The 58,304-nt window shown below is 43.6% G+C and overlaps 1 protein-coding gene across 2 annotated transcripts; it reads left to right on the top strand.

The window, feature by feature from the left end:
- Nucleotides 1–804: 804 nt before the first annotated feature.
- On the top strand, nucleotides 805–53,949 carry KDM1A (lysine demethylase 1A). 2 transcript variants are annotated; one of them, XM_063140727.1, is made up of 20 exons: nucleotides 805–1,221; nucleotides 10,127–10,292; nucleotides 17,051–17,110; nucleotides 25,208–25,341; nucleotides 26,649–26,727; nucleotides 28,098–28,190; nucleotides 29,520–29,626; nucleotides 32,028–32,109; nucleotides 34,791–34,885; nucleotides 36,472–36,614; nucleotides 37,024–37,114; nucleotides 37,416–37,550; nucleotides 37,825–37,898; nucleotides 39,428–39,539; nucleotides 40,788–40,920; nucleotides 48,416–48,603; nucleotides 49,218–49,332; nucleotides 50,783–50,910; nucleotides 52,885–53,031; nucleotides 53,351–53,949. In XM_063140727.1, the coding sequence occupies exons 1-20, from the start codon at nucleotides 874–876 to the stop codon at nucleotides 53,534–53,536; spliced, it is 2,616 nt and encodes an 871-aa protein (XP_062996797.1). In that variant the 5' UTR covers nucleotides 805–873; the 3' UTR covers nucleotides 53,537–53,949. The 2 variants fall into 2 exon arrangements, with proteins under 2 accessions (XP_062996797.1, XP_062996796.1); XM_063140726.1 differs by having other exon boundaries at nucleotides 1,149–1,221; nucleotides 36,463–36,614.
- Nucleotides 53,950–58,304: the final 4,355 nt, after the last annotated feature.

The following is a 58,304-nucleotide window of genomic DNA, read 5'->3' as shown; positions in this document are numbered from 1 at the left end:
ATTGTTATGCTCCGTTGTTTTTAATGGGTTAGAATTAAGCACATATGGCTATCTCAAGTATTCAAGGCAGTAAGCCTGTGTGCACCAGTTGCTGGGGAACATGGGTGGGAGGGTGCTGTTGCACCATGTCCTACTTGTTCATCCCTGGCCGATGGCTGGTTGGTCACTTGTGGGGGCAGAGTGCTGGACTAGATGGACCCTTGGTCTGATTAGCATGGTGCTTCTTCTGTTCTTATGTCCTTTCCATTTAAATCAAGTGGGCAACTTGTATGGGCCTACAACTCCCATGACCCTTCACCATTGGCTGATGGGAACATCTAGAGGCCCACACTTGAAGAGGCCTGAAAAGTAATTAGATGGTGCCCTCAGGATTTTATTTATTTTTTGGCAAGGGGTGTAATCTTCCAACTTCATTGGGTTAGTCCAATGAAGTACAGCAGACCCATTGAAATGAATGGGATTTAAGCAAGTCATGACTCGCGCCTTGCTGAAATGTGGCGCGTCCCGCCTTCAGTGGGTAGCATTCAATGTTAGCCCTACGTGGAGCAGACCCATTGAGAAAAATGGGACTTCGGTTAGTCACGGCTAGCTGAAATCATTGAACGCTGCCCACTGATTGCAGGACGGGGTGAGGGTGGCGGCCGCCAGGGTGCGCGCGCGCGCGCCACGCGCTACGGCATACGCTAAAGGACAAAAAGCCTCGTCCTGCAAGCCGGGTCACCCTTCGCCTTGGTTCTCTCAGCCCGCTTCTCGGCGAAAGGGGGCGTAGCAGGGGCCCGGTGACGTCGCGGCGGCGCCGGGGCGGAGCTTGCGGCGCGTTCGGTCCCTCGCGCACGGGGCTGCCTTTGTCCCACTGGCCGAGCGGCTGAGGCGATGCTGTCGTCGGGGAAGAAAGTGGCCGCGGCGGCGGCGGCGGCGGATGCCCCAGTCGGCGGGGGCGGCGCTGGGGGCGATGGCGCTCCCGAAGCCCCGGTGCCCCCTCCGCCGCCTCCCCCTCCTCCGCCGCCTCTCTCCAGCTCCTTGGGCCCAGCGGAGGGCGGCGGCGGCGCTTCGGGGGCCTCGGAGCGCACGCCCCGCAAGAAGGAGCCGCCGCGCGCCTCGCCGCCTGGGAGCTTATCCGAGCCGCCGCCGGCCGGGCCCGGGCCTGCAGTGGGCTCCGAGACCACCGGCATCGCCGAGACCCCTGAAGGCCGCCGGACCAGCCGCCGGAAGCGGGCCAAGGTGGGTGTGTTGCTCCGCTTGCTCCTTCCACCCGGGCCTTCCCTTTACTGAGGCCCGCTTGGGTTTTCCCGTCTCCTCTTCGGTGCCTGACGAAGGAGGGGGGGGGGGTGTCTCTCACAAAACGTTCATTCTTCACAGGCAGTAAAGAACGAGTCCGTGGCCACGGTGGGGTGGGCGACGGACGCCCCCTGAAGGCTGCCCACCCCGGGCTGTAGGAAGAAGCGTGTCAGAGTGTGTTGAATTGGGGCTGGGAAGGCCTCACTTCAGAATCATCTCGGCCTTTGAATTCACTCGGTGACCTTGACCCTGACATCGGCTTTCACCCTAACCCACCTCGCAGGGTTGTTGTGATTATAAAATGGGAGAGAGGAAACCAAACACACCGTCCTGACCAGGAAGGACGGTGTGATACCACCACCACCACCACCACCACCACACCCACCATAAATAAAGAGGAAACTTGCCACTGCAATCGTTTACCTCCTATACTAGATTCCATGCAAGCGGAGAGTCTCTTCCCCAACTCCCAGGGAAGAGCATTGGAAAGTGGGATCCCACCATCCAAAAATGGTGCAGTCCATTCGACTGCCTCAGGATTGTGAGGTAAAAGGGGTGCTTCCAGATGGAGTGGCTCTACCACTAAACATCAGAAGGCATTGGGCAGGCTATTCCTCCCTCCTCCTCCCTTTCATAATAGCTTTAAGTTAGGGGAGGGGGGAAGAAGCACTGGGAAAATACGGGAGGGTTACAAGTGGGCATTGACATCATCGGCGTCCCCTTTCAAATTCTGTGGCTGAGGCAGGATGATGGTGCAATAACAGCCTTTTCTGCAAGTACCCAAAGAGTCTAGTGGGGTACCTTTAAAAAAAAATTGCAGTTTTTTGTGGCATATGGTTTACATGGAGTTGAGCCCACTTCAGAACATAAAAAGATCCATGCTGGATCAGACTAAGGGTCCATCTACTCCAGCATTCTGTTCACATAGTGGTCGATTAACCCACTATGGGAAACCCACAACCAGAACATGAATGCAACAGCACCCTCTCGTGCATGTTCCCCAAGAACTGGTGTACTTCATCAGATGCAACTGGGATCTGCTCCAAAAAAGCTTATGCCATAATCAAACTATTAGCCTTTAAAGTATGTCACAAGGTTCTCTTTGGGATTGTATTTGCTGCATTGCTGCTACTATGAAATCTCTCAGATTTATGCTAGCTCTTTCTGTTGTATGTGTAGATCCAGGCTTGGTCAATGGAAGATTTTGCAAAGTGGTACCAAATTGCTGAGGAGTCTTTCAGTTGCTAGCTCCCATGTTATAAGATTAAAAGAGCAATCCTATGCTTGTTTAGACAGAAAGGGCCTGTTCAGACAACACAGGTTTTTGTATCATATGGTTTACACGGACTTAAACTGAAGCTTAATCCAGATAAGACAGAGGTGCTCCTGTTCAGTCGAAAGGCAGATCAGGGAATAGGGATTCAGCTTGTGTTGGATGGGGTTACACTCCCCCTGAAGACGCAGGTCCGCAGCTTGGGTGTACTTCTGGATTCAGCCCTGAGCCTGGATACCCAGGTTTCGGCGGTGGCCAGGAGTTCATTTGCACAGTTAAAGCTAGTGCGCCATCTGCGCCCGTTACTAGAGATGTCGGACCTGGCCACGGTGACACATGCCTTAGTTACATCTCGATTTGATTACTGTAACGCGCTCTACGTGGGGCTGCCTTTGAAGAGTGTTCGGAAACTCCAGCTGGTTCAAAGAGCTGCAGCCAGATTGTTGACCGGGGCTGGTTACAGGGAGCACACAACTCCCCTGTTAAAACAGCTCCACTGGCTTCCAGTCTGTTTCTGGGCACAATTCAAAGTGCTGGTTGTGACCTATAAAGCCCTATATGGTTCGGGTCCAGGTTACTTGAAAGACCATATTCTCCCTTATGAGCTTGCCCGTGCTTTGAGATCTTCTGGAGAGGCCCTTCTTTCAGTCCCACCTTCTTCACAGGCGCGCTTGGTGGGAACATGGGAGAGGGCCTTCTCGGTGGCTGCTCCGGTGCTCTGGAACTCTCTTCCCGGGGAAGCTAGGCTGGCTCCTTCCTTGATGGGCTTTCGGAAGCAGGGGAAAACTTTTTTGTTCCAGCAGGCCTTTGGAGAATAGTCTGGCCCTCCATCTACGTTAATGCCTTATAATTTTGTTGTGTATTTTAAATGTTTATGGTTTTGTCCCGTCCCCCCCATGTATATTTTAAACTTTGTAAGGCCGCCTTGAGGCCCAGCATTGGGCAAAAGGCGGGATACAAATAAATATAATAATAATATAATAATTAAGCCCACTTCAGAACATAAGAAGATCCATGCTGGATCAGACCAAGGGTCCATCTGCTCCAGCATTCTGTTCACACAGTGGCCAATTAGCTCACTATGGGAAACCCACAAGCAGGACATGAATGCAGCAGTCATGGTTCACACGACACACTAAGCCATAACATTTAGCTCAAAATGCTTAACCACTGTGGCTTAGCATGTTGTATGAACAGGGTCAAAAAAGTCTTACAGCTCCCAGGATCCCCCAGCCTTAAGACACAAATGACTTTCATTTATTGTTTGTCTATAGATATGGAGGTTTTCAGAGCTAGAACACTACCATTATTTCAGAGAAGCATTTTCAATTGTGTATAATAGCGTAGGTCAGTAAATCCTAACAAAATCAGGGACGTCCTCCTATGCTTTTCTCATGCTTTTCTAGCACGAATTCCCTTTGTGAAAGGTGAGAGCTTTCAGATCACATGTTGCAATTTGCACATCTTTATGTTTTGCATCATATATGTGCATATTTATTATTTTATTTTATTTATTACATTTTTATACCGCCCAATAGCTGAAGCTCTCTGGGCGGTTCACAAAAAACCGGCATAGGGAAGCTGTTGGCCACAGCTTTGCAGAGATGGATGCTTGATGAAAAGGTTGTCTAATAGTTATGCAATTATCTACCCCTGGATATTATCATATCTGTTTTTTACAAGGAAGTGCTTTGCATGTAGAGAAAGTATGACAGATGGCATGACCCTTGTTTAAACACCATTAATTAATTTGTGCCCAAAGCTGAGGGCTCTCAGTAGGCTACACGTGTTTGTTTTTAAAGGGGGGTTCTTGTTGTTAGATCTGTCCATTTTTTATAGTTTAGTTCTAAAACCTATGCGAAATTATTTTGTTTGAGTCAGTGCTCTAGGTTCAGGGCTCTTTCATTTGTGGAGGGCTTTGAAAATGCAAACCATGCTGTCTTTCTCTCACTGAGTCCTTGTTGATGGCTAGCAGCAGCTGAATAGAAATGTGATTTGTACTTGTATGGCTCAACAAAGCTTTCTGCCTATTCCTGGAATGCCAAGCCTCTACAAGGCTCACATATATCTTGGTAGTGGTGTGCAGTCTTCTTCAGTTTGTGTGTAAGATGGCTGTAAGATATTGTACTATAGGAAAACAGCTTCAAACTGCTGTGCAATGTGCAAAAACAACACAATTTTGTGACACTTTAAAAACTAACATAGTCATTATGGCATTTTTATTTTTATAAATTTCATGGTTTAGAGCCAGCTTAATCTGATGCATGAAGTGCTGTCCTCAGTTGGGAAGGGTGTAGGAAAAAGTGACAAAAGGGCAAATGGCAATGAAATGCAAAAAGTACTGACTGTAAGTTGGATCCAGACTTAGTCATGATTAGAGTAGATCCAATGAAATCAATGAGACATAAGTTAGTCATGACTAACTTAAGTCCCGTTGATTTCAGTAGGTATACCCTTAAGCACGACTTAAGTCTGGATCCAACACTGAAAATCAAATTACAGCTTAGATGTAAGCACAGTAACATGATGGAAGGCACTTCTACGTAGGAAGACAACACACAACTTACATGTCTAATTAAAATACTATTCTATTGTATAGTGGTTGTCTGGCAGCAGCAAATGTAGTGGTTGTTAACCACAATGCAGCGTGGTTTGCCTAAACATCCTTCTCCAAGTGTCGTTGGGACAAGGCCAATGAATGGTGGTGGTTTTATAATAGGTGAGTGGAGGGCAGTATCCCTCTGAAAGAGACCCTCCTGCCCTCTTACTTACACACAGTGTGTTACAGTGTGTTTAGGTAGGCATTTTGAATATTCATCCCCTGGCAGGGGATTGCCATGGTTTGCTGTGTCATCTGAACCTGGGTGTCAGGGGTTGTTTGCGGGTTACACAGTCCTCAACCCTACAACAGACCATGGGTTATTTGAGGTTTATTTAACCATTGAACAATGCTTGCCACCTGAGTTTGGATGACACAACAAGCTGAGGCCATGGCTTGAACAGGGAAACTATGTTCTACGGGCACTGCAACTCATCATGGCTTAAGTAAGCCACTGTTGGCTGTGGTAATCATGTGAATCAGGTCACCATTGTTTGGAAATCAATGTGTACCACTTGGCATCCATAATTTTATCTACTTCTTTGCTGGCTCAGTAGCTAGTTTTCTTCCATTCTTTTTGGGCTAGCTGGGCTAATTGTAGATGTCCACCATGGCCCCTATGGAGCAGTAGGCAATGGGCAGAGGTGGTGGGCAGGGTGTTGGGGAATCCTTCCCATATATCTTCTACTTCCATTCTCACAAGCCTGCATTTAGTGAAATGGGGGCCATGGAAAATCCCCATAACCAATGGGTGCCTATGTATCTTATTCTTCCACGCAGCACTGTCCCAGAGCAGATGCATTTTGCCTGACTTAGTTCATTGTCTCAAGCAGTGCACTGACTGACTGAACCTTGAATCCAACCTGGATTTTTATACTTTCTTACTTAAAAGCAAGAGGCAGTACTAGAGAAAATAACGTTTATTTTAGAATGATCAATAAATTATTTAAGACAATTTATTCATATATTGCCACTTGGCTTTTACTCTCCCAAAATGATTACTAAAAACTACATAACAGAAAGACTTTTATGTCAGACTATAGCTGTAACATTTCTGCGAATTTTGAAGCCATGGGGGGGATTTTTAAATTTTTATTTATTTATTTATTTATTTATTACATTTTAATACCGCTCAGTAGCTGAAGCTCTCTGGGCGGTTTACAAAAACCTCCCTGTAAAGATTCCCAGCATAGTTATTTCTTTCATTCTTTATTAAAATTATTGATTTAATATACTATTTTATATACTTTAAATAGACATTTATGCTCAGTTTCCCAACATGTAAATAGTCACCATTGTGCAATTCTGTTCTATAGGATCCTGTGTTTTTGATGCTTTTAAAAGTTTTGAAATATAATGATAATTTTATTATACATAAAATAACTTTAGGAACAGAAATGCTGCTTTATATTCCTAAAGCAGCCCTCCCCACTCTGGTGCCCTCCAGATGTTTTAGATTATAGTGGGCAGCATTCCTAACTATTGGCCACGCTGCCTGAGGCTGATGGGAGCTGAAAGCCAAAATATCTGGAGGGCACCAGGTTGGGGAAGGCTGTCTTAAAGCAACAAAGTGACTTTAGATCTGTAAAAAGCACTAAAAAATAGTATTGCTTAGTTTTCAATTTCCCAAAAAATTCCTTTCGTCATCATCCCCGCGCTCCACCCCGCAAAAGAACAGTTTTTTTCCATGGTCTCAAAATTTCACATCTCTGTTGAGGGAGAAACAACCCTACAACAAACTATGCAACCACCTAGGGAGGTTGTGGGCTCTCCCACACTAGAGTCATTCAAGAGGCAGCTGGACAACCATCTGTCAGGGATGCTTTAGGATGGATTCCTGCATTGAGCAGGGGGTTGGACTCGATGGCCTTGCAGGCCCCTTCCAACTCTGCTATTCTATGATTCTATGATGAACAACCCAGGAATGAGGCGTTTTTGTGTTGTTTACGAAAGTGGATGCAATGTGGTAGGTGGAAGACAGTGCTCACTTGCTCAGGCTGCAGCTCTGACTAATTCTGGGTCGTTTATCCAATAGTTGGTCATTACATGCAAATTGGGTCTTTATGTTCCCAAATCAACCAAGTGACTTTAGATCTTTTCCTCTCAAATTTCCATGTTTTCGCAGAAAAAAAGAAGAGAACAAAGAACAACCTGATTTTTTTACCATGGTTTCAAAATTTCTGGAAAGTTTGCATCTCTAGGTAGCACAGAAATAGAAAGAGAACACTTCAGGGGCAGGGAATGGCCTGGTTCTCACATAACGCTAAGCCATTGTATGGGTTTAATAAACAATGAGTTAGCATGATGTGCAAACCAGGCCAATGTGTGAGTGTAGGTGAGTTTGCCTTCTTGTGTGCCTTTTCAGTGGTGGGAGGGGTTGCTGTTGGAGCAGAAAAATGGGATTTGAAAAGGAGTGCTTTACTGGAGTGCTTTACTTTTGTATTGGATCTCCCCCCCCCCTACACACCCCCACCCAAGCACACACCTGCTGTCTGCTTTGCACTCATGATCTTGATGGTGGTCATACTATTCTGGGTGATGATTTGAGAGAGGAAAGCTGTTAGCTCCTGGCTTTGCTCGCCTCTGCACACCTAGAGGAAGCAGAAGAAGCAGTGCTGCTGCATTAATCTCACACAATGTTTATTTACTTCATGCTTCGTCATTCCTTTCCCTTCCCGTTTGGCTCTTTCTTCTTCCTTGAACAGGTCAACTCCCTCCCCTGCTTGATAAGGGTGTCGTGCGATTGTGGGTGAGTTTGTTTTCTTGTGTGCTTTTTTAGTTCAAGGGAGGTTTCCTGCTGGAGCAGCAAAAATGTGTTTCACAAAAGTGGGCTTTACTGTTTTGTTGCTGGATACGTATCTCTCCTTGGTAGTCATAGCACTCTAGAGAAGATTGAGAGAGGAAAGTTGTTGTTTCCCAGCTGTGCTTTCCTGCGCCTGTGATTGCCTGTGCGCTAGAACAGGAAAAGGAAGTGCTGCTTCTGCTGCTGCATTAATCTCACACTGTGTTTATTTAGTTCATACCCCCTCACACGTACCCCCACCAAACAGTGTCATGAGAGAAATAATAAATGAGATGGCAGAGGTTTGTGTATGCGTGGGAAACCACTTCTGCACTTCTCCCCTTTTCAATGGTGCATGCACTGGAGACCTTCCCAATGGCAAGTGTTCAGATTGTGTTCAAAAGGAGGCGGGAGATGAAAAGAGGAGCAGCCAGATCAGGTGATCCTCCTGCTGCCTTCTCAATTCCTATATTTTGTAATCCTATCCCTAGATGGTCATCAAAAAGCACAGGCAAGGAAGGGCAAAGGGGAGACCAGCAGTTCTAATTGACTACAGCGACCCTTTTGCCCTGTCAGCCCCAGTGGGCAGCAGCCACCACTGTGAAAACAAAGTTGTGTGTTGTTTCACATATAGAAGTCTATTCTGTGTAGGTTGCAGCAGGTGATGCACCACTGAGATTAATTTAGTGGCAGGAGGAAAGTGTGAGTTCCTCTTCTGAGGGCGGAATGATAGGAAGAGATACAGTGGACACAGTTGTAATTATTGTACATCAAAACACTTTACAGCATGCAACAGGCATAACCCTAGGACATGGCAACATATGAAAGGCTGTGTTTTCTCATCTTCTACCCCTGTGTTACTTTTACGTTAGTTTCACCACAGTATAGTCAACATAGTGAAGAACACCAGGGCCTAGTCACTTTTTAATGCTTGTCTGTTCTGGGACATACTATATTCCTACTTTAACTTTAATCAATTAAATCAGGACTATGTGTTGTTATTTCATGAAATGTTAGTACTTGTGAAGTGTTTGAGTAAATTGCTGTTCTGCTACCATATGGCCTAACACATATAGTTCAGAAACAGACTTATAAAGAGTGCTGAACAGGGTAAAATAATAGTTTTAATGTAGCTCGACATGTTTTTGGAGTTAGACTCCTTCCTCAGGAACTTCCAACATTTTCTAGTACCTCTTGAGATATAACAGGTATCATCGTAGTAGAAATCCTGGCTTAATTGGAGGTAGACAATTTCTTGGTATTCTGTTGTCCTTCTAATACCCTAGTTATTTCACAGGTGGGGCCATGATGTATCTGTGTTGGTATCTTCAGAACTACCTTTACCATATGCAAAATAAAGTATTGAACTTCCTTATTTTTGCTATTGCTACTTATGATTAGGGTCTGGAGTGTGCATGTGTGAGAGTGAGAGAGAGAGCTCACATTGCAACTCCCTCAGTCAGAGAACAGCATAAACTGCAGGTGGGCTGTTGCACAACAGAGATTTCATAGTTCTATGGGCAACCAGAAACAAGTGGAAACGCTCTTCTCCGGAACATGGCAGGTTAGCAGAGCTCACAGAAGAGAGCTTGGCTTTACCTGTCCTGATTTAGAAACAAGCATTTCTGGGGTTATTCTTAGATTCCTGTTGCACCAGCAGTGACTTCCACTGCCCCAAAAGAAACAGCAGGATACTGGCCCAAGGATGCAGTCCTATGCATGCTTACAATGAAGTCATATTGAACTCAATTGGCATACTTTAAGTAAATGTTTCAGGATGGTACTGAACCTCTGGGGCTAAATATATATGGTGTAAACTATGAAATGAATATGAATTCTAGCCCAAGAGGAAGACTAGTGCAGGTGCCCAGATTAAAAAAAACTGTTAACAAATTACTTAAATAACTTCTCTAAGAGAATAGAATGGCTTCTTGGATGCTAAACGTAGAAACAAGAAAGATATGGGAGTTTGTTTTACTGTGTACACAATGAATCTTGAAGGTTTAATGTGTTTTTAAAATTAGGATCACTATCAGAGGTGATGTATTATGTTTGATAGCTATATAGAAGGTTTTATTGTTAATCTAAAATGTTTGGTTTATACAGATAAGAAATCTCTTTAATTGTGCCATTTCCTGTGTTTTTATCCCTTCCATCGATGGTTTTGATTATCTTTTGGCGGATCTTCTTGCAGGTAGAATATAGAGAAATGGATGAGAGCCTTGCTAACCTTTCTGAAGATGAGTATTACTCTGAAGAAGAAAGGAATGCTAAAGCGGAGAAAGAGAAAAAGCTGCCCCCTCCGCCTCCGCCACCACCTCCTGAGGAAGAGAATGAAAGTGAGCCAGAAGAGCCATCTGGTGAGTAGAAGATCCCCATCCAGCAATACAACAATTGTTTTGTGCTTGATGCACACATTCGCTCACACGTCCTTTCCCCTGAGTTCAGTTTAGAGTTGCTATGAAGGACAGCATGTCATGCAGAAAGTTTCAGTGATGGGTCACACATACAAAATGCTGATGTGAGCTGGAAGATCCTTTTCACTAAAGGAGTTTGCAGAGTTCAATCAAACATCCTTAATGTTTGATTCCATTACTACTTTACCTGGCCTTAGATTTGCCAGATTCTTCCAAGCATTTTAGTCTTCGATCTGTCTGCATTCGTTGGAGAAGAATCTAAGGAATTGTTTGATTGAAGTTTTCTGCCTTTGCTATGCTGAATGTAGTAATTTTCAACTTTTTTCATATTCTGGACTGTCATACATTTTAGCAGTAGGACTAGCACTATTGGGCTCTGTTATCTAATTTCTTCTTGGTGAAATATGAAGACTCTTGTGGTTCTTGTTTCCTTAAAAGAATTGCTTTTATTTATTTTTAACTAGTTGCAGCTTGTTCTTTTGGAAATTCAGTTGCAGAAGGACAGCAATAAGGGTGTGTTCTTTTAATCCTTAAAAATGCAGCTTCCTGGTAGTTGTGAGCCAAACTCACATCCTGGGGGTATTCCTAGCTGGATGACCCAAAATAACGGCCTCTATACTTCTAAAATCACCTTTTGCCAAGCTCCAGTTGCAGCGTGTTGTGATGGCATTACGTCATAACAATTTTTCTGCAAAGTGGAATTTCACATAACTTGCCTGTTTTGGCAAACTGCATCCATTCTGCATGGAACATTGAACTCACAGTTTGGGTAAGGGTTGACAAACAAACCTAAGTGGAGCTGCGGCAATCTTCCAGCTTGAACTAAGCTTCGGCTATTGGGTGGTATAAAAATGCAATAAATAAATAAATATAAATAACTAACAAGGAAGCATCAGTTGAGTGAGCAGAATTTGGTTTATGTCATGTTCAAGTGGGTTTAAGACAAAATGTTTAAGTGTAATTAGACTTGCTTAGGTAGACTTCATATTTGAAAGATCCATGTGGCTATGTGCTAATATCATCTATTGGGAAAATATAGCTGTGTGGCATTTTATTCATTTATGAAGCCTATTGCTATTTCATGTATTTACTAATTGCCATGCTTAATTCATTTAGGGAGCAATCCTATGCCCCCTAGACATCATCTGGGGCTCCATAGGATATTTCTGATTCCCAGATCTGAAGATGGAGACACCGCTCCGACCTTGGATTCAGGAATCCATGCTCCCCTCCCGCTTGCAGCTGGTGTGGAGAGAATCACGCCAGCTGGCTTTCCAAGGTCACAAAAGCAACTGGAGAGACTGGCTTACAAAGTATCACCAGGCCTCTCCAGCCTCCTTCCGTCCCCCTCCGAGACGTCCCAGCTAGACTGGTGAAAAAGCCCATCTAGCGAAAATGCAGAGTGGGAGGAGTGTTGAGGCCAAGATTTCTCCTACCTCACTGTGTTGGATGCCCGTAAGTCTCTGGGTTTGAAGGCTTACAAGCATCGGGATAGGATTGTGCCTTTACTAAATTGCCAAATGTTGTGTTAGCTGGTAATTTTTGCCAGTAGTTATCTCTGCTACAATTTATTCATATCCCAGCTCTATTAGGGTGTAGTCCTATGCATGTTTAGGCAGAAAAAAGTTTGAACATGCATAGGATTATGCCCAGAAGAGCTCAACCTCATTGAGTGGATAGTATGGGCATGTGCCCCTCTGGACTAGAGGGAAGCCAATGCATACATGTTTCTCAGTGATTATGAGAGTTGACAAGCAAGTAGAAATAATATTAGAGGAGAAGGTTGAGATCCAATCATGAAATACGGTTTTAGTAGACAATTTATGTCGACACTCAGGAGATAGTAAGAGATAATATGCAGCAATATCTGACTAATTTTGTAGGCATTGGTGTGCCTCAGAGCTGCCTATCTCAAACTGAACAGGAAAAAATATCATTGACATCATTAGCTAACCTGTATATTGTATGATGCTTAGAGTTGTACAGTTATTTGAACTTGCTTGTTTACTGGTGATATATGAGTTTATTAGTAGAAAACTTTGCACTGACCTGGTAAGCCTAATCAGTTAGGGCTTTCTCACTTAGTACTTAGAGGAGCTTAAATTAGTTTTGACTAACATATATCTGGTACTCTTCTTTAGAAAGTCTCTATACTGAGGATGGCAGAGTTAGCTGAATAGTAATCAGGTGTTCTGACATGACTGTACTGCAATACAGAGTATGTGAGAACACTCTTTATTAACACAAGGAAAGTTTTCCTTTTTAAATAATATTTTGTCTACTGTCTAGTTTAGGGGAACTTCTGCATTCTTAGAGTTGGGAACTATTTATTTTCAATCTTTTTCTGCTATGAGTTCAGTGATCAAAATAAATATATTATTTTCTTAAATTTTCTAGTGTGTATTTCCTTCTTTCAGGCTTCAGATAGTTTCATTCTTCCCCCATTGTTCATATGCTGTGCCCCATTTTGGACAACTTGCTAGCTTTAGTATAAGGTGTTTCTTGACTGTTTTATTTTGAACACAAAGTTACCTATTTTGCCTCTTTTTATAGCAAGTAATTAACTAGTCGCTTACTAGCCTAAGTTGGTAGAATCTTCAACCTCACTGCTTTTCATATTGAGATTGGGATTTCATTTTTGGCTGTGTCGTCACAAACCATCATCTTGTGTTAAAGGGACATTAAGATGTTGAAAATATTGGCCACTTCAGTAGGTGGGACAGCAAGAATTAGATAAGTTAGTTCTTTGTAAGGAACGTAAATCTATTTTGTGATTTATTTAGAGAAGCTGTATAAAAATGCCTGAATAGAACAGTTTATACTCTCCAACAGCATTCCTGTGATTTTTGGAACTTGTCAGAAAAGAGTCAATTCATTTTAACAAAACAGCTTTCTACTAGGCATCTTTTTTGACCCACAAATATTTTTGTTACCTCCCTACATGTGAATTCTGGATTAGAAAGAGATACTGCTGACTTTACCACCAAAACAAGCTGTTGTAGTAGTTAGGGCACATGCTTTAATGTTGTTCTTGCCACAGCAAAGGAATGCAAATGAAATATGATGACTCAGTTGGATGTGTCTTGTAGTGAGAGTAAAGCTTTTAGATGATAGTTATGAAACTTGATAGCAGAAAAGTTTTCTGTTTTGAAATTGTTTGGTTGAGAACCAGTGTTATGACATAAATAAGTGCCAGTTTTAGAACTGAGGAGACCTGAATTCAAATGCATCGAAGCTTACTGGGGTTCAGTGCACATATTTTGCAAGTCCATGGTTTTGAGCATTTTTTCCTCTGATGTTCAGAGAAATTTCTCCTTCCCTTCTCAGCATTAGCAGTGTACCAACATACACCATAGTTCTTTTATTAACCAGAGATTAATGGTTACAAGAGGATGTAATTTGCATTGGTGCATGAAACACATCAGTATATTCCTAACCCCTTTCCTTCTGGAAATGTGATGTATAGTTAGAAGCAGTAGAATGGCCAGGTTCACACATGACACTTCAATAAATCCACTTGCCTCCTTGCTATAGCTGAGTCCCCTTCCCCCAATCTGGCAAGCACCTGAGCTTCTTTTAAAAGCCCTCCTTGTGGGAAACTACCTCTTTCTTCTTTCCTTGTTCTCTAGGGAGAAATGAAAAGATGTTTCACCTCCTGCAAGTTGGGTTTAAACACCAGCAGTACGTCATTCCTGCTTTCTGCAAAAACCGGATGGGAATTTAGAGAAGCCACGCCCCTTTGAAACACTTCATTTCTATACCGCCCAATAACCAAAGCTCTCTGAGCAGTTCACATGGAGTAGATTATTTCCCTCCCTGTTTAGTTTTTGCAAGAAGTAGCAGAAAGTTGTGCTTGTGTTGCTTTCACCAAAAGCCCAATTTGCAGAAGGGGGGACACACACCTCTTTTTTCCTTCCCCAAGGATGGGGAGGAAATATGGTTTTGCTCTAAGTTGGGGCTTTTGTAAGAAAGTGCCAGCTGTGCCTTGTTGCTGCCTCTTATAAAAACCCAATGAGAAAAGAAAAGAAAACACTTCCTCTATTACTTGTCTTGGGGGTGGGGACAAATGGTAGGGTGTGTTTGTTTTAGCATTTCCTCTCTCTCTCTCTCTCCCCCTCTCTCCCTCCCTCTGTGGTAAGAGGCATCCTGAAAGTACGGCTGTTGCTTTTTGTGACAGCTCCATTCATTGTGGGATTTGAAACATTCTCTTTTCCATTCCACATGGAAGGATGAACAAGAACGAAGAGGTGGTTTCCATTCTGCGAAGTGCCTTGCTGCTTCTGCTTCCTGCAAAATCCTAATGGAAGGGAAAGAAATCACCTCTTCTTTCCTCCATGGGGAGCTTGGGGCGGGTAAAGGAGAGATGGTTTCTCTCTCTCCCTATTAGGATTTTCAAGAAGGCAGCAGCAGTGTACTGCTAGCGCTTTCTGCAGAAGCTCAGTTTCTCCCCCCTCCCCCTACATAGAGGAAAGGGAGTGTTAGTTTTTCTCCCTTCCCTTTCAAGTTTTGCATGTAGCTGCAGCAGGGTGCTGCTTGCAACTTCTGCAAAAGATCAGCACAAGGGAAACGTGTGTTCTCTGTACTGCCTTCCCTGAGTTCACTGTAGATGTCATGGGACCCAGACAAGGTTACACAAGTAATGGTTTTGGCTTGTAAATGAAGCCAAAAATGGTTGACTGTTGTTCAGAGTGCAATTTTTAGTATATGTATCAGAAAATGTTCATCACAGTTGTTTAATTTAGAATAGGAGCCTCGTGTGGTGCAGAGTGGTAAGCGGCAGTTACTGCAGCCGAAGCTCTCCCCACGGCCTGAGTTCGATCCCAGCGGAAGCTGGTTCTCAGGCAGCTGGCTCAGGTCGACTCAGCCTTCCATCCTTCCGAGGTCGGTAAAATGAGTACCCAGCTAGCTGGGGGAAAGGTAACCGCGACTGGGGAAGGCAATGGCAAAGGACCCCGCTACAAAGTCTGCCAAGAAAACGTCAGCGAAAGCAGGCGTCCCTCTAGGAGTCAGTAATGACTCAAGTGCTTTGCACAAGAGGTTCCTTTCCTTTCCTTTCTTTAATTTAGAATAAATAATTATTAATTATTATATCAATGTCTCCCTACTGCCTCTAACTCAGCATCACCTGTGATGTCATACTGTAATCAGACTTGACCAAAAATGGTATTGTGTGCTGCTGCCTGTTGGTCCAGATAAAGCATATCAGGACAGGGAAGTTCCCCTGCTAGGTTAGCTTGAGCCCTAGAAAGTTACTTTGCTCATAGGAGACTGTGGTGGACTGTAACTTGTTCAGGGTGTTGGTGCTTCCCATGTAGTACTGTTTTGAAGGCACCTTGATTGATGTAGGCTACCAATGGCTGCTTGAAACACATCAGTATATTCCTAACCCCTTTCCTTCTGGAAATGTGATGTATAGTTAGAAGCAGTAGAATGGCCAGGTTCACACATGACACTACACCATAGCCTGCTTGGTCTCAAGTGCTCCCTTCTGCCCCCGCTCTTCCTGTATGTACCAGAAGAGTAGATTTGAAGCATTTGCTTCCTGGTTTAATCACAGTTTAACATTATGACAATGACTAACCATAGGTAAAGCTATGGTTTAATGCAGGGGTAGGCAATCCAGTGACCTCCAGATTTTTTTGGACTACAGCTTCCATAATCCATCATCATCAGCTGTGGTGGCTGGGGTTGATTGTAGTCCAAAACATCTGGAGGGCACCAGGGTGCCTTCTCCTGGTTTATTGAAACAAGCCAAGATCAAATCGTGGTTTCTAATGCTGGCTTGTTTCAACAAACTGTAGTTTAAATTACTCTCATTTTCTAGTTCGGAGATAGCAGCATATTGCTATTAGTTTCAACCAGGAAGCAGATGCTTCCAATCTCCTCCTGGCATGTGCCAAAAAGGGTGGGGAAAAGCACTTGGAACAGGCTTGCTCCCAACTATATAGCTGCTTAATATTTATTATTATTATTTATTTGCAGAGCTAGGTGCAGGTCACGATAATTACGGATTTATTCAGGGGCGTGTTCTTTATTCTTCTATCTCCGGGTATGTTGAAAGCTCTAAATGCTGTAGTGTAGTTCAATTTTGCTTATGTAGATTTTCTGTCCAGTGATGCATATACGGGTGAATACTAACACAGTCAGCATGAAGGTTATATAGCATTTGGGTGGCTGTAGGGTGCATATAGAGTCAGTGCTATTCATAGATTGTGGAAGTGAAGTTAAGGTGGTATCAAGTTTCTTTCCCTTCAGAATGAGATATGTTTCCAAGGAAGCCCTGGCCCAGACTTTATAAAATCCTTGGTGTGTCAAACCCTTGGTTAAGACTATCCATCTACATATTCTTCCTATTGGTAGCAGGAAGTGTAATCCTTATTTTGCTCTAATCTGTTAATAAATTGATTAATAAATATTTACCAATCAAGCTGCTCTGCAAATATTGTGTATATTTATTTCTTCCCATAAGAGTCTGACAAAGGGTTCCAACAACAAGGATGAAGCATTAGAAGATTGCAGAGTGTGGCGCCCTTGACCCAGATTCAAGAAGATGAAATTTTCAGAAAATGCTTTCTTTCCCACTAGTTGGTGAACCACTAAACCTGAATTGCCAACTATCATGTCTTCATGTGTGTCCCCGCCCTGGCAATGACTTGAACTTGTGGAGCAAGGTCCCTGAGATCTCCTCTTTCCTTCCACAGGGCAAGCAGGAGGACTTCAAGACGACAGTTCTGCAGGGTATGGAGACTGCCAAGCATCAGGTGAGGGTGGCGTTTGATGCTTGCCCCTTAGTAGCAAGAGCCCCCAAATCAGGGATTGATGCTTGCAAGTGCGCATGGATGTGGGTGGCCAGATGTTAGCATGAGGTGCAGGAGAAATGCATTTGCCCACTGGAAAAAAAGGAGAGATAACTTTGTATCACAGCTGGAGAATACTATGGAAAATTTAAAAGTAGTCTGACATTCTTTAGGCAGATTTCACAGCACTCCACGCTTCCCTGTGTTTGGTAAAAATCAGACTACTCTCCTGCAATTAACTCCCTTTTTACATTGCGTGGCATAATATGATTTCAAGGAGTGATGTCAAGAGGAATACCCTCCTTTCTAGTCAGTTGCTGCCCCATTTTAATAGAGTTAGGTTGCAGTCTTGTATATAGTCTGGGAATGAGCCCCGTTGAACACACAGAAACCTTAAAATAATTATGCATATTTATTTATTTATTTATTACATTTTTATACCGCCCAATAGCCGAAGCTCTCTGGGCGGTTCACAAAAATTAAAACCATCATAAAACAACCAACAGGTTAAAAACACAAATACAAAATACAGTATAAAAAGCACAACCAGGATAAAACCATGCGGCAAAATTGATATAAGGTTAAAATACAGAGTTAAAACAGTATAATTTAAATTTAAGTTAAAATTAAGTGTTAAAATACTGAGTGAATAAAAAGGTCTTCAGCTGGCGACGAAAGGAGTACACTGTAGGCGCCAGGCGGACCTCTCTGGGGAGCTCGTTCCACAACCGGGGTGCCACAGCGGAGAAAGCCCTCCTCCTAGTAGCCACCTGCCTCACTTCCTTTGGCAGGGGCTCACGGAGAAGGGCCCCTGTAGATGATCTTAAGGTCCGGGTAGGTACATATGGGAGGAGGCGTTCCTTCAGATAACCTGGCCCCAAACCGTTTAGGGCTTTAAATGTCAATACCAGCACTTTGAATCGGGCCCGGACCTGGACTGGCAGCCAGTGAAGTTGTAAAAGGACTGGCGTAATGTGATCTCGCCAGCCAGTCCCTGTTAGTAAACGGGCTGCCCTGTTTTGTATCAGCTGAAGCTTCTGGACCGTTTTCAAAGGCAGCCCCACGTATAACGCATAGGATTGTGTTGTAAGTCATATATAAAATCCTCAGGGTATATCAACTATTTTAGTTTGGTTTCTTTTTGACAACTTTGGTAAGAGCTTTGTCAAAATGATCAGTCCCCTCAAAGAGCCAATTGATGCATGTGGGCTGGAATTTAAGTGTCTGAGGAACCAGAATTTCCAAGGCCGTTTCTGGTTCTTGAAGCAAGTTCCAGAGGCAACTATCTGGGGATAGTTCAAATTATGAAGCCTGTGCTTATAAGAGGGGCTTTCCCCAAATAATATAGATTTAGGATGCAGAATGTAAATAGTTAGAAATTCATCCTAAAATTTCTGAGGAGATTTCTTTGAAATGTCTTGTGAGAATTTTAGATACTTCTTGGAGGGGTTGCAGTGTTGGTTTTTTGAAACTGTAAGCAGGCAGAGCTGTTAAGTGCTGCTTTGCCATAATTCAGATGAGATTTGATGAGGCTGAAAAGTCCTTAAAGGCTAGCTACTTCTCAAAAAATATATATATATATTTTAAGGCCACAAGAATGTGTCGTTTGTTGTGCTGGGATTCTTTTGAGCCTTTAGTGGAGTTTGCCTTCTTAAATCAATGGCTCCGAATTTATGCTTTTTCTTTGTTAATTTGCTTCCTGCTTTTTCTCCAAAGCCCTTAGAGCAGTGGTTCTCAACCTTCCTAATGCTGCGACCCTTTAATACAGTTCCTCATGTTGTGGTGACCCCCAACCATAAAATTATTTTCGTTGCTACTTCATAACTGTAATTTTGCTACTATTATGTAGCAAAATTATGTAGCTCGGTTCCTAAGACCATCGGAAATATGTGTTTTCCGATGGTCTTAGGCGACCCCTGTGAAAGGGTCGTTCGACCCCCAAAGGGGTCGCGACCCACAGGTTGAGAACCGCTGGGCTTAGAGCAACATACGTTGGTTTCCCAGCCTGGTGCTAGTCAGGCCCATTGCTTAGCTTCAGGAGTAGAACTCTGCCTTCATGCTATTTTGTAGGCAATTTCTGGAAAGGCTTGAATTCCATTAAATAAGCAAGCAATCACTTTATTTATCCAGTCATCAGGCCTCACAATAAGATCTATACAAGAATAGACATGCGAGAATAAAATAAAAAGCCATTGCTTGATTTATAGAAGTAAAATTATAAATCTGTACAATAAAAAAAAGAAAAGCAGGAAACAACCAAGCAGAAAATATTGTCTAGTACGACAATGTTGTAGACTGTATCCTCATTGCTCTCAGCAAATATTTAGGTACAATGTCTGTAACAGCCTCTTGTATCAGAAAGAAGAAAAAGAACATAGTATTCAGGTGATCTTTCAGGATACAAGGGGTACAAAGAAATGAATGGGTTAATTCACTCATTGCGGAGATCTTGATAAAAATTACAGGAAAAAAACACATGCTTACTGTTTAGATTTATCCCCTACAACTCCCACATTAAAGCGTGATAGCCTCTTGGATGGAGGATGTAAACACCCTCCTATACTTTGAGATGCTTAATATTTGCAAGTATTTGGCTTGGGAATTAGCAGAAGCCAGATGAATGCCAAAAGAGAGCAGCTACTGCAAATGAATCTTGAAAAACTAAATCTTTAATACTCTGGGTTTAGCCTGATCAAGATCTAGCCTTATCAGGACCTTATGAGAAAAGCAGTGATGGAGAAAACCCTACATTATATACATTAATCAAGCCAAATATGAATATTGATTTAGACCATGAGACAGCATAAACTCACAATCATTGCATTCAAAGTAGATTTGTGTCATTGTCAAAGATCAGTGTAGCAGGTTCCTACTCTTAAGCTTTAAATCTTTCCCTTCAGGGATCAACCAGTATACTTTGGACTTTTGGGCCCTTACTAGTATGCTTTTCTTTTTATCAGCCTGTTCTTTGATTGAAAATTGGAGTGAATGCTGCTAGGCTTTATTTTTTCCCCTTTCTTTTTTTGGTATTTGCTTAATTGCACTTGGAACAGCTCTTGACTTTGCTATAGGAACTGCTATTCTAAATAAATCAGTTAAAATAGTAGTTTTATTTGTCTTAGAGTTTATTTAGTTTGCTTCTCTTCTTACTTCAGTAGGAAGATATAATCAGTTGAAATGTGAAATCATTTTCACCTGTATAAAATATATATGTTGTGTGCTAGTGATTATATCCTACACACTTTCTCTTGATTTCCAAGTCAGTTCCATAGTATACAGCGGCTTCATAAACAATATAAAACAGATTTGTCTAACCTCTTAACATAAGGACTTCAAATCTGTGGCCATCGGGAATGAGTGAGCGCACTAGTTGATGCTGTTTGCTACCGCTTGGCTCTTCCGGAGAGTTCCTGGTTTGTTTAGCCACTCCCACTAGCAGGAAGGAACCAGGACAGTGGGAGGGATCGAGCAGCATGCCTCAATATGCTTGTTCATTCATGATAAGCCTGAATTCTTCCTTACATACCCTAGTGTAGTGCAGAGGTAACCACATTTAAATAAATAAAACAAATTTATGTAATGCTTACTTTGCATGTTTCTGTTTCTGCCATGCAGTTTCAGGCTTATATCTGCAGTAAAAAGGGCTAGAAATCTAATTATTTAAAATTTGAGGATCTCAAGATGTTGAATGCTTTACCACAGACCAAATTCTAACACTTGCACTCTGTGATTGCAAATGCATGGAATTCCTGCATTGTATCAAATACCATTTCTTAAGATTCATAGAATCATAGAATAGTAGAGTTGGAAGGGGCCTATAAGGCCATCAAGTCCAACCCCCTGCTCAATGCAGGAATCCACCCTAAAGCATCCCTGACAGATGGTTGTCCAGCTGCCTCTTGAATGCCTCTAGTGTGGGAGAGCCCACAACCTCCCTAGGTAACTGGTTCCATTGTCGTATTGCTCTAACAGTCAGGAAGTAACTATACATAGTTTATTTGCAGCTGAAGGAGCTTTTTGCATAATTAAAAAAGTTATTTATAGGAGAACAGGATGCTGGACTAATCCAATCCAGCAGGGCTATTAATTAAATATGTAGACTGCACTGTCTTATTTTTGAGGGCTGGATTTCACAACTCCTTTTTTATAATGTAAGTGTGTCCTTGAAAGTTTGTCATCGTGTGAATATTTATTTAGTCACTACACTTCACTACAAAAACAGTGTTGGTGGTTCAGGGGTCCATAGATTCATTTGGCAGAGACAATTGCCCCATCCTTCCAACACCCAGCATAAAGATGTCCCCTGAGTATCCTGTAAATATCAGAGAAATGAGTGGGGAACTGGGTATTTTTCACTTCATGTTGTGCTTTTGCAGAAAGCAGAAGCTACAAGGGCAAAAACCCACCAGGAAGTGTTTCTTGCCCAACGTATCTGCAGGAAGCACAAATGCACAACTGGCATGAGGAGAAGGGAAGGGTTTGGTGACCATAAACCAGGGCTGTTACTAAGCCAAGCCTACATATATGGAAACCTGAACATGTGTGATAGGCTAATGTTGGAACACCGCCTGTAGTCTTGCTGTACATAGATCTCCTCTCTGAGGAGAATATGTGTATTACACGTCTGACTGCATTTTTGTGCACTGATGTGGCTTCCCCCATATATTCAGCTGTGGAAAGTGCTCTAACTTACTCCCACTGAGAGACTCGTATCACTTTGGAATATAGAGAGAATTACAGATTTGAATGCTCCTTCACAGGGAGGGGGTATGTAGGGGACCTCTCTGCACATAGAAAACCAGCATAGAGGGAAAGCTAGGTTAGAATCCTTCTTCTTCAAATGCTATCTTTCCAAGAGCAGGAAGTTTCTGATCATTTGGAGTATTCAAACATACAATCCTCCATCTCCTTTCTGAAGTGTAATAACCCCAGAGGGGCTATAATCTAAGGTATATTTATATGTGTACTTGGCTCTGAGCTAAAGCAAAGTGGGCTTTATATTAATGTTGAGAATTTGGACAGAGGCTTCTATCTATTCATCAGCTTGTGCTTGGAATGCTTTTGTGCATCAGTTTCTGAAGTCGTCTTGGGAAGTTCCCAGTAGCCTACTTATGCTTTCACCAAGAAGTTGTAAAGAGCATAGAAAGTCCGGTTTTTCATATAGCAACATTAGGGGCTTGTTTAACCATATCTTCCTGGAATCTCTTTGCTTAGACTGGTGAAAATATGAGCTTACAAAGATGAATCTTGAATTCTTGTATGAGTGCTGCTGTGCAGAATCCCAAGGATGACTTAAGCATTCTTGAAAATACATAATAAGCATTTCTCTATCCTGGGGCAATATCTTACATAAAAGTTCCAGATGTCAGCAAGGATGGGAGACTGCTCACCTTCTCTTGAGCTACTTCACCAGCACAGGCAGGAGAGGTGCCAGCAGAAAGCTGAAGAGGATGGGGAAGCTAATAGTCTGCATGACCTAGGAACTTAAGACTTTTCATCAATGACAAAGTTTCCCAAAATGCCCCATCCTTCTAGAAACAGCATTAAGGAAAAGGCTCTCAGTGCACAGTTGTGAAATAACCAGCTAGTCAACCAAACATCTGAACCCTATTTGCAAATTGGAAAGTTCCTAAAACTTAACTGCCACAAAAAAACTGCAGCAGTTCCAGTACTAATAGTTGCAAAGCTCTAAAAGGCATGTAAGACCTTTTAAGAGGCCAGGATATGAGAAATCCTATGACCTCTCCAGCCCCAGCCCTGTCCCTGGCAGCGAGGCTACTCTAAATGGGCTCAGAGACCTGTCTAGGAGAAAATGTGCAAAAAGGAGGAGGTAAGAATTGCCTCCGTTGCTCCTCCCACCCTGTCGGCAGCAGGCCTGGGAGGGTGTTGGAAACTTGGAAGCCTTTGAGATTGGAAGCTTCCATATAACAAGGGCACACTCCATTGGACTGCACACTTAGTTTGTCCCTTGAGTGCCTTTTTTGCATTGACATCAGACTAAAATGCTCTAAAATGCATTTTCATTTCTTATGTGAGTCTTCGGGAATGCCCCATCCCCTTATCAGCATTTAAAATGGCATTGTTGCACTTGCAGCAGACATTCATCTGTGTTTTTGTAGCTACATGCCTGCTTCCATCTCTTGGGATTGTTCTTCACTGATATAAGCCAATAAGGCTTGTTCATAACTCCATAGATGTTGCTCTTTCCAGCTTTCTGCTCACTCTGCATGTCAAGGCATAGGACATTATTTGTGGGCAGTTCAGTGACATCAGTGTTTGAGCCAGAGAACCTTCTTTTCTCCTTAACATTTTCAAACAAGGGCCACTGTGCTGAGAAATGGAAAGCACTATCTTACTGGTCTGTGGTATTTGTAGCTCTGGTTTCTCTTACCTATCTGCATTTGCTTTATCTCCATTTCAGGTATTGGTGCCTTGATAGATAAAAGCTTGAAATTACAGATATGTTTGTTTTCCTTTCTTAAACCAATGGGCCACAGGCTTTTAGGTCGAACTTTGTAATATGCTTTGTAATAATCTTATTTATTATCTATTTTTCAGTATAATGGACTTAGTCCTAGAGTAGGCTATTTAGCACATTAAGTGCTACCCCTCCAGATTGGGGAGAGATTCCTGAGTATATGTAGGACTTTGGAAAACTTGTGTTCCCAATTGGCATCTCTGTACCTCTGATAATGTGGACGAAATATTGAGTTAAAATTGGAAACAACCTTGTTTTCAAGAAGACTGCTGAAGTTAAATTTAGTTTTAATGGCTTAACATGTATTAGAAGATGCACAGTTCTGTCTGTGAAGACTCTCTTTTCACTGTTAGTAAAAGGACGATGTTGCTGCAAATACTTATGCCTATTTACTCAGGCTGCAAACCAAAACACAGTTACTAGGGAGTAAGCCCAATTGATGATGGACTCAAAAGTGAGTAAACATGCATAGGATTGCACTGTCAGTTTGATTTAAGCATTCCCATTGGGAAGGGGAGCATGCAAGCCTGCGGTTTGCTGTGCCTTTCTTGGCCGTGCATATCACAGGAAAACCATGGTTGAGCATGATGTATGAATATTGCCATTAATCTTCAATCTTATAGCCACTTATCTGGGAGTATGCCCCATTTAACTTTTGAATAAGGCTACACTCCTAAGCACATTTATTAAGGATATGCCCCCTTGAGATCAGATACTTTCTTCCTAGTAAAAGTTCCTAGGATTGCACTGTAAAGGTTCAATAAGATTTGGTAGAACTGTAACCTGATTAAGTGGCTTCCTTTTGCAATTAATCAAATTGTATTGACCAATTAAATCTTCAGTTGTTTGCCTATGACTAAAAAAATAGTTTTAAAGAAAAAAGTATACTTCCTTAATTTTTGGTGCATGTATGTGTCACAGGAAATGCAGTCTTGGAAGTATTCCTCCTCTAAGAGAGTATATCTTCTAATCTGGTGTCTACTGTCATTTTTGTACAGTATTTTCTGTTGTGATGAGGGGGAGACTCTGCAAAATTAAAAAGAGAAAACGTTTCCAATAGCCTTGCGTAACAAAAGTGCTTTGGCATTCCTGATTGTGGAATGGGTGCTGGCTGCAAAACCTTTGGGATTTTAGGTTAAATGGTTAACATAATGTCCCTTGATGGTCTCCATGATCCCATGGTGTAATTCCTTTTTACTGTATCCAATCTATAGCCTCCTGTTTCTGCAGATGTACCAGACGGATTACCTTCTGCTGGGGTCTGTGATTGTGTCCTGATCTCAGTGGGTTAGCTAGGGTTAAAGATGGCTCATAGGTAACAATACCCTGGCATTCCAGGTGCTTTTGCATACATAATAATAATAATAATAATAATAATAATAATAATAATAATAATAATAATAATTTTATTTATTTCTTACCCGCCTCTCCCTTTGGATCGAGGCGGGGAACAGCATTAGAACAGGAATCAATACATCTTAAAAATTCATGTTTTAACATTGATCTGGATAGGCCTGCCGGAAAAGGATAGTCTTTAAAGCTGCCTTAAAATTACTTGTCACATGCATGTTCTTTCCTTGTAGGTGTGGAGGGTGCAGCTTTCCAGAGCCGACTTCCACATGATCGGATGACATCACAAGAAGCAGCGTGTTTTCCAGATATTATTAGTGGACCACAACAAACTCAGAAGGTGTTTCTTTATATCAGAAATCGGACGGTATGTTAATCTCTTGAAACACAATGCATTTTCCTCTTGTCTCAAAGAACTTTCCAAGCACATATCTCCAGATGTGCAGTCTTTACTTTTGTGTTTAGAATTTGGTTGGCTTGCCGTCCTGCAGAGCTCTTGTGTCTGTGTCCAGAAATCTGTGTGATTGTTCAGCCCCAACCCCAACTGTCTAATATTGCTTCTGGTGGAACATCCTGAGAATTTTTTTATTTCATTAAGATCAGATTTATCATCTTTCATGTTATTTGCATTTTAGTTGCTTGACTAGTCAGAGGTAGTGTACAGCCATATTGAAGTTACCTTCTGGGCATCAACGGGGAAGACAGTTAGTCTTTCCACATCTATTAAGAAGGTTACCCATAAAATAAAGAGTAGGCAGCTACTTGCCAAGCTGTAGAATGCTTACGTAACTTGCTGAACTTTACAAAGTCTATATGTATGTGGCAGATCTAGAAATCTGTTTCTATTTGGTACTTTCAGTGATCTCTTTTTCTCCCACCATGACTGACATGACTTGCCGTATTTCATTCGGTTTGGGCAGTTTTCTGAAATGATAGACTAGTAACCACATTCTGTTGACTGAACATGTTTGAGGATGTGGTTTCATGATTATGTGGCGTTTATGCAAACGAAGCATCAAAATCAACTTACCAAATGTTATCTTCTGCAATAGGAAAATAATAGTTTTTTAAAAAATTTAAGTGTGCAAGTAGGCCTAATAAGTAGATTAATAATGGGCTGTGTTTGGAGGTCTGGATGTGGGGTTCAAGGGAGGAGTTATTTCTAGTCAACCGTCTGTTGAACTGAGGCTTAAAATGCAATTCTTCCATTACAGAAGTCTTAGATAGTTTAAAGTGATGACAGGTCTCTGTCACCCCCCTAATTCCAAAGTGCTGCTGTTGGGAGAGCCCTCCTCCTCTTATCGGACACTCTGAGCTTCCATTTAAGTCCCTGTGTCCTGACTGCTTTTCCATTTCTTGCTCTTTCCAGTCTTGGTTCTCCTCTAAGTTTCAGGTCTGGGTGTCAAGTAAAGTTCTGTGTTTTTTCCAGTCGGTTGCTTTGAGGAGGAGGGGGTGGGGTTGCCTAACATTGCATTTCCGTATTTAATCTGGCATGGTCTACATAGGGATATAGAGACTGGTCCTCACAACAAAAAAATTAATTTTTAAATTTAATGTTGGTGTCTGTAAAATAGCAATGGGAAATCTGTAGGTTTTTTGTAATGCTCGCTAGTAAAGACCAGCTCAATTAGAGCATTTGCAACAATGTTGTTTGTTTGTATCCTTTAAATACAGTTGCAGCTTTGGTTGGATAACCCAAAGATTCAGTTGACATTTGAGGCAACACTACAGCAGTTGGAACCACCCTATAATAGTAAGTTCCCATTCTTACCTTGCGTGTAATTGTGATCTCTTTGTGACATTGACTGGGGAAGTTAGAATAAAGGAAACAATCCAAATCATTCAGTAGCAGAACATTTCAAGTAGCACATCTGAAGAGCTGCCGTCAACTGACATGTATACATTCAAACCTCTCCTTGGTTCTCCCTCTACTCTGCCATGTTGCTTCTTACCTCCAGTGGTGCTGACCTCTGGGCTTAGGGCGATCACCTTCATGGGTACTGGGACATTTCCCTTCCGGTTCCTTATGTCAAAAGCAATGCGTAGTCTGTGCTTTGCAAAACAAGAATCAAAATTTCAAGATTATGCTTCTCAGCCTTTCTCTTGGTGCCTGTGCTGCAGTCACACACACTACTGCTGATGCCGCATGTTCCCTCCCCAAACACCTGGCCTGTCGCTTGTAATATCTTTAATTATTTCTGCTGAAAGCCTGCTTCTTATGGAAATGTTCTTTAACTTTTCCCCACCTTTCCCCCCCTCCCCCGAGAATGGAGTTATATTTAAATACTGGTTCTAAGCTGTTATTGCAAATAGTATAGGCCAGCCTTTCTCAACCTGGGGCGCTCCAGATGTGTTGGACTACAACTCCCAGAATGCCCCAGCCAGCTCTGCTGGCTGGGGCATTCTGGGAGATGCAGTCCAACACATCTGGAGCGCCCCAGGTTGAGAAAGGCTGGTATAGGCTGTTGTCCTTTGTTATATAGACGTTTGTGCTCTCTCTCTCTCTCTCCTTTCCCCTGGTTGCTTCTGTTCATTTAACTTTATGATATGAACCCCTTTTAAAGGGCTGTGAGCTCCACTCTGTGCCCATGTGCCCCCTTAAGTCCACTTGCCCCAGGTGGTTTGCATAGATGTAAACAACAAACAAACAAAAAATCTTCCCTGAATTGAGGCTTAATATGTAGAAGTCTCTCAAATTCTTTTGTTTGGGAGAGCCAAAGTTCATTCAGACAGTGCCAAGAAGTATTCATATTTATGTAGTGGGCACTGTTAATGTTAATACTGATTCTATCTGGGCTACATTAAATCTGTATACTGCATGCCTCCCTTTCCCTGGATAGGTTAGGTATTGGAGAAAAGAGCAATGCTCAGAGTTAAAAGCTTCTTGTGACTATGAAAACTGTTGCTTGGGGATATTTCTGGGCATATTTCTCAGCTTTGTGCTGCAGCAAGAGGGTATTTTCTGTAAGAGAAGATGGGTATGTCATTGAACTATGTATTAACTGTTAATAGGAGCAAACTGGAGATAAGGACTGGAGCAAAAGTGTAATACTTTTCAGTATTGAGCTGCTCCCCCGCCCCCAATACAATTAATATGTATAAAAAGTCCTTTTGATTTTGTAGGTGATACTGTGCTAGTTCACCGAGTACACAGCTATCTGGAACGGCATGGCTTAATCAATTTTGGCATCTACAAAAGAGTGAAGCCCCTACCAAGTAAGCGAGTCCAACTTTTTCTTTGAGTCAAAATGTGTAACCTGCCTTATCTTTAGAATCAAGGTTTGCGACTTTAGTGAAGTTGTTATAGATGGTGGGATGGTTGCTTCTGTTCACTTGCAGACTTGATTTGTTTTATGGCGCTGTCCTTCTGGGGTACAGATATCACGGATGTGGTTTACACCATATGTAAATTGCAGTTGAAAGCTGAAGGCTCTTTTCTCTTGCACCCCATCCTGCCGGGCAACCTTTCCCTTTTGAGCTCTTTCAAGAACCTTACTCAGGAGGGGTAAGGAATGGCAGGTTGGGGACAAGGTAAGCCCTTGAGCTGCTGGTTCTGATCCCTGGTGTATTATTCACTTGTTTACTTTATTTATATCCAGTCTTCCTTTTCCAACAAAAAAAAGTCAAGGCAGACAACAAAAGAAAAATAAAATCTGTATGGGTCAAAGTAGTGCAATGGAAGGTCCCTCCCTTTCTTCCCCTGCAGAATCGTTGACTACTGATGGAGTCAAGAGTGGGGAAGGCTGGGTAGCAGCTGGGCCAAGCAGACCAGTGTTCTCTCTCTGTTCTTCTGCTAAGCTACAGAGTCTCTGGCTGCCAGTGGACGCGTGTATATTTTATTTATTTATTACATTTATCTACCGCCCCACAGCCGAAGCTCTCTGGGCAGTTTACAAAAGTTAAAAACAGTGAACATTAAAAAGTATACAAAATTTAAAACCATCAAAAACAGAAACAGTATAAAAACAATGGTATCCATCTAAAAACAGCAGTTCTGGGGTCCGTTAAAAAACAAACAAACTTAATGTTGTTAAGTGCTGTTAAATGCCTGAGAGAAGAGAAAAGTCTTGACCTGGCGCCGAAAAGATAACAATGTTTGCGCCAGGCGAGCCTCATCCGGGAGATCATTCCATAATTGGGAGGCCACCACTAAAAAGGCCCTCTCCCTGTGTGTTTGTATAGATTTAAGCTCCTGGCCTAATTATGTGCTTATTAAGCATCTTATTTTGTTCAGAAGGTCACTATTTTTTGGAAATCTGGCCCCTTTGTAATGATTTTCTTCCAAGATTTCAGGTTTGATCCAGAGCATCTTTCCTGGTTGCAGATTTCCTGACATTTTCTGATGCTCTTTAACAACTTAGATCAGGGATTTTGTTCAAGTAATATGCAGTGTTAAGGAAATTTAGTAAACTAAAAATATATTGGCAAAGTCAGAGAGGGGCGGGCGGGGGAGAACAGTTAACATAGCTCACAACTGCTCTTTTTGTCAGAACGCAGACAGTGTTATATCAGTTCACTAACAACACACCACATTTGTGTTTTTAGCCAAGAAGACTGGCAAGGTGATCATTATTGGTTCTGGAGTCTCTGGCTTGGCAGCAGCCCGCCAGCTACAGAGCTTTGGGATGGATGTCACACTCTTAGAAGCAAGGGTGAGTGCCTGTGGCAGTGTGTCTCAGCCTTGGAATTAAGCCCAGAGGTTACTGGCCTGCTTTTTTTATTTTTTACATTATTATTATTATTATTATTATTATTATTATTATCATCATCATCATCATCATCATCATCATCATCATCATCATCATCCCGCCTTTTGCCCAATACTGGGCCTCAAGGCGGTCTTACAAAGTTTAAAACCTACATTGTAAAACCTAGGAAAAGAAATGTAAAAAACAAACACACACAAAAATGTTTAAAATATACAACAAAATTATAAGTCATTAACTTAGATGGAGGACCAAATTACTCTCCAAAGGCCTACTCACCTATGTGCTCACACATACCTGTATTAGCCATTTTTAGCCCATCGGCAGCCAGTTCATGTGATGGCACCGCGCATCAAAGTATATACAAAAACTGCGCTAAATGAGACGTCAGAGGAAAGGATATATAGTAGTTTTGCAAAAGTGAAAGCCCCAAGGATACGGGGATGGTCTTCCTCTTAGAGGCATTTCCAATATGTGCTCCTCTCTTTATTCAGGCCCCCTTGAGGATGATTTTTCACTGCCAGGCCAAAAAAAAAAAAAAGAGAGGCTTTTTCAGAAAGCTCTTTGTGCAGGCTGATCTGTGTTGTTTTTAAATGGCTGCATAGCATTTTAATCAGGTTATTACTTCGTGTCTGTTTTGGTGCTATTTTTTTCTGGTTGTTTTGTTAGTGTGTTTTCGATGGCTTAGCTCTGTTTTTTGTAGTGTATGTGTTTGTTGGCAGTAATGGATTGGATGAGGGTGAACAAATTGAAGCTTAATCCAGATAAGAGAGAGGTGCTCCTGATCAGTCAAAAGGCAGATCAGGGAATAGGGATTCAGCTTGTGTTGGATGGGGTTCCACTCCCCCTGAAGACACAGGTCCGCAGCTTGGGTGCACTTCTGGATTCAGCTCTGAGCCTGGATGCCAAGTTTCGGCGGTGGCCAGGAGTGCATTTGCACAGTTAAAGCTACTGTGCCAGCTGCACCCGTTCCTAGAGATGTCGGACCTGGCCACGGTGACACATGCCTTTACATGTTACATCCCGATTGGATTACTGTAACGTGCTCTGCGTGGGGCTGCCTTTGAAGAGTGTTCGGAAACTCCAGCTGGTTCAAAGAGCTGCAGCCAGATTGTTGACCGGGGCTGGTTACAGGGAGCATACAACTCTCCTGTTAAAACAGCTCCACTGGCTTCCAGTCTGTTTCCGGGCACAATTCAAAGTGCTGGTTATGACCTATAAAGCTCTATATGGTTCGGGTCCAGGTTATTTGAAAGAACGTATTCTCCCTTATGAGCCTGCCTGTGTTTTGAGATCTTCTGGAGAAGCCCTTCTTTCAGTACCACCTTCTTCACAGGCACGCTTGGTGGGAACATGGGAGAGGGCCTTCTCGGTGGCTGCTCCGGTGCTCTGGAACTCTCTTCCCGGGGAAGCTAGGCTGGCTTCCTCCTTGATGGGCTTTCGGAAGCAGGGGAAAACTTTTTTGTTCCAGCAGGCCTTTGGAGAATAATCTGTCCCTCCATCTATGTTAATGTTTTATAATTTTGTTGTGTATTTTAAATGTTTATGGTTCTCCTCCCCCCCCCCCCCATGTATGTTTTAAACTTTGTAAGGCTGCCTTGAGGCCCAGCATTGGGCAAAAGGTGGGATACAAATAAATATTATAATAATAATAAGTCTGTATGTTTGATATTTTAATTTGTTTTGTAAACCATTTAGTGTCTGTGTGTCCAAGAGAATGCAAATAGCAAATAACTAAATAAAGAAATAAAAGGCTTGTTTCTCTTTACACAGACCTGTACCTTGTTTACATGCTTCTTCATTTCCCCATCTGCAGCGCCACCAGGTTTGATTACAGTGACAAATTACAGTGAATTCAGACGAGAGATGAGAAATGTAGAATTCAGGCCAGGTATAACAGTGTGTTTTTAAAAAGAAAGATATCGTTTGGCTCTTTGGCCCTTTCCAACTATTGTTGAATTGGCTGATTCACATGTGCTTTTTAAGTTGTACACCTACAGTATTATGTGTACATCTACAAGTGTAGCTTGTATGATAGGGATGCAGATGTCAGGGAGTTGGAATTGATTGTGGTCACTGTGAAATGTATAAATTTGCCACTGCAAAAAATGAAGTGGCTCATATAAACTTTTATTTAAATACATGTAGGAGCATTGCTGTTAAATTTTGACCAGCATTGTGGTCTTGCTGCTGTTGACTCGAGCCAATTGGTTCTCTGCCCGTTAGTTCAACATTCCTGTGGGTGGACAGTCTGAAAGCAACTTTCTCCGCAGTATTTTAGAGGATATAATTTTATTGAAGGCCTTGAACCTTAAAATCTAAACTCTCCCACCTTTTTTTTTTACAGGATCGTGTAGGGGGCCGAGTTGCAACTTTTCGCAAAGGAAACTATGTTGCAGATCTAGGAGCCATGGTAGTAACAGGACTTGGTGAGTCTTAGCTTAAAAACTAGCCTGAATTTAAACACTGCTTATTACTAAGGCCCTTTCTACGCCTAAGGATTATCCCAGGAAAATGGAGGAACCCTCCCTGCCTGCTCCCAGGATCCCCTGTGTGTCATTTGGATGCACAGGAACGATCCCGGGATGATCCCGGGGGGAAAAGGCAGATGTAGAAACGGCCTATGTTGCCTTGTGCAAATTACAACCCCTTGGTATCTGTTTTTCTTTAAACATGTAGTCGTGGCATTAGCAGTACTCCTCACTTACTCAGAGTGATTTGTTGTTTTTTCTTTCTTCTGGGTCTTGTCCCTCCCGGTATGAGTTGAGACCTGGAGGGACTTTTGTCCCTGTTCTTTGCAGTCCTTCCAAGTAAGAAAACAAGGTTATGGTAGTCAGGTCCGATACTTTTATGCCCAATAGTGTCAATCAAATTCATGATGTGTTAGTTCATCCTTCCCTAACCTGGTGCCCTTGAATGTGTTGAATTACAACTCTCACCATGTCCAGCCCAGCTCGTTGAGGATGATGGGAGTTATAGCCTAGTACATCTAGAGAGCATCAGGTTGCGGAAAGTTGTATTCGTTGAACATTCCTATGAGTGGCCAGTCTGAAAGTCGTTTTCTCTACGGTTGAGGAGGCAACTTTGAAACCGAGACCTGGTGCCCAATGGAGAAAGGGAGTCTCAACCTGAAACGGTCGGAGGGCATTCATCTTTAGTGACAAGTACAAGATGATGCTTCTTCTTTGCCATCATCTTTCAAAGATTCCAACCACTCTTGTGTTGATATTGTCAAGGGAGTGAAATACTGGGAGGTTCTTCAAATTTTGGTTATCTATGTGAACTTTGAGCCTTATTTTAAAATTTTCCTAAACTGTTGTTTATCCAAACGGATTTCAGGGTGGTGTACAAAGCATAAAAAAATAACAGTGAATACAGTGCTATAAAAACAATAACAAAACCAACCTTCATACAAACAGTAAAGCTGAGAGGCTACACCCCAGAAAGTGGTGGTGGTGGTGGGAACCCCACTGAATCAGGGAGGGACATTATAACAAGTTAAAATGACTGGACAAATAAATATGTCTTGACCTGGCTCCAAAAAGATTGCAATATTGGCACCAGTCAAACTTATCTAGGAGAGGTTATTCTAAAGTGGGTGGGCAAGAGGGGGGAACAGCAGAGAAAATGCTCTCTCCCTTGTAACAAAGTTCAAGTCATTCATTTTTCTTCTGGAATACTAATCAGTGTCAAAACCCTGATGATATTTGAGTAAGTGTTAACTGCTTCTGCCTGCAGGTATAGCACTCTTTTGAAGAGGCAGCTGCTTTTTAGAAGCAACTTGTGGAAACCTAGAATAGCTGGGCAGTAGGCGACCAGAAGGTCATGAAACTAGTTACACACTGAGGTAGGGTCTTTAATGCCAAACACCCCCAAGAGGCTGAACCATGTATTCAAGTTTAGGGTGGTCTACATATCACAAGGCAGTTAACCCATTAAATTCTGAATGGGCAAACAGAATTTACAAAGCTCTCTAAGGAAAACCTTTCATATTAGTTAGTTTACATTTGATATAACTTAAATGACTTGTGTGTGGGGAATGAGATTAGATAAATGCTATTAGTTACGGTAACTAACTGGAGCCTCCGTGCTGGTGGGATTCCTTGAAAGCATTTGACTGTCTACTGTGAGATAAAAGATTTCCGGCTAGGTGGGCCCTCAATCTGATCCAGCACTCTTATGTTCTTAGAATTGGAAGGGGCCATATAGACCATCGAGTCCAACCCCAATCTCAGAGCAGAAATCCAGTTTAAAGCATCCCTGACAGATGGCTGTCCAGTCTCTGCTAGAACACTTTCAGCAATGGAGAACCCACCACCTCTCTAAGGAGTTGGTTCCATTGTCTAATTGCTGTGACTGTTACAATCTGCCTTTTTGTAACTTAAGCCTGTTATTTCATGTCCTTCAGTCTTGGATCATAGAGAACAGGTTGTGGCCCTCTTCTGGGTGGTAACCCTTTAGCTACTTGAAAAATGTTATCCTATCTCCATCCACCTCACCCACCCCGCCCAGACTTCTATTCTCAAGGCTAAACATACTCAGTTCCTTCCATTTTCCCTTGTAGGACTTAGTCTCTAGTCCCCTTCCCCTTCTCTGAACTCATTCCAATTTATCTGAATCCTTCTTAAAGCGTGGTGTCCAGAACTGAACACAGTAGGTCATGCCATTAAGTAGTGGATCAATCTCAGTCCATACTGGGCCTGTTCAGACAACATGCTAAGCCATGGTTAGGCCGCTATCCCTTTTGCAACAGATGTTTAAACTGTGATTATGTAGCCACTATGGTTAGGAATGATTCACACGACACGCTAAGCCATGATACTTAGCTCAAAATGCTTAACCATTGTGGCTTAGCATTTCATCTGAGCAGAGTCTCTCTCTTTGAGTCGTGAGAAAAAGCAAAGCCTATAGAAAGAGGTGCCTTTCCTATTCTCAGTAGGCCACTACTGAGACCCCACCAGATTAAGCAATACAATTTTTGCCATGTTTTATCTAGCTCTTTTTTCGAAGGTGAAGTGGTTTACTCCTGTAACTGTACTACATGGTACTTCCAGATTTTGATCCTTTCATTTGTTAGACTACATTCTTCTCTGTTCAAACCCTTTTGCAGGAGGAAACCCCATGGCTGTGGTGAGCAAGCAAGTAAACATGGAATTGGCCAAAATAAAACAAAAATGTCCACTTTATGAAGCCAATGGCCAAGCAGTAAGTCTGATGATTCTTGGGAATCTTCTTTTGTTGAAATAGTTTGGAGCCAAACGACACTTTGGCTTGATAAAAGATAGTCTGTGCTGCTTTCATATGTTAGAAGTTTTTCCTGTTGTTGAATCAAAGCCCTCCTCTCTACAATTTAAAGCCCTATTGCTGCTTTTCTTATGGGGGCACGTATTCTCCCCCCCTTTATTATGCCTAGATCAGGGATGGGGAACACATGGCTATCCTCAAGTGGTTTAACTGCAACTCCCATCATCCCTCACCATTGGCTTTCCTGGCTGATGGGAATTGCAGTTCAACATCATTTGGAGGGCCACATGTTCCCTATTCCCAGCAGAAATGCTTTTTATGACTCATATAATAATAATAATTTATTTCTTACCCGCAGTGAATATAAAACACATTAAAAACTGATTAAAAACATAGCATACATGATTAAAACATCCTAAAAACATTCTAAAATTTCACTGGATGAGCAACAAAAAACTGCACCTCCACGTTTCCAGTGAGGTTTGTCAGGGTCTACTGTGTAACATTGGAAGAGTATTTGCATGTCCTGAAAATTTAGTAAAACTCCCTGCTGTGTGGCAGAAAAGCGGGGTATGAAAAACCAACATATCAATGATGCAGGAAATCTGTGATTGAGTCTCCACCTTCTCCCCACTCCTCGCACAGCAATAGGGAGCTCTGGTTTTATTTGAAGCAGTGATGCTGAGGAGCGGGTAGTTTAACCCTTCTGCTTCACATTGTTCCCCTGATTTAACACTGACCCCACACCTCATGCTGGTACAGTGGAAAATACGTAGGTACCTGTGTTGTGGCTGTCCTTTTTCTGCTACAAATCTAATAGCAGGTTCATGATGACAATTTAGAGCAGGGGTCTGGTGCAGGGGTAATGAGTTTGAAAAGAAAATGCTCTCTTCACAGAACCTCTGCTCCAGTTGAAAATGGAACTACCTTAGTGCCTTAAAGTAGGGAGGGGAAGAAGTAAATGGGCCCTCTCTGTCACCGGACCTGTCAACAAGCTATTCCCCCCCGCCCCATTTTCCCCATGTATTTTCAGTTGTTGCTCGAAAGGCACAATCAGTCAGATCTGGAAACATAGGAGCCCATCCTTTCTGGAACTCGTGAAGCAGCCTCATAAATTTCTCAGAGTCCTTCCCTGTTTGCATTCTGAAATCTGTTAACCTAATTCTAAAGTGCAAGCAAAGTCTTGCTAGCACTGAGTCTACCAGTTTCTCACCAAGTTTCTACCAGTTGTGAGTCTCAGATAAGATGCTACTATTTATGCTCTTTAGAAAGACCCAGTGGTATATAGTGGATGGCATGTTGGAAATGAATGGGTCGGGGTGGGTGGGTCCTGGGCTCAAAATATTATGAAGCTAACAGCATGGCCTTGGGCAAGTGGTATCTCTCCACTTAACTAGGCTCAGCAGGTATTTATGAAGGTAAAATAGGGTAACTCCTCTCCCATCTCCCCCAAATGCATGAGCAGAAAGTACTCCGCAACATGTGGGGCATTCTTGAGTATTCATGGCTGTTTTTCATATTGTTAACTTCAAGCATAGTTCTTGCAGGTTCCGAAGGAGAAGGATGAAATGGTAGAGCAAGAGTTTAATCGTTTGCTGGAAGCCACCTCATATCTCAGCCACCAACTGGACTTCAATGTCCTCAATAACAAACCTGTCTCTCTGGGTCAGGCTCTGGAAGTTGTCATACAGTAAGTGGGATTACATGTCATTGATAACTTGGAAAGCATTTACCCATTTAGTGCATGGTGGGATTTTCAGATCAGTTCAGTGTTCATGATTTCAACACAGGTATCTTTCTGCTTATCTGTGAGTCTCATATAAGGTGCTGCTGTTTATGCTCTTTAGAAAGGCCCAGTGCCAGTTCCCACTGAGCCTTGTAATCATATTATTCCCTTTGGAATGAAAATGTTCGATCTACCTTTCAAGGGATCTTAATGGCTTGAATACACCCTTAAAACGGTTGATTCGGTGTGAAGATTAAAGCGGAAACGACACCGCCTGGTCATCCTCACTTAAGAGTGCCGCAGTCTGAGGTCGTTTCTCATCCTGTGATGGCTTCTCTCTCTCTCTCTCTCTCTCTCTCTCTTCTTTACTTAGATTACAGGAGAAGCACGTGAAAGATGAACAGATTGAACACTGGAAGAAGATAGTGAAAACTCAAGAAGAACTTAAAGACCTCCTTAATAAGGTCAGACGTTCATCCAGCCTGAGACGCCTACTGCTGCTTTCCTTCCGGTTGAAACGTACATTGCTCCATGAAGTAGGGAGAGGATTCCTACCCCACCAATATTCTGGAATCCCTGCAGTGGGTTATAAGCGACATTCTTTGTGGTGTCTGTGTGGTCCTGTGTTTGAAAGTGCAGTAGGCCGTTGCCACAGAGTCCTGTGGACTTCTGAAGTGGGCGGAGGGATGTGTGAAATGCTTTTTCTCTCTCCTTCTGCTAATGGTTTTTCCTTCTCCCTCACCCCCTCACCCCCTTTTTATATAGATGGTGAACTTAAAAGAGAAAATAAGGGAGCTCCACCAGCAGTACAAGGAGGCATCCGAAGTAAAACCACCCCGAGACATTACTTCGGAATTCCTTGTGAAGAGCAAGCATAGAGATCTTACTGCTCTCTGCAAGGTATGGAGCAACATGAACATGGCTTTGCCTGCTGAATGTGTTTCAAACTATGTAATATGAACACTTTTATAGAACGATTAGAGATGTAAAATGTCTGGAAATAATGAAGCCATGGGGGTGGGGGGGGGGAGAAATGTGTTGTTTTTTTAATCCTCTCTGTCTTAAAGCAACAGTAGTAGGGAGTCCATCTCCTATCTTCCGTATGCTTAATAAGAGACTATTTTACTTTCAGCATGTCCTGCATATTTATGCATTTGTGTAATCCCCTTATCAGGAGTATGATGAATTGGCAGAAACACAAGCAAAGCTGGAAGAGAAGCTTCAGGAACTAGAAGCCAATCCCCCAAGGTAAAGAATTTAGACTTGCCCATGTGCGTGGCTGGATGTTAGTATTGGTGGTTTGTGTTTTTAGATATCCCTTCTTTTGTGGTCGTCAAATAGATACGGTGGAATACTTACAGCAAAGAATATGCCAGTGGTTTTTAAAATGTGGTCTGAGGACCACCAGCAGGTTGCAACTTGATCCTACTGAATGCAAAAGCACATTCTGAAGAGTTCGAGATTTCTTTGAAGCTTCCTCCACATGTTGAAGAGGGAATTCACTTTATAGTTTAAATGTTACAGTTTGAACCCAAAGGTGCTTTGCGACTCATGCAGTGGGGACATCAAAGAAATCTCTGGCTCTGTGCACAGCTCTCTATCCCTTGTGCACGTATCACTTGGTTCTGTTGCAATGTAAGCTGACAGATGCAGCAATTGAGCTCTGATTCTTATGCCTGTCAAGCCTCATCCTTCCCAGCGGGCCATAAGGGAAAGAAATGTCCTCAACACAGCAGTGTTGAAATGAAGCTGCAAGTAGGTGATAGATGGTCTAGCCCTTCACAACAGGAGGAACGCACAACAGGCTGACGCCATGTTAAATGGGAAAGCTGGAAGTAGGCGTGGCCAGTACCTTCACTCAGATTAAGCAAAGAATAATGGAAGTTAATCAGCGCGCCTTAACATTTTGAGAACTATCTCCAGTATTCGAGGCAGTAAGCCTGTGTGCACCAGTTGCTGGGGAACATGGGTGGGAGGGTGCTGTGGCACCATGTTCTGCTTCGTTGGTCCTTGGCCGACAGCTGGTTGGCCGCTGTGTGAACAGAGTGCTGGACTAGATGGACCCTTGGTCTGATCCAGCAGGGCCCTTCTTATGTTCTCATTAGAACATAAGGGTGAACTCTGGGAAAGGGAGGGTGGGGAAGATAGGGGTAGCATGGAACCTTTGGGACTGGGTGGCAAAGGAAAAGAGGGGTACATGGGGTGCCAAGTTGTACATGGGGGAGAGAGAGAGGACTTTTGGGGACTGAATTAGGCCCATATTTCTCCTTGTTTTTTTCCCCTGTGACCTGTGTTGAATGTAAGTTGCGAGCTTCAGGGCAGGAAGCAGTCTCTTACTGTTTATACACCTACCCCAAACTCATGGCATATTATGCACTATAATCAAAAGAATAAAAGCAGAGTACTATCAAAGAGTGGCTTTTCTCACATTCATTCATTTGATCTCTGCCCTAAAGGTACTGAAAGACTTACATCATCATTTATAGTTGCGGATGTTCTTGCTGGGGGGGAGCGGGGGACCTTCCAAAAGACTTTCTTCCTCTGGCCAGTAGCGGAAGCTCCAGGGTGAAGGAGTTTTTATACACTTTGGCAAAATGTTGACCAGGACTTAGAAACCAAGTTACATGGCAGGACAATGAATGAACTGCTGTCAAAAATGGATATAAGCAGAAAGGGGGTAAACTGTGTAATTTTGCAGGCCAACTGGTGGGAGCATACACTCTTCACATTCCCCTAACAGTCTCTCTCTCTCTTTCGCTCTCTCTCAAATTTTATAGTGATGTTTATTTATCATCAAGGGATAGACAGATTCTTGACTGGCATTTTGCAAATCTCGAGTTTGCAAATGCCACACCGCTGTCTACTCTGTCGCTGAAACATTGGGACCAGGTAACTATTTAGTTTTTTTCTCCAAACTAAAGTTTAAATAGGTCTTTTTCAAAATAACTCTGAATGTATCAGCATGGAATTGATGGTAGAGTAGAGCATCCTCTGTCCAAAACTATATATATCCTTCCTTCAACAAAATTATAATTTCCCACCAGGGCTAACCCAAACTCTGTACTCCCAAAAAGCCTGATTGTAGAATTTTTCATAACTTTGTTTTTGCTAGACATGGGAAGAGGCAAAGAACTCTTTAAGGCACAGAGATTATATCATTTTGATCACTGAAAGTACTTTTCAATTGTTCCTCACAACACAGAGACACCCCCAACTCCAATTTCTGTCCTTTTGTGGGTATATTTGCAGGATATGCAGTTTCTAAAATGTAACTTAGAGATTGAAGCAGTGCTCCAGAATTCACCATCTGCACTTTTATTGGTTTCTGTTGCAGTGTTACAGACCCTACAAGAGTAGATACCACTTAGATTTACTGCTTTAGCTGTTGCCCTTTGGACTGGATGGGATGTTACCTGAATTTGCTCTCCTATGTACACAAAGCAGGGAAGGAGGGAGCGCCTTCGGTCCCCACCCACCTGGCACACTTCCAACACCCCCAGATGTCCATGCGTGGTGTGACATTCTTAAAAGGCACATTCACATAAAATTCAATGCACATGGGCCCAGATCGTGCAGTTGATATTCCAGATAAAACCAAGGAATCAGCCACACCATCTGGACCTCATCTGCATTGAGCTTTACATGTGGCCTGCCTTTAAGAACATTGCTCCCATGTGTGGGCTTTCAGAGGTGGGGCAAGGACACTGGGTGGGCAGGAAGAGAAGGCATGCTCTTGCTTGCTTTCTCTCCCACCCACCCCCACCCCCATGTGTGTGAGAGCAGATCTAGGTAAGGGGATCATAGCCTCTTGTCTCAGGGCATTCATAGTATGGTGGAGTGAGATACTGCAAGGAATTCCAGAGAGCTCTCTTCGTCTGTTGCTGTACGGAAGTCAGTAACAGATGAATGATTTTAACACCCTTAGAGACTTTGTGTAACTGTAGATAGATGGACTCCTGTTCCTGCTGATCACAGTCATATAAGCAGTTGCCTTTTGTCATTGCCCTCTGTGGGGGTTTGCCACCACTGTCTGTCCGTAGTAAACATGGTACAATGTGAGTGGGATTCCCTGGGACCAGTTGTCTTACAAATGCACTGAAGGGACTTCTGAATCTCCTTCCCACCCCTCTATTTCAGGATGATGACTTTGAATTCACAGGCAGTCATCTGACGGTGAGAAATGGCTATTCCTGTGTGCCTGTTGCTCTGGCCGAAGGTTTAGACATTAAGCTAAACACAGCCGTTCGACAGGTTCGCTACACAGCTTCAGGTGAGCAAAACTTGTAGTCATCTCTGGTTGTTCTGTTAAACTAAGGCTGCTGTTTGGTCAGTGCTTCTGGGAAAAACGACTTGCTGGATTTGCATGCTCCTGCCCATGCACCATCTGTCACTGATTGGCAATTAAATATGCTTCCCACCTAACACAGAGCTGACACAATGCCTACCCACTGGTCTCAGGATATGATGTATGTAGAGAGAGAAAGAGGGAAACCAGAGTGTGAAAGTGGGTGTGGCAAAGGTGGGTGGAGGATTAGCTATTAGCAGCCAAAAATAACGGATTTATGGTGGACCATGAGAATATTGACACCATATTATTAGCAGAAACTATCAACGATTTGAAACGTATGCTGAGGAAGGACAAGGAAGAAAGCACAAAAGCAGGACTTCAGTTGAACATCAAGAAGACTAAAGCGATGACAACAGAGGACTGACATAATTTTAAAGTTGAAAATGAGAAAATTGAACTAGTCAAAGATTATCAATATCTTGGCACAGTTATTAAACAAAATGGAGACAATAGCCAAGAAATCAGAAGAAGGTTAGGTTTGGGAAGGGCGGCTATGAGAGATCTGGGAAAAATCCTTAAATGTAAAGATACAGCATTGGAAACCAAAGCCAGGATTATTCAGACCATGGTATTTCTGTTCTTCTTCGTGGTCTCTATGCATCACACATATGGGCTTTGCGCCTGCGCAGAGACCAGACCGGAACCTTCTATAGCTAAGTGGAACGTTTTTGGCGGGAACCCCTCCCCCACGCTACTGCGCATGTCCATGGGGTTCCCGCCCTACCCTCAGTTCTTCGTCGTCCGCCATCGTGCCTAGACTGAAAGACCAAACCTCTAGCGTTTCTCTGTTAAATCTGTTTAAAATATTTTCTAGCTACCTTTTTCTTCAGCTTTCTTCTTTTTCGTCCTTTTTCGTCCTTTTTCTCTTGTTATCTATAAAAAAAAAAAAAAAAAAAAATTATTATATTCTTGTAGATAGTTTATCTTAGCGACTACGGTCGCGACTGCCGCATGGCAATAAAGGCCCCGTTCCGCAAGTGTGTCAAGTGCGGAGCCAAACTACCTCCTACGGACGGACACTCCCTTTGTGTCCTTTGTTTAGGCGAAGGTCATATTGTAGAGGCGTGCCACCATTGCATGTCCTTTACAAAACAGACCAGAAAGAACAGGGCAGACCGTCTTCGCTCAATACTTTGGGAGAAAGCCCTCAGAGCTACGGAGGCTCCAATGGATAAAACGGCAACTGATAAGCCCGTTTCTGACCGAGGCACAGGGACGAGTGTGCAAGCCAGAGCAATTGATAGGGCACAGATACCCCTGACGCCTGGCCGGTCATTGGCAAGTTCTGCAGCCAAGAAAATTTCAAAAAAGGCCAGAACGCCAAAATCTTCCTCCGAAATGGAGAAGAAAAAGAAAAAGAAGAAAAAGGATACTGAGAAAACTTCTCATGGTTCTCCTCGACTATCCGAGTCTTCTCGGAGACAAACAACCCCTCCTACCGTAACGGCTGTTTCGGTATCGAGGCATGTCTCGACGCCGAGACCCCAGTCGATACCGAAGAAGACGGTACCGACGCACCCTCCCAGTTTATCGGAGGGTGAATTACGTGATTCGGCATCGGCAGCCTCATTGAGAGAGCCTATCAGACCTCAAGTACCTCAAGATATAATTCCACTACAACCTTCGCCTAGACGAACACCGAGGCGTGATTGGGACAGAATCTCTCAATATTCTGAGCCCCAAACCAGACAAGGTTATTATGACTGGGATCGCTACCGACCTCAGAGATATTATGATCAATATCCACCGGAGGAATATTTCGCCCAGCCTCCACCCACATCCAGAGTTTGCCAATTGCCACTGCCTCCTTCTTCTATCCACCAATCTCCTGCTCGACGCCATAGCCGTTCGTCGACACCAATCACTGCAGCGGCTACGCTACCGACGCAGCAGGTATTAGTTGATCCAGCACAACATCAGATGCAGCTGGTTACTGTTTCGTCACCAGAGGGTAACTACCCATCTGATTCCGATTCAGTTCATTCCGTAGTAGCATCGGTACCATCACCAAATGATGCTGTACATGGAGAGGATCCCTCATCGCCATCGGATGATATGGTGAGGTTCTCAGATCACATGTTAAGAATGGCCCGTGCACTCGGTTTAGACCTTGAGCAAGCAGACGAACCTGTAATCGATCCCATCTACGATGTGTTTCAAACAAAAACGACCTCAACGATTGCTATCCCGTTTCCGCCGGCTCTTAAACAAGCAGCGCAACTCTCATGGGAGACACCGTCTGTGACACAACCCACCTCGAAGAGATTAGAGACTCTTTATCGGATTCAAGAGCGGGATGCTGGATTTTTAATCAAGCACCCAAAACCAAATTCGATCGTGGTGGAGTCAGCTCAGGGTCAGTCACAAAGAGCCCATTCCGCTCCCGTAGATAAGGAGGGCAGAAAGTTGGATTTGGCAGGTAGAAAGATCTACTCCGCAGCATCTCTCGGTATCAAGGCCTCAACTTACGAAGCAACGATGGCGCGATACCAGCTCTTCCTCTGGGAGAAAGTGGGGTCACTATGTGACTACCTCCCAGAGGATAAAAGAGATTTGGCGAGAGTTTTTCAATCGGAGGCATCAGCGATTGCAAGACAACAACTATCGACTGCAAGACATCAAGTTGATTGTCACTCAAAGAGCATGATGGGGGCCATATCTTTGAGGAGACACGCATGGCTAAGATCTGCCAATCTCGCTACCGAAACTAAATCTAGGATCGAAAACATGCCTTTCGATGGCGAAGGCTTGTTTAATAGCAAGACCGACGAGACCCTAGATAACATCTATAAGGCTCGGTCGACTGCGAAGAAGATGGGTTTTTCTGCTCCTCCAGCGCAGTACAGACCTAAAAGATGGTCAAGGCCACTTATGCAACAACAATATCAGCAGCGGCCTCATTACCAAGGCCAACAGAGACAGCAACAACAACAGCTGCAGAGGAAGAGGCCTTACCAGGGCAGATACCAACAGGACAAGAGGCAACCCGACTTCTCTAAGAAGCAGCGGGTTTGACTCTTCGGCCCCAGATCCACTCCCTTTTGCGAACCGCCTAGCACCCCATTACCATCAATGGGAGTCAATAACATCGGACTCCTGGGTGCTCACTATCATCAATTCGGGCTATGCCATCGAGCTCGATGCCCTTCCTCCTTTTTCCGGCGTGAAAGTAACGACTCCATCCCCTCCTCTGCTGCTCGAGGTACAGACCTTGCTGGCGAAGGGAGCTATCTCTCCCGTACCTGCAGAGGAGCTCAACCAGGGATTTTTCTCCCGTTATTTCACGGTCCCGAAGAGGGATGGAGGTCTTCGACCGATCATGGACTTAAGACAACTGAACAAGTTCATCACCCCGAAGAAGTTCCGTATGACAACGGTTACTTCAATTTTGCAGCTTCTACAAAAAGGAGTTTGGTTCGCAGTGGTGGATCTGAAGGATGCGTACTTCCATATTTCCATCAGGAAGTCGCATCAAGCTTACCTGCGGTTTTCGATCGGTGCATCCCAGTACCAGTTCACCGTTCTTCCGTTCGGGTTGGCCACGGCACCGAGGGTTTTCACGAAGGTCATGGCGGTGGTATGCGCCCACCTAAGGCAGAAAGGCATTTATATTTATCCATACCTGGACGATTGGCTCCTCGTAGCGGACAGCAGCGAGGCGCTCCAGTCGGACATACTAACCACCCTCAACCTGTTGGACTCGTTGGGGCTGTGGATCAACCTCGAAAAGTCCATTTTGACTCCGCAGCAGAGATTGGACTTCATAGGGGTAACCCTATCCTCTCGAGACGGGAGGGCATACTTACCTTCTACCAGGGCAAAAACCCTTCAACAGTTAGCCATCGATACCGAGAGCCGCCGAAAAGTTTCGGCATGGACAGTTCAGAGACTGTTAGGTCTGATGGCAGCTACTACGGCAGTCATCAGATTTGCGAGACTCAGAATGAGGATATTGCAAGCTTGGTTTTTGAGGACTTTCGATCTCAGGCTCAATGCTCGACGAACTTACCTTTCAATACCGAGGCAGGTGAGGGCATCTCTGAATTGGTGGTTCTCGATGTCGACTCTTCTCGAAGGCGTTCCATTCCAACAAGACGCGCCTTCGGTAACGATCACGACGGATGCATCCTTAGAAGGATGGGGAGCCCATTGCAGCTCTTTAACTTCTCAGGGTCGTTGGCCTCGATCACAGAGGGAGCATCACATCAACCATCTCGAACTCCTGGCAGTAGAAAATGCAGTAAAAGCATTTGCACAGATGATCGAGGGCAGAAATGTCTTGATCGCAACGGACAATACTACCGTGGTGGCGTACATCAACAGACAGGGTGGAACAAGATCACACCCCTTGAACCGTTCTGCACTCAGAATATGGAACTGGTGCATAAAGAGAAGGACTTACCTGACTGCGATCCATGTAGCCGGCAAGGAAAACGTCATTGCAGACTCTCTCAGCAGATCCTTCCATGTCGACCACGAGTGGGAGCTCGACGTCGAAGTACGGGAAAGCCTTTTTCGGTACTGGGGCCGCCCTGTTGTCGATGTCTTCGCTACCGAGGACAACGCAGTCTGCGCCAAGTTTTGCAGCAGGGCAGGAAGAGGAAAGCGCTCTATAGGAGACGCTTTCACCAGAACTTGGAGAGGAAATCTCCTGTACATGTTTCCTCCCTTTCCACTATTGACAAGAGTGATAGCCAAGATCCAGATGGACAACTCCAATTGCATCCTGATCACACCGTGGTGGCCTCGACAGACGTGGTTCTCCCACGCTCTTCGGCTATCGAGAGGGGATTACATCAGACTCCCGTCGACACCGAAGCTACTGTCTCGACACCGGGGCAAGGTTCGACACGCAGATCTGTCGACCCTCAAGATGACTGCATGGAGGATAGCAACCACTCTTCCTCTAGAGCCAGAGTTTTGACTGTGGACCACATTATATTGGCAGCTCTAAAGCCTTCAACAAGGAAATCTTATGCAGCAAAGTGGCGGAGATTCCAGAACTTCGCATTGGAAAAGGACCAATCACCTGAATCTTGCCACTTATCCTTGATCCTCAATTATTTATTGACACTTTTCCAGCAAGGACTTAAACTTACATCCATCAGGGTTCACCTAGCTGCGATTACATCTTTTCATCGGGGCATAGATGGTTTTACACCTTTTACCCATCCAACAACCAAGAAATTTTTGAAAGGTCTGAAGAACACGATACCAACTGTGAAAAGTATCGTGCCGCCATGGAGCCTATCAGTTGTGCTGCAAGCATTGACACGCAAGCCCTTCGAGCCCATGGCTTCGACAGACCTTAGGCTTCTAACTTTAAAGACTGTCTTTTTAGTAGCCATTACATCGGCAAGACGTGCAAGTGAGCTTAAAGCTCTTAGAATAGATGTCCCTTACACTATCTTTCATAAGGATAAAGTTGTGCTACGCACTGACCCAGCCTTCCTACCTAAGGTAGTGTCAACTTTTCATCTGTCCCAGCACATTACTTTACCTGCTTTCTTTCCTAACCCAACTACACCTCTTGAGTCTTCCTTGCATACTCTCGATGTAAGAAGGGCTCTTGCTTTTTACAAAGACAGAACGGACAAATTTAGAAAGACAAAACAATTGTTTATTTGTTATGGGGAGCCTTCTAAGGGACTTCCTGTCTCCTGCCAACGACTGTCTCGTTGGATAGTGGAAACAATTGAATTGGCCTACTCTATTGCTAAATTAGAGTTAGTGAAACCTGTGACAGCTCATTCCACCAGAGCTGTTTCAACTTCGGTGGCCTTCACCAGAGGTGTCCCACTGGCAGAAGTCTGTAGAGCCGCAACGTGGTCCACTCCATCCACGTTTGTCAAGCACTACAGTTTGGACACCCGTGCGAGGCAGGACTGCTCATTTGGGAGGACAGTGCTTTCAGAGATCTTCAGATGATGCACCAACCCACCTCCAAAGGTATGTCAGCTTGCTACTCGCCCATATGTGTGATGCATAGAGACCACGAAGAAGAAATGCAGGTTGCTTACCTGTAACTGTAGTTCTTCGAGTGGTCATCTATGCATTCACACAACCCACCCACCATCCCCACTTGGTGGTGTGAGACTTGTAAATGACACAGTTATATGTGAAATGTACTTTATTAAAATTACACTCAGGTTTATGGGGGCACGATGTCGGACTCCTGTAAACTGAGGGTAGGGCGGGAACCCCATGGACATGCGCAGTAGCGTGGGGGAGGGGTTCCCGCCAAAAACGTTCCACTTAGCTATAGAAGGTTCCGGTCTGGTCTCTGCGCAGGCGCAAAGCCCATATGTGTGAATGCATAGATGACCACTCGAAGAACTACAGTTACAGGTAAGCAACCTGCATATCTCCATGTATGGATGCAAAAGTTGGTCAATGAATAAAGCAAATACCTTTAACTTTTGTAAACCGCCCAGAGAGCTTCAGCTATATAAATTTAATAAATAAATAGGAGGAAGATCGACTCATTTGAAAATGTGGTGTTTGAGGAGAGTTTTGTGGATACCATGGGCTGCGAAAAAGAACAAATTAAGCCAGAACTCTCACTAGAAGTAAAAATGCTGAAACTGAGACTATCCTACTTTGGACATATAATGAGAAGAAATGACTCAGTGGAAAAAACAATCATGCTAGGGAAAGCAGAAGGTAGATGGGAAAGAAGAAGGCCAAACGAGAGATGGGATGACTCCATAAAGGAAGATACGGACAGGAAGTTGCAAGATCCGAATAGGGTGGTTTACAACAGATGCAACTGGACGTCACTGATTCTTAGGGTTGCCATAAGTCGCAGTTGACTTGAAGGCACATAACTAACTACTAACTATGAGAATGTTCCAAATAATGTTTTCAGGGAGGATATAGAAGGAAAGAGGGAACTGCTCAAACTGAGGACATGGGTGACTGTTCAGGTCCGGGGAGCAATGTCTGAAGAAGATGTGGCGGTAAAATAAGGGCTGATAGTAGATGAGCTTGCGCAGAACAGTGGGAACTGAAATGAGAAACAAGGGGGCGGTTTAATGCACTGGCTTCAGGTGAAAGATAATGTAGTGCTAGCGGGACAGTTCTTTAGTTTTGAGAAGGGAGAGGCAGGTTTAAAACTGTTTAGCTACGATGCTCCCTGGATGGCATTGAGCAAGCAATGGTTGTGAATTTATCTGAGATAAGGATTGGGAAGCAGTTTGTAGACTGGAAAGACCCAGAGAAAGGATCATAGTATACTGATCTGCTAGAACTTGAATCCACCTAATATTCAGAGGTAAGGAACTGAATATGTAGATGGTGATAGTAATTTAGGGTGTTTAGGCAACCATTCCTCCACCTCTACAAATTTTTCCAACAATAGCACTCCTATGCTTACCCGGCAATCTCTTCTCCCTGCCTCCCTATTCCATTTCGCCAGGATGTGAAGTGATAGCTGTCAACACCCGCTCCACTAGCCAGACGTTTATTTATAAGTGCGATGCTGTTCTGTGCACCCTTCCCTTGGGAGTGCTAAAACAGCAGCCTCCTGCAGTACAGTTTGTGCCTCCTCTTCCGGAGTGGAAGACATCTGCTGTGCAGAGAATGGGATTTGGAAACCTGAACAAGGTAACTTGAAATGCACATGGGTGTGTATAGGCAGAGGAACAAGCATAATAGCTATACCTTTACCTGCTACTGGAACGGATGGGCGCTTTCTTCCTTGGTCTCTTTCAATGTTCCACACTTGAGAATAAAAACACAGTACCATTCGCCCTTTCTAGAGTCCTCTAAGGGTGCCTGGAGAGGAATCTGTCGTTTTAGAAGACAAAAAATCCTGTACCCTTTCTGCTTCAGGTGCTGGGATTGGCTCATCTCTTCTAGGGCATGAATTTCTTGAGCATGCAGTTTACATTGTACTGCTCAGACTCCAGCACATGGCAGAAGTGAATTAGCTTGTTTTCCGTTTATTGCCTAATACTACATTACTGGAAATATCAATGGGCCTTGGATGCGAATTAGAGGGACACTTCCAAAACCTAATGTATGGCCTTCTTAGCCTTTGCTATATATCCTGCTCTGTGTGTGTGAGTGTGATATAATAAAACGTGTCTATGTCAATGCCTGAAATATTCCCTGAAAGAACAAAAAGACCCTTGCTGTTTTATGAAGCTCTACAAAATGTAATTAGCTTGTAATGTAAAGCAGTCTCTCCTAGATCCTAACGTGTCTCTTCTCTTTAGGTTGTACTGTGTTTTGACCGCGTGTTTTGGGACCAGACCGTTAACTTGTTTGGTCATGTCGGCAGCACGACCGCCAGCAGAGGAGAGCTTTTCCTGTTTTGGAACCTTTACAAAGGTACTTGCACCAAAGCACATCACCATTTGTTTTCATGGGAGCAACAGGAGAATCCCTTAATATACATAAGCAGGTGTTGGTGGTTACTGCATAGTGAGGTCTTAAGGTAGTTCTTTTGAAACACAAATCAAACTCCATAAAATATTAAACACAATATCCTGTTAGAGCTTGGATATCTTTTAATTTATCTTCTGTTCGGGCACTTTTGTTCTGCACGTTGGAGCTGTCTGAAGCGCAAACGAACAGAAGTACAGGAGATGCTCTGGAGTTCCACAGCTGCACGGACCTCAAAGGAGAGGAACTGGCCGTGTGTGTGCAGGCGGGTGGAGCCGGAGGCAGGATTTTGACGTCTGCATTGAAGGGGTGGTGTATACACCTCAGTAGATGGTACAGTGCATAGGTTGACGGTATCATTGCGCAGGGAGAACATTTGACAGGGCTTCTCAGTATCATCAGAAGGCAAAGTAGGTGGGACTTCCAAGCCTTGCACACCTCCCTCTGCGGAGTTGTGACATAAATGTGGTGGTGGTGGTGGTGGTGGTGGTGGGGTTAAGAACATAAGAAGAGCCCTGCTGGATCAGACCAAGGGTCCATCTAGTCCAGCACTCTGTTCACACAGTGGCCAACCAGCCATCGGCCAGGGAAGAACAAGCATGACATGGTGCAACAGCACCCTCCCACCCATGTTCCCTAGCAGCTGGTGCACACAGGCTTACTGCCTCAAATACTGGAGCTAGCACACAAGCGTCAGGGCTAGTAGCCATTGATCTGGGTTGATCTGCCTGGCAGACAACTACATAGAAAATGCCTTGCTGTATAGAACACCCAGCACCCAATGTTTGCATCAGAGGAATACCAGGTCAGACAGTTTGTCCATCTAGGCCGGAATGGTCTCCGCTGACAGGCAGTGGCTCTCCAAGGTCTCAGGTTGGGGTGTTTTCTATCATTGCAACCTGATCCTTTTAACCGGAAATGGCCAGGATTTAACTTTGGAAGATTTGGCATGCAGGGCATGTTCTCTTCACCTGAACTCGGCCTGCCCCTTGGCAACCATGGTATAAGAATGCCATAAGGTTCCTAGCAGCACCTGGTTTGAATGGGAGAGAGATATCCCTCTTCCTCTTTCAGATGCAACCAGAAACAGTAGACATAGCTGAATAGGAAACTCAGTTCAATTCTGCCCACACACACCTTTTAAATGACTGGAATCTACTCCCACCCTACATCATCTCTGCCTAATGTCTTCTTCTGCATATGATAAATCTTTCCCCTCCAACCTCCCTCAGCTTTTTTGATAGGTCTTTATCTTCATGAGAAATGTATTCCATTTTTAGGCTGTTTGCCAGAGAACCTTCCAAAATACTCGCAAACAGAAGGAGGAACTAAAGATGTCTGACTAAGTGTTTGCTGTGTGCCGATGTCCCAATAATCTCTTTTCCCCCCCACACAGCACCAATTCTTCTGGCTTTGGTAGCAGGTGAAGCAGCTGGAATCATGGAGAACATCAGTGACGATGTCATTGTCGGACGCTGCCTTGCGATTCTCAAGGGCATTTTTGGCAGCAGCGCTGTCCCTCAGGTAGCGTGTTGAGTCCTTTATAGTTCCGTCTGTGCAGGAATTCTCAAATTCCTTGATAATCCTATATTTATCATTATCAGTGTATGAAGCAAAGTAGCGTAGATGCTGCTGAGCCATAAAAAGATTGGTTCTGCCTGCCTACCTTTATCATGATCAAGCCTCACAACTTCATTAAAGGGGTTTATTTGTGGACCAAACTTTTCAAAACGAGAGGAGCTGTACGTCCGATGAGGGAAAGAGCGCTGTTTCAAGCCCACAGCTATGTTTTAATAAATTAAACCTCTGTCATGTATAACTTAGGCCAGACATGGGCCGCATAACAATTCACTTCTTTAGGCTTGCTTGGTTTTTCCAACTTGTTCTATCAGCTGGAAGGAGCAACTCCCTGCCTGCCTGTTCCTTTTCTCTCCCTGTTTTCCTGTTCCTGCTTTCTGTTTTGCGGATATGGGCACGCCTTGAAAGCAGGAAGAGTGGGCAGCATCACCCTCCGCCCTCAGTTATGCAGCAAATACTAGTGCTCCTGGTCAGCCTTAGGAAGGAAAGTCTTCTGGTCCAGACAGACAGCACTTACCTATCCAGGCACTTTAAATGGGGCATGCTGACATTTGTGCCACAATACTCTTGGGTTGTAGTGATTTTTATTGCACTCTCTGAGTTAACTAGGCCAGAGGAATTAGTTGCTTACTTACTAGTTGTGGAAGACCTCATTCAATGTGCATTTAACAGGTGAAATGCACAACTGGGACCCTCTCATGATGTATCTGTAGGACTTTTGCTACTTCATAGTGCAGGTGAGGGATTGGATGTTTAACTTGTCCCTCCATATAAAAGAATTCTCTATATGCTCAAAAACTAGCATAGAGAAGGTTATGTTAGAACCTAATACAGGGAGTTGTATGTGGGAAAGCTCTTCATATTTTGATAATGTAATGTTTAATGCTATTGTTATTATTGCCTTACTTGTTTTTTTATTAATGTAATCTGCTTTGAGCACTAATTTGAGAGGAAACTTGGAGTATAAGTTGAAATAATAAGAGCAGATGGCTGGATCCTGGGCTGTGGCATCCCAAACCCATGGCTGGCTCCTAAAAGGCATTTTTGTGAACTTGAAAAAATTCCTGCCTGTTTACATAATTTAGTGTAAAAGATAATGATTTGAGAGGTCATTTTGTAAGTTGCCCTTTCAGGGTATTAAGTGATCTTAGACCTCTCAAAACACAACTGACAGATGAAATTTTGGTCAGGCACTTCTGGCCCAATTGAGGTTTTCTGTTGCTTACAGTTTTTTCATCCTAGTGAAAAGCCTGTTTCGTATGCTTTGTGCATGCATGAACACATGCTCACCCCTCCTAGTACAGGAACCTCATGAAGCTTACTTGCAGAGGTTCTCTATTTTATTTATTTATTTATTTATTTATTTAGCGCCATCAATGTACATGGTGCTGTACAGAGTAAAACAATAAAATAGCAAAACCCTGCCGCATAGGCTTACATTCTAATAAAATCATAATAAAACAATAAGAAGGGGAAGAGAATGCACCAAACAGGCACAGGGTAGAGTAAAACTAACAGTATAAAAGTCAGAACAAAATCAAGTTTTAAAAGCTTTAGGAAAAAGAAAAGTTTTTAGTTGAGCTTTAAAAGCTGCGATTGAACTTGTAGTTCTCAAATGTTCTGGAAGAGCATTCCAGGCGTAAGGGGCAGCAGAAGAAAATGGATGAAGCCGAGCAAGGGAAGTAGAGACCCTTGGGCAGGTGAGAAACATGGCATTAGAGGAGCGAAGATCACGAGCGGGGCAATAGTGTGAGATGAGAGAAGAAAGATAGGAAGGAGCTAGACCGTGAAAAGCTTTGTAGGTCAACAGGAGAAGTTTATATTGGATTCTGGAGTGAATTGGAAGCCAATGAAGAGATTAATGACAAAAACATTTCCAATGCGTTTGTTTCCCTCCCCCCGCCCTTATTTCATCCTCAGCCCAAGGAGACGGTGGTATCTCGTTGGCGGGCCGATCCTTGGGCCCGAGGTTCCTATTCCTATGTCGCAGCTGGATCTTCAGGAAATGATTATGACTTGATGGCTCAGCCAATTACTCCAGGACCAGCCATTCCAGGAGCTCCCCAGGTGAGAACTGGAAAACTGTGATTTTGCCTTGAGTGTTTCATCCGCGCAACACGCTAATCCACACTTAGTGGGCGAGTGTGGGTTGTTGTTGGACCGTGGTTTGTTTGTTCAACCTTGGCCTAGCGTGTTGTCTGAACTCAGGACATTTTCCCCTGGGTGGCTTGTTAACCATGCAGTGTGGCTTGTTAACCGCCCCAAACAATCCATCAGCAAGCCATGGCTTCTCAAGGTGGTGTGTTTGAGAAAAATAATCTGAGATGCAACTTTATAGAGGTATAAAACGGGCTCTTGTAACCTTGCCAACCTATTTCTTTTCCAGCCAATTCCTCGCCTGTTCTTTGCCGGTGAACATACGATCCGCAACTACCCTGCCACTGTTCACGGAGCTCTGCTGAGTGGACTGAGAGAAGCTGGGCGCATTGCAGACCAGTTTCTCGGTGCAATGTACACTCTGCCTCGCCAAGCCACCCCTGTGGCCACTGCACAGCAGGCTCCTGCCATGTAACAGTGCTAGAAGTGGTGCAGTGGGCTCAGAATGCTTTGCAAGGACTTGTCGTTAGGAGCAAGTGGTCTTCCTGGTCTGTAGCACTACTGGTTGGAAGGCGGAACCAGGAGTCGAAAGCATCACCCCTGTTGGGCGGCCTGCCAAAGACATCCACCACCTGAGAATGCAGTTCCAGTCCAATCCCAGTTCACTGGAGTGGTGCTTGTGCTCCCCTGAAATACAGACTCCTGGTCTCTCTTGGGTGGGATCTATTTTGGTACAGAACTGTGTTTGGTTGTTTCTTCCCAGGGTTTAGAACTCTTGTAAGTTAGCTACTGTTAGGAATTAAAAGATTGTCTTAGGTGGATTTTGTTTTGGAAATTAAAAAATAAAACATCCTTTTTTTAAAAAAAACAAGCGAACCACAACCAAAAGCCTTCCTTTTTCTTGGAGTAAGATGGAACTCATGCCTTACTTTTTCCTACGTGCAACTAAAACGTTACACATTAAGCCAGATATGGACCCACTCAAACATGTGTGTTGGTTGTGGGCTCTCCCACACTAGAGGCATTCGAGAGGCAGCTGGACCTGTCAGGGAAGCATCTGTCAGGGATGCTTTAGGGTGGATTCCTGCATTGAGCAGGGGGTTGGACTCGATGGCCTTGTAGGCCCCTTCCAACTCTGCTATTCTATGTGTGGGGGTGGCGTATTTCTCTTTGTATATTGCATGTATACACTGCTTTTCTGCTGAAGCAATTAGAAACGGATACTTGTAGGTGTGTTGAATCTGGTCTATTTGCATTTAAAAGATGGTTCTTGCTAAGAAGCTAAAGGAGTATAATTACAGCTGGTGCAGACAAAGTTTGAGCTGGGAGGTTAAAAGAATGATCAGTCATGTTTTGCATTTATTAAATAATATATATCAAAGGCCACAAGAGAGAACTAAATGAGAGGCCACCAATAACCGGAAATCATTGCACACATTTGTTTTGTCATGGTATTCTTACCTTCAATTCAGAAAAGCAAATTTTATTGATAGGAGTTTATGCTGCCCCTTAAGAGTTGTCAATCAGTATTTGGGTGTATGAGAATCAAATTTTAATTTCAAAAACAAAAACTATATCTAGCCTTCCTAAAATGCATGTTTGGAAGCATCTGGGCAATCTGAACAGGTGCAGTATTTATCATCAGTCCTCTTGCTGTGGTTCTGAATCCATGAGGGTTTAAGCCACAGAACTTAATTCCATCCTGCCTCTGACATGAATGGCCAGAAGCAGGCTGTATCTGATGCGCACAAAAGCAGGTGCTCTGGAAACCCCCCTGTTCTATTAGGCTTAGCTTCAGGAACAGTAATTTTGTCGTACAGGTCTAAAGATGCCCTAAAAGGGCTAACCAGTTGGCAACAATATGGATCTTGATCCAGTCAATGCAGTTTTCAATACATCAGCACATTAGGAGGGATGAACAAAACTAGATGTGGTTTCTTTCTCTCTCTCTCTCAAGAAGAAACAAGTTTCTCTTATCTCCCAAGTAATTCACACATTTGAATAACATACAAATAGTTTTTATTGATTATGTACTGTAGAACAGACAGCATTAGTCAGAAGATAACATGCGGACAAACGTTTTGTTTTTAAACATAGCATGCAGACATGTTGCTCTGTGTAACTGGCAGGTCTGCACCACTTGCTGTCCAGTACACAGGCAAGGTTGGAAGGTGAAAGGGGGGGGGGGCTTCCCCCAACTGAACATGCTAGCACCACAGTGCTTCCTTTTGAGTCAGGTTGGGAGGAGTGATTGGGACAGTGCTGGTAGTCTGCTGGATTTTGGAGGGCTGGCAAATGAGGACCTCACGACACACTTGGCTAAATTGCACTTGCTTTTTTTTCTTAACCTGAAAATGATATATATATATATATATGGCAGGAGATGCTCATCTGCCTGTAGCACACTCATGTCAGGGTCTGACAATCCCTTTCCACCCAGTCTTAACATTAGCAAATAGAAAAAATATATTTTCATCTCTTAAAAATACATTCCACGCGATCTGAAGGATTCTCAAGTGTTATAAATGGCAGGAAGACCAACGTGCCTTCCCCCTTGTGCAGGCGTGGAAGGCGTACTCGTTCTTCCAACAGCCACAAAAAAGGGCGAGCAATTCCTTTGGTCTCTAGCCCAGAGGAAAGAAAAAGAGGAGGAAGGATGACTCCTGCACAGCAGGACCTTCGCCCCTTTTCCCTCTTTGGATATCAAGTTGGGGTTTCAACTGAAGCAGCAACATCTTCTGTGGTCTCTTCTTCCGCTGATGCCCAGCGTGGGAGGGGAGGTGTCAGGTAAGGCTCTTTACGTGACCCCTCCCATCTCATACTCATTTCGGGAGGGGGGCACCCAAAGCCTGAGAGGCATTGCCCTGCTGCATGGGTCCCTTCTGACTGACCTATGGCTAAAACCCTAGATTCTTGGCACTCAGACATCAAACTTATTACAACATCAGAGACTTGACTCCTAATGGCATAGGAATACAGAAAGCTGCCTTATACCGGGTCACCTAGCCAAGTATTGTTGACTCTGGTGGCAGCAGCAGCTCTCTCTGCGAGCTTGGGGCCTTCTGCATGCAAAGCATTTGCTCTACAACTAAGCTATGGCCTGCCTCTTGCTCTTGATAGGAGCTGCAGTTTGGCTTTTTGCGATGGAGGGAAGTGAAGGAGCAGAGCTGATGAGGTGTGGTTCTGCAGGCTGGACGTGAGGACAAGCCTCCTGCCCTCCAGTTGGAAGAAGTTGCATTTTTCGTTCCTTGACGAAATTAACACATGCAGCACATACAATTACAACATCGGGCTTTTTTTCGTCTTCTTTTTACACACACATTTTCAGCATTAGAAAATCCCTGGGGGAATTCCCTACTGTATTTATATATGCTACAGTTAAAACAACCAAAAAATAAGAACTTGCCCAAACACTGGCAAATATTTACAAATACACTTTACAGCTGTTTCTTTTTAAAGTGTGCAACTTGAGCCAAACAAGTCTCTATTCAATAATACAATCAGCTCCTATTGCACTCAGGGTTAGGGTCTCTGTAGGGTTTTCTAATCCTCTGATTTTTATGGGGCCATTAGTCAGATAACCCCCAACCTATACTGTAATGGATATTTACATTCATTATCTATGCCTAGTGAAATGTAAGACTATTAAAAGACCCTGGGGACAGCAAAACAGGAAACACACTACCCTGAAACAGTGAACAAGCTGGCTAAAACATAATCAAGATCCATCTTTTCTGGGGGCTCCTGCTTTCTGGACTCTATAATGTGTCTACAGAAAAGAGGTGGCTACATGATCGATTGGGCCCCAGTAAAGAGAGCAGAGGCAAATTCCAGCGGTTAATGTTATAAAAGCTCTCAAAAAGATTTCAAGGAAACGACTCTCATTGCTCCTCTTCCCGGCTGTTCAAGTATATTGTAAGAAATACAGGCTTTTTGTGCCTTTCAGTTTTCCTCTTTAGGTCAGACCTGTGGACTGTTGGGACACAAAAAGCCCTTGCTGCCCCCAGCTGAGACGGAGATATGCCGCCGCTGTGTGTGTTCGCTGTGCCTGCTTGACAGGCGGGAAAGGCTCCATCCCATTTTGTAACAAAGCACAGCCTAGAAACACAGCACAGTCTCCCTAGTGCTGCTGCTCTTCTTTGCTCAAATGTGAACCCTCATTTTGGAGAGGATTTTTTCCCCCCAGTTCTTATTGACCCTTCTCAAGCTCTTTGGCCTTGAGCTTTGAATCCTGGAGGAAGTGGCGGCCGTGGGTGCCATCCACAAGTGACCGTGTATGTGTGGAGCGGGAGTTGAACTTGCGAATGCAGCCACACCAAAAATAGCCATTTTAAATTAAGCGACAGCCGTGAGCAAACTCTTGCGAACTTGAGCGCTCTGTGGGGAGGAGGGGAAGGTTAGTGTTTTCCTGGGCCTGTAGGAAAAGCCGATCATCTTTCTATAAGAAAATATAGCTCACCTGGTTTGTTATCCTTGCTGTGGGGCGGCTTCAGGCAGGACCCCCAAGCGTTATTGCACAGTGAAAATGGCAGCAATTTCATGATGCGGAGAAGGAAAACTGGTGTGTATGTGTGTGTGGGGGGGGACTCAATTTAAGGCTGCAATCTTAACTATAATTTCTAAAAAGCAAGTTCCCGGGGAACTTATTTCCATATAAATATGTTTTCGTTAGGAGATATAACTCACTTATGAACTAGTGGTCTTGGACTTTGCGTCAGCTGCTGCAGTTCACAAAAAATTACAGGCATCTATGACTCGGCCAAAGGAATGGCTTGGATAGCAGCACAATCCACCAATTTGGTGGCTTGCTTTAATATTCAAGTAGGCGGAGTCCCAACATCAGGGCTGCTTCCAACTTGAGAGGAATGGAACGACTTGCGTTATGTCTCAGATGCTTAAAGTGCTTTCTTGAATCAACAGTGGAATGGCTGTGTGTGTGTGTGTGATGCCAAAATGCACACCCTACTTTGGATTAATTTACAAGCCTCTGTTCATCACCGGATGGACAGTCAGCACATGCAAGTTTTGTTCGTTTAAAAAAGCTGCCCCAGACCTGTTGTTACTGAGAGAGCCAGAGACGTGTATTGTAAACATGCTACCTATCAATGGAAGCGAGAGAATTAGCTAATTGATATGGCTCTTATTTCAACTAGTCCATGTGTATTGGCCCTGGGAGAGGGGCACTGTTACATGCCCGTAGTTTTTGAATAAAAACAGGACAATGTCACCGAGACACTGGCGCT

Source organism: Elgaria multicarinata, chromosome 13 (genome assembly GCF_023053635.1).
Source record: "Elgaria multicarinata webbii isolate HBS135686 ecotype San Diego chromosome 13, rElgMul1.1.pri, whole genome shotgun sequence".
NCBI classification, from domain to species: domain Eukaryota; kingdom Metazoa; phylum Chordata; class Lepidosauria; order Squamata; family Anguidae; genus Elgaria; species Elgaria multicarinata.
The sequence above is the reverse complement of the archived record's forward strand: the minus strand, read 5'-3'. Positions and strand labels throughout refer to the sequence as shown.

Coding starts and splice junctions, on each gene's coding strand:
- KDM1A (XM_063140727.1), top strand. CDS start 874: ATGCTGTCGTCGGGGAAGAAAGTGGCCGCGGCGGCGGCGGCGGCGGAT. Junction 25,342..26,648: donor TTTATATCAGAAATCGGACG/GTATGTTAATCT, acceptor CTTTAAATACAG/TTGCAGCTTTGGTTGGATAA. Junction 37,551..37,824: donor ATCTTACTGCTCTCTGCAAG/GTATGGAGCAAC, acceptor TCCCCTTATCAG/GAGTATGATGAATTGGCAGA.